The sequence below is a fragment of the Typopeltis vanoorti genome, chromosome 1 (genome assembly GCF_054136105.1).
Source record: "Typopeltis vanoorti isolate ZY-2024b chromosome 1, IOZ_Tvanoo_1.0, whole genome shotgun sequence".
NCBI lineage: Eukaryota > Metazoa > Arthropoda > Arachnida > Uropygi > Thelyphonidae > Typopeltis > Typopeltis vanoorti.
In genome coordinates this window covers 55,980,159-56,052,247 of record NC_143549.1, presented here as the reverse complement: position 1 = coordinate 56,052,247, position 72,089 = coordinate 55,980,159, and the positions used below count along the sequence as shown (strand labels likewise).

Sequence of the window (72,089 nt, the reverse complement as noted above, 5' to 3'; positions counted from 1 at the left end):
GCTAACCTCACATTTCATTGAAAATACCTGATAAACGTTCCTCACGTCGTAGACAGGATTTGAATCTGTCTTTCCACTCAAAGGATTCCTTTATACCAACTGAGCTACAAAGTCTCATATATTATAATTATAATATGCTACTATAATATATACATAAATTATACTAAATTTGCAAACAAAGGAAAACTGTGCATCACTTTATATCTAATATAAGTCTAATATAAGTTTTTATATTGCTTTGTCTAATATGTTTTTCCCTTTCAATTACTGCTATTTTATATAGATGTGACATAGGATAAACATTTTTACTTTCATTTTCATTGCAACACGACAAATATATCTTCAGAATTATCTATAGATTACAAAAACGGATACGCATTTCCATTTATGTTTTGTAAAAATTCTTTGTCTGATAAAACAAATTTCAAACATTTTGATAAAATCTGTTCATAAAAATATCAACACTTTTTTGTAGTTCATATATTGTCTATATATGGTAAAAATTATTTAAAAACTTGTTATATGTTCTTCTGGTTAAAGTAAAAAATAAATAAATAAATAAATAATATAATAAAATAAAAATAAATTAGCCTTATTTGGCATGACTGAGGGATGCGATTATTATCAGTCTACTTTTCGAGTGCTCATTCAGTGCAAAGATATAGAAGTTTCGCTCTTTAGTAGGAAATAAATACGACTACAAGAATTACTAATGTTTAACTATAAATGTAACTTTTAATTTAATAATTATAAAGATTAATAAATGAAAAATACTTCTAAACTATAAATCATTCAGAATTATAATTACTGCTTTTAAAATTATTGTTTCTTTTTAACTATCATTGTCTTTTCAAACTTCTTTTACTAATCCATTCTAAAATAAAAAAAGACAGTTTTGTTAGGATATATTCACAGCAAAATTTTCTAAAAAAATTAAATAAAAGCAAAATAAAAATTAAAATATTCACAGCAAAATAAAATTCGTAATAATACAGTGTTGTATCACATTGGGAACATGACACATATTTCATCGATACCAATCGCCCGTTTGATAGTAAGTGTCAAACGGGCGTACTATATTCCCTAGTCAATTGTGATCATAAGTTCATAGTTACATCATAAGAAATATTTATAGTTTCTCCGTAATACAAAATAAAGAAAACATTATTCAAGGCGAATTACTACTGATATATACGTTTACTTATATGAATACAAAAATGTAAATCGTCTGTTTTTCTAGAAATCAGTATTCAAAGTTTTCTAGATTTTGACTATTACCAAATGATCGGCTGAAAAAATATTGCCAGTCAACACAGAAGTTTGAATTAACTTTGACAAAAGAGAATTGTAATCCTTAGAACCCAAACGAACCTAATTTTCCACACAGCAATGGCGAATTTATGGAATTATATGAATGGTATTCAGAGAATTTAATTAATTCTAGATACCTTTTATTGCCAAACAGCGGTTTCTTCTTTTGCATTTTCGTGATATTCGCTCGATTTTATTAAACGATCTTGAATGGCCGAGAATAAAGGAATGAAGAGGGAAAGCTGAATAACTAGAAAGAACGTAGTACAAAATGTGGTAGAGACTAAGCATAATAATTCTTCTCTCCTTTATATTTCCCCAAACAACTGAGGACCACTCCCTAAAAATTAACTTTACAAAACTACTCGACTTATCCTTCATCCTTAGTTCATCTCTTTACGCAACTTTTATATTACTGTTTAACAGTGAAGAATGGAAGATAAAGCATATTGACAACAGAAAAACTCTAGTAATTGACATATATCGTAACTAACTTCGACTTTTCTGTTAGAGAGCATTATTTGTTCTTGTTCTATAATGCAGCATTCTTGTGCGAAGTCTCCTCCAGTTTAATGTATTTCTATGGCTTCTTATAGTCAATCTCGCTTTTCACTCCTCTTTAATGAACAACGGAATTCTATCAAATCTACAGAACTGAAACTTCCGCGGATGATTATAAACTTTTAGACATTCGTATCAATTAGTTTTTCGATCGACAGCTTACCTTGACACACCTGCCAATAATTTGTCACTTGGAGCAACCTCCGCGATTCAACCCCGAGAGGCTCCGCTTCTTTGTAATCTTGTCACTACACAAGGTCGCACGTGTCCGACGTTCGTCCTTCGTATCTACGGCGACTTTTATAATCCCTAGACTCCACAACCATCTAGTCTATCACGACCACTTTCTCCGTCGACGCCTTAGGTGAATGCACCCCCTTTCTGGTGCCTTTATACCTGGAGAGAAACCTTTCTGGTCGAACATCTCTGCTCCGAGAAAACCTGTCTTCCCTGCGGCGTCTTCACTCCAACAGACAAGTGAAGAATTGTGCAGTGAATGCTCCGTACAGAAAAGCGTTTACATGATTATTGACTCTTGCAAGCAATGGAAGAATCGTAGATAGATGCTTAAGCAACTTTATCATTCGCATTCGTTTAATCTTCACTTTTCAGAAAGTTCTAATAAAAGAATGTTTTCCCATTTTTCTAATCCTTAGTTATCATCAGTGCTTGTGAACGCATCTTTCCCCTACCTACCCCCCTTCCTGCGAAAAAACTTGCTTTTCTCAACTCTCATATTTCGTATTTATTTTTCACAAGGCGTATTTAGTTGCTTAAGGCAGTCTTAGTTGTCTTAATTAAGGTAGATAACATTAACTACTTGTTTTAAAAGCCGAATAAATTATTACTTCCTTGTAGTAATATTAAAAATTCAGTGCATACCCAATAAACTATTTTCCAATTACACTCCTATGAACGATACATCACTTCTCTCTATTAATACTGATATGGCAGGAAAATTAAGTCCTCATTTATAAGAGGAAAATTTCGAACAATTTCCAAACCGGTTTCATACTATTTCAGTACGTCGTAATTTATATGGCTTTATGTGAAATGCAAGACTAAGCGACTGGGAATCATTTTAAGTTTAAAGTGTACAGTATTTTGTTTCGAATGGTAAGAAAAAAGTAAAACGTGGTCCAGATAGCCAATGCGTACCTTGATCTCAAATCAGTCTGTTCTTTTTCAAGGGTCTTGTCCAATTTTTTTCTCAGACTCTTGTGAAATACGCTAAATTAAATCATACGTGAAACACTCAATAGGGAAATTCTTGTATAGTTCTCACATTCAGTTTTAGTTGCTTTTTTTTCTGAATTATTTCAGTATAAGCAGTGTCAAACGTGTATTCCATCATAATTGTATATGTCTGGTTGGAATATTTTGTATGCCAGCGTTCTTTCCACATATCGACTTCCTTCTTTCAAAATAATGACTCCAGATAGTCAAATTGTTCGTATCTTCAGTTTCAGTCTCATTCTTTTATCACATCTTATTTCTTTTATAGTTTTTCTTTGATCATTTCCAATTATTTTCTTAATAGCCTCCATAACATTTCATCATCTTCATGGTATTTATTATCAACATTCTTTCCAAACCCTCATCATGGGTTTTGTTTGGCTATTATTACCTATCCAAAACTTGTTTTCTTACGTCCCCCCCCCCCATACTGCAGGAGAACACGTAGAGTTTCTTTCCAGGAATTTTCGAATGATTTCTTCTCTTGCTATACTTTAACTTCATTAGTCTAGTAAAGATAATAGATTGAATCCATGAGTTACACTCTCCAGTCTTGGAGAATGATTTTGAAGTCACTGACTAATAACAGAATTTGCACCGAAGTGAACTAAAATCGTTAACACCGAGTATGAGGAGATGGGCAAAGCAAAAGAGCAATCTTGAGATAGTCTGGCATTATTAGTGAAGTTAGTGAATAAAATATCTACTGAAATATCTCCACATATATACCCTCGGTAAATAACCAAAACTTAAACCAATAGTCTGACCATTGGAAAAATCGTATAGTTAATTTCCAGTAGAGGTTCTTGTACATATTCCCTGAAAACCTCTACGATATCTGCTCACGATTGGCCAACCCACTCTACTGCATTGTCTAGAAGTGGCCGACTCCAGTAAGAGGGGTTTTTCCTGCAGAATGGCTGTGAAGAATCGACACTTATGATCGATGATTAGTTGAGAAGTTTCTAGCGAATACAGAAAGCAACTACTTTGAAAGTAAACTTCATAATTAGAAGTTTTTTTTTTAAGTTAAGGATATTAATTAGGACGGTCTTGTCACGTTTTGATTAGATATCGTATATCCTAATTTTAAATTAATTTACTGTATAATCAAAAGTCACAGGAAAGTGGTACGAAAACCAAAATGATTAATAATATAAAAATAGAAATAGCTGAAACCCAAAACTTCGCATAAATAAATATGTCTTGTGTAAGTTTCAATCGATAATTTAAAAATTCATTTTTATCAGGAATGATTATGTATTTTGATGCAAAATGTATACCAGTTGCTAGAGAAAATCTAGAAGACACATATTAGAAATTAAAGATATAATTGAGAAAGTTAATGAAGATAAAATGTTTAGGAACAGAAGAACGCAGTTACGGCTTTATAACAAAATGAGAAGAAGTAATAAAAGCAGTAGAATATCTAAATGCCCTAAAGAGTTTTTTTTTTCTGGAAGAATAAGAATAAAATAAAGAAACAAAAATAACAATTTATAAAGGAGTTGTACGACTAGTATTAATATATGCAGCAGAAATACGTGCAGTAACTACGAAAATTGGAGAAATGAGTTAAACTTTAGGAGTGAAAGCACTGCAAAAATAAGTAACAATATTAACCAGAATCAGGAACACCTAAATCAGAGAAAATTGCAGAGCACAGCTAATGAATGATTGTATTCGAAAAATGGTGTAGAAGAATTTAAAGGGAATAAAGAACAAGTTATCATATGGAAAGAGAGGTAGAAATACCAAGAAATGTAGACCAATCGTCTTGAAATAATACTGCTACAATCACAAAAAGAATGTGAGGATGATTATGATGATGATGATGATGACTTTTCCTTACTGTTTAATGCATTTAATTACAACATTTTTGCACATTGTGAACTTAAATTCCATGTGTTTTCTTCGTTTCGTTTGCTAAATGAAATTCCAGTTTACCCTCAGGAAAAAAGTCTTGCATTTCCTATTTAAGTACCAGTAGTTCTGTCTTTTTGTACGGATTCTCAGTGTGTGTGTGTGTGTGTGTGTGTGTGTGTGTGTGTGTGTGTGTGTGTGTGTGTGTGTGTGTGTGTGTGTGTGTGTGTGTGTGTGTGTGTGTGTGTGTGTGTGTGTGTGTGTGTGTGAGAGAGAGAGAGAGAGAGAGAGAGAGAGAGTCATAGATCCAACAAAAGATAGAAAAGGAAGTAGGAGATCAAATAGTAGAAATTGCAGAAACAATTGGAGAAAGAGTCTGCGAGAACAAAAAGTACAGAAAATTGGAGAGATATTTTAAGCATTGAGATATTATATTGATAAAATTGATAAAAGTATTGATAACAATAACAAACGTTCAGCCTCTCTGTATATTATATACATTTCGTTTGAATTTGAGTTTCATTTTCGTTCGATATTATATACATACGAAACGAGAGAAATAGAATATTTCTCTCGTTTCTTTCCATGTTCATGTTCTTGTGCCTTTCATGTTTATGCAGTTTGTTTAAAATGCAAACATCCTGAGAAAAGGAAAAAAAAATACAAAAAGTTCTTCTAATCAGCAACTGAAATCAAACATAATTTTATTTTATTTTATTTTATTTTATTTATTTTTGTTTGCAGACATTTTAGAGACTTGTATATTATACGAGGTTATATCTCAACTTTAGTTGTTTTTAATACATTTAAGTTTATAATATTTTTTTTAAATATTAGGTAACGATTAAAAATATGTTTTTGAATCAACATGCTACCTGGTTACTTTCATTTCTACTATATAGTAGGACTCAATTTCAATAGAAGGTAGATATTAGAAGCATCCTTCTGGCGTAAGATCTATGCACAGTGACATTATTAGAGGCACTGATCATGGGAGTTTTTTGGGAGGAGGAATAAGAGGAGAGACGATTTACGTTCCGCTAACTATAAAGACAACATCTAAGAGTCTGGCGCCAAAGTATCATTCAGTTTTCTATACAGATAAGTATGTAAATCAGAATCAGATAAGTAAGCATATTTAAAATTATATCACCGCTATTGCCTATGGGGTCGCGAGCGGATGACGCTTCAACATCTCCTTTTATAACATTTGCCATATTTTTTGCCGGATTATTGCCTTTCGGCAATAATCCGGCAAAACTTTTAACAGGAAAGTATCTCCAGATATACCATTGGCAATATTATAATTATTGCAGCTCTTAAAGATTTATCGAGTGCTTTAACACCACTGAATCCCCCATTTGGTTACTCAGTTGCTCTGTATTTTCTAACTTTTATCGATATGCATCTAAATAAACTAGGGTTTATTATTATAGATGCAACATTTCTTCTTCCATAGCTTTATAAATAAGGGTAAGTAGTAGTGATAAGAACAAAATGGAATTTCAACAGGATAAAAAAAAACGATTAAAAAATAAGATAACACGTATAGCATTCAGTGATGCATGATAATATTGTCTGTAGTTCATATGTACGGTAGTAAGATGGAGACTTACAAATCAAGGTCTAGACGAAATTCTTGCTGCTGTCTCCTATGATGCTGGAGGATACAATACTTTAGATGAAATCCAGATAAAAATTTCTTACTTGTCCTAAGAAAAGAAATACTTTCCTAGAAGAATTCGTTAGAAGAAACAGACCTTCCAGTCATTTGATGCAATTTTCTACCATTGCTAAACTGGGCGTGAAAGTGAACAAATCACAGCTCACTTGATATAACAACTATTCTCGATTTCTCGGAATTCTAACAATGACCACCATAATACCAACAGATCATTACAAGTTACAGAATGACGATCATGTAATTCTCTTTAATAATCAATCAATCAACTAACCCAGATGATTAATATTTATATAGCGTGCGTAGTGCGATCAATCTCTTTGATTGCATAGAATGAATAGTGTTCTGTTGAGAAGTATTAAATCTAAATATAGTTGCACTCACTTAAAAAAAAATAATAATAATAATAGTTTACATATAAATTATATAGGTATGAATAATTTTGTAACACAATTATTATATATGTTGCAAATTCAAAGTAAACATTTATAATATTTTGTTTCAATGAAACATAGTATATATAGCAATTGTCGGTCTGTTGAACGCTTGAAGAATATAGAAATTATACTGGTCATTTTTTTCACCTAAGATTAAATAACAATAATCGTTATTTATATACAAAGGAGAGAGAGAGAGAGAGAGAGAGAGAGAGAGAAAGAGAGAGAGAGAGAGAGAGAGAGAGAGAGAGAGAGAGAGAGAGACTGCATAAATACAAACGTGCTAGCAAACTTTTAATGAAGCTTCGGTCCGAATTCACAGGGAGCAAACGACTATCGATATAGGCAGAGCTAACACTATATTTTACCCATACACAAACTCATTACCAAAAATCTTAATAGCTTACCCAATTGTGTCAATTTAATGCGGGTGTCTCTCCTTGGATTTTTTTTTTAAAATCATCATGACAGATTTTTTTAAAAAGTGTCATTGCTTCCTTCTCTGCCCTAATCACATTATAATAACTGCTAATTATATTCAAGATTCTATATTGTAAAAAAATTAAAAATACAATCAAAATGAATCGACTAGCGCCTTTTGTATATCCTTTAGCCATAACTAACGTTACTTTAGTAGCAGCTAAAGCTCCTTTAGTCCCAACTATTTTTGCGTCCTTCAAGTATGCACTATTAGCGAGTCCAAAGCCATCAATGAATCAAAACTTTTCAGGGGAGAGAAAGAGAGAGAGAGAGAGAGAGAGAGAGAATACGGTAGATATCATTTGCCATCTCATGGTCATAAACCCTAATACTCGTATTATTTTCTATAACAGTGCAATAACAATGGTGATTTTATTATGCGGGATTAAAAACCAGGGGGAAAAGTTTCCAGGAGAAAACCTTGCTTGCGCGACTAGAGACTAGCAAGTAGAGTTTTCCCTTGGGCTGCAAAGGGTGCCTGTGTAGCCTTACTTGCCAGTAAGTAAGTAAGTAAGGCTACACAGGCACCCTTTCCACTTTATATTAGTAGCACTACTGATTTTTAGTCACCATTTCTACATTACACTAACACTAATGCTTTTTTTTGTCACGACATTCCACAACAGATGAGTATTTTGTGTGATACGTAATATACTTGCTGGAAGTTTTTCCACTTGGTTATTTTTTTTTTTTTTATGCTGTGCCCATACACAAGAGGTTGTTTGTTCAATCTATAGTACCGTGTATGGGTAGTGGATTGGGAATGGAGGAGCTTGTTTTCATTTGATTTAAATGACTGTAAATTGTATCCCTTGGGAAACACTGCAGTCGGGGGGAGACTGTTACACAGTGCAGCAGTTGCAGGGATGAAGAGGTGGAAGAAAAACTTGTTCTTCGGTTTGTTTCTAGGTGTACTGTGAAGGGATGTTGAGCAGCGGCTTAACCTGTTCCAACGAGCTTAGTACTGAGCGGGGGAATTATTAATGTTATTTCAGATGAGCATTTCCAATGGAAATATTTGTAGACTATACATACCGCAGAAATGAAACATCTGTGCGTAAGTGAAGGGAGAGAGTTGGTAAGAGATGGGTCATTAATAAGTCTAATTGCTCTCCTCTGTATCAAGTCAAGATTTCTGAGGGAGCTTTTCGGGGCTCCACCCCATATTGTGGGAGCAGTATTCAACAGCTGGGCAGATTTGTGATTTGTATAATGTTAACAGCTTTCCAGCGGTGAAGTCACGTTCTTCAGCGAAAGAGAAATCCTTTTTTTTTTTTTTGAAGCTTAGGATGCAGTTATTGTGGTGTGTTTATGCCAGGAGAGGTTTGTTGTGAGGATAATTTCAAGAACAGAGATCTCAAACTGTCTGGAAATTTGGGTATCGTCAAAAAGGATACTGGGGGGAAATGGTTCTTTCTTATGGGAAATAGGACACATCTGGGTTTTATTAGCATTGAAATTGATGATGTTATCCGAACCCCCATTGGAGGATGGCTGGAAGATCGGAATTAGGGGTGGTGGTGGTGGATGTTCTGTAGGGTGAGGTCAGTTGTGTAGGGTAAGGTTTATCAAATGAAAGCGAGGAGCGTAATATGCTGTCGTCTGCAAAACTGTATATTGGGTAGGAGGTCAACTGAAGTAGATCGTTGGTATATAGAGTAGGAAGAGGGTTTGTGAGAGGACCGAACCCCAGCATTAATTGAATGATGAGAGGATATGAAGCCATCACACACACAGTGTGCGTCCAGACAGAGCGCTGGCTATCCAACTACAGACCGAATGATGGTAGTTTGCTTAGTAAGTCTTTGTGCCAGATCCGATAAATGGCTTTGGAGATATCAAGTGCAACCACTTAAGATTCGCCAAACTTCTCTATCGCATTTGTCCAGAGATGGTTGACATATGTGAGCAGACTTCCTGTTGATCGGCAGCGACGGAATCCATACTGGCCGTAGTTTATTATGTGGGTGTCTTCAAGGTAGTGTAGCAGTCGGGAATTGGTGATTTTTCCATTACTTTAGACAGAACTGGATTAAGCGAGATAAGGTGGTAGTTGGACAGTTACTTGTCACCCTTCTTGGGAATGGGCTGAATATATCAGGGCCAGGAGACTTTTTGTGTCTAATTTGGACAGTATATCTCTGATCTCATCCTGGCAAAAGGATATGGGGGGGGGGTCATTGTATGTTCGGTGCCTGGAATGGTTGCGAGATATTTACCATTGTCAGTTATGCATGCATTGGAAGCAAAGTGTGAAGCCAGAAGATTGGTTTTTTCTGTGGGTGGTCTGAGTATGATAAGGGTGGGAATAGTGTTGGGCAGAAGTTACGGCCAATTGCTTTGGAGAGAGACCAAAAGGCTTATCTGCCATTTGGACAGGCTGCTAGTTTCCTGCTTTTTGCTATTTCGAACTCTGTTATGGAAGCATTGATTGGTTTTTGCATCTATTTCGGGCTTCAGTATAAGCTCTAAAGGAAGATGAGGTTCTTCATTTCAGCCAGTTATGGAATGTCTCGTGTTTCATCTGTACAGCCTTCTCAAATCTTTTGGAGAACCAGGGTTTAGTTAGGGAATGGCAGTTGAGAGTTCTGTGTGGAATGTATGTTTCCATGCCGGTGAGGATTTCTTTGACAATAGGTTCGGTGTATATGTTTAGGTTGGAAGGCCGGAAGCAATAGTCCAACCGTGGGAATGTGGCATAGGAGTTGCGGAGGTTGTCCCACATGGCACTGTTATAATGCCAAACTACTCTTGTATGGGAGTGTCTGTGTAAGCGTTGTTGCATTGGGGAGGAGATGAGCACTAGATTATGGTCAAAATTATCCAGGGAGGGCTCACTACTTTCACTGTATTCGGAGGGGTCATTGGTGAGGAAGAGATCTAAGGAGTTTGGGGAGTGGTTCAGGTTATCTGGTATCGTGGTTGGTATCTGAACAAGTTGTATAAGGTCGTTAGTGATGACAAATATTTCAGCAACTCTGCTTGCAAAATCTGAACAACTGGAGGAGGAAAGCCAGCTAGTGTTGTGGACATTAAAATCTCCTAGGAGGATAATTTCACTGTTCAGAAAGTGGGATTGGAGAAAATCAATTTTTAAGGAGAGGAAATTAAAGATCTCAGAGTGGTTGGTTGCGTTGGAGGAGTGATAGAGACAGCAAATGAATTTGACTGAGTGGGGAAGGAATACTTTCAACCAAAGAAGATCAGAGTTGGGTGATTCTAGGTTGGATGCTCTCTGGCAAGCTTTGTTAGATCGGATGTATGCGGAGACGCCACCCTTGGGACGAAAGTTGTTAAAAAGTGAGTACTTTGGAATGTTGAGATAAATAGTGCTGGGGGAGGTGAGATTTGAGTTTCTGTGAAAAACGTAGGTGGTGTTTGGTAGACTGAAGGTGGTAGCGGATACTGTTAAGTTTGGGGTTTAGGCCACGTATATTGGTGAAGTAGATATGTAGGATTTTGCAGTGCCTGCGTACTGGTCTCCATGGTGGCTGCTAGCTGAAACAGCTGGTTTTTGCACCAATTTAACTTGTCTGTAGTCGATAGTCCAACTGTTGTCACCATTTTGACGTTTTTCTTCGAGTTATCTTCGAAGCTGGCGTCTTTGTTCCCTTTGTGCAAATGATAAATTTGGTCGATCACGTATGTCAGACCAGAATTATTTGAATTTTTTGCCTTGGTTATACTATAAATTAAAGGTACCAAGAAATTATATAGTATAATAACCAAGGCAAATAATTTAAAGGCTTCATCCAAGTGTAAGCAAACAAAGTTTGCTCGCAAAATATATAACCAGGACATATAACCAGGACAGGACATCTCGTATATAAAAGCTAATTACTTCACATCACTTGCCTTAGTATCCCATAATGCAAAACACATATCTATCCGTATGTATAATGCTATGCATTACGGGAAGGGTCACTACCCAGACCGGTTTTGAGCTTTCTTGTGGTCTCGTTATTGGGAGTCACACCTAGAGGTGACACTAAGGTTGAATTAATGCAGAAGTCATATTTTCATATACGAGTTACCAAAATGTGTCGCACTTTATGATTAAAATACTCTGGATTAGAGAGAGTTGTGACAGTTTTTCCACTTGGTTATACTATAAATTAAAGATACCAAGAAATTATATTTTATACTATACTATACTATACTATACTATACTATACTATACTATACTAACTTTATATTAACACTTTACTAAGGCAAGTGATATGAAGTCTTCAGTTTTTATATACGAGTTGCCCTGTCCTGATTATATTTCATGCGCAAACTTTGTTCGCTCACACTTGGATAACGGATTAAACCAAGTATATAATTTCTTGGTATCTTTAATTTAACGTAATATACTTAAAACTAAAAAATCATATATTATGACTGGTGACGTTTTTGCCAAAGCCTAAAACTCTCTTGACAGTATCACGTACATAAGAAGCTATTCTCGACATGTATTATTCATACTACTTCGGCTGGGTGACTATTAGCTGAGCTATTTTTGTATTGTTTATAAATCCATCCTTAATTTAGCATACAAATAGAAGAGCTATTACATACCCGTTAGAAGTTGTACTTTGCCTCATTTAACACACTGTAGAAGAGCACCCAACTTCAGGGACGGTGAAATGTAAGCACAGAATACTCTACGATTTCCGAAAATTAATAATTGAAGAGCTATTTCTCACACTCTTTGGAGAGAGTTTATTTCATTTTATTAGTATGTTATATTAATAATTAAAAGTAGAGTTTAAAAAACATTCGGCCAAAATATACAACAGTGTTGTATTATCAGTCTCAGTGATCTATTAAAAATAATCAGAAGTTGAATCGCTAACTGAATCACACGTTTGCTTGCTACTAATATTATTTATCCCTTCACATTTTCTTGTGTTTGGTATTCAATTTTTTTAAGTTTTTTTTTTTTTTTCAGATTATTAGGTTGCTCACCTATCAGGTGATCAAGCGGTGTCTACTGCTCTCCTGAAGTAGGTCTTTTTCTATACAGAACTTTTTTTTTCATTCATAACAGGTTATAAATCTATAATACGTGAATATTATAACAAATACTTTGTTTGTCTTTATTAATTTTAAATAATATTTTGTCTAGAGTCAAAAATAAATAAGTAAATAAACTAGGTGGTGGTCTTCACCGGCTGATGAAATTCACTCCCAACAAAAGACGTTTCACAAACATTCATATCCACAGTGGCATTCAAATGCGCAGAATGTTTGACTGCCGTACGTATATGATAATCACTCGGCCAACATTGGCACTTCGGACAAACCTAAATTTGTCATTTCAGGAATTATGAAAATATAACTCAAGCAGTCAGAATATAACAGATCTAGTCTGTTCTTGAACATTCAAAGAAAATTATACGTGGAAAATTAGCTTATGATATTTCTATATCGTAAGCTAATTTTACATGTATAATTACTTTCTAGAAAAGTTAATATCACATCTCTGCTTTGCTTGTTCAACGATGGCAGAAATATATCCTCTGGTTTTGGAATCAAGAAGAGTCCATGTCTGTGGAGATGGTGGAAATCCAGCGGATTCATTAAAAAAATTTATGACACTCGTAAAATAAACTACAAGACTTCACAGGCGGTATTTATACATTAATCAAAAAACAAATAACTTATGCATTATACATTATTCAAAAAATAAATAACTAATATATTTACTTTTTTAAAAAATGATTAATTAATTTTAAAAGAGGAAACTTCCTTCCTTCAAAAAGACCAAAAAATTATTCTTTAGATCAAGAACGGCTTTTGTTCTTGTGTAAAGTCGGAACAAGTTCGAAGCTACAAGTCCAATCAGTTTGCGAAGTGCAGAAATGATCGATGTTTTTCCATTATAACTTGGTAATGGACACATATATCGTTTGGTAACATATCTAATATAATACGCTTTTTTTTTTTTTTTGGTGAAATAAGAAAGAAAGCAATTTATTTTATAACATCAAAGATATGCATATTTCTTTAATTTCCAAACGTTCTTAGCACACAATATCATGCAAATATTGTGTACTAAGAACGTTTGTTGCATGATTTTGTGTAAGAAAATAAATATAGAAAGAAACCTAAAGGCATCCATAAAAGTACGAAACTGGTTTCTTATAAAAATATGTTGCGAAAGAGGAAAAGCGGTCGTAAATTGTTAGAAAACAATAAAAAAAAAATTTTTTAATTCTGTTTATAATTTTTTTAGCCAAGTCTTAAGATGGTAATTTTTCCCCCTGTTATTATGCAACGAAATTTGTTTTTAAAAAAAAGTATTTGTTGCTGCGTTCTTAAAACGAATTTTTACTGCGGCGATCTTGTAATCGTTCTTACAAAAATAAGTCTGAGATAATATCCATTAAAAGACATCCATTACACAAAAAAGAAAGCAGGAAAAATAAAAGAAAAGAAAAACGTTTTGCCGACTTTATGCTTCGACGAATAAAAGTCGTTTGGCGTCTGTACTTCAGGTCAAACTACAAAACGAAAAATAAACTGAAGAATTCAGACTACAGCAGACACGATTATAAACATCTCATTTGGGCGTGTTCGTTTCAGTAGAACGACTTTGATGACAATGAAACCGTTACAGGCGTCTGTTGTGGCTGGAGCGACGTCTATCATGAATGAAACAAATTTAAAAGCATTGTAAACTAACAAACTTCTTTCAATTACAGGTGATGAAGCCCCTGCTGAGACAGACATTCAGAACGGTTTATTGCGCTATTCAAAAATGTCGCAGAGATTCTAAAAGATTTTTGCACTATGCTTTGTACAAGCAAGTCTTCATATCTGGATTATTTAATGGATGTTTAGGCTTAAATCGTGACCTTCAGCGGTGCAAATCAGCAAATCACTGTGTCAGATCAGACAAGTTCAACCTGCGAAGAAAGAGATTATTGACAGAGAAAACTGACAGGACATTTAATTCATTAGTTAACACGGCAACTGATTAATGTGACAATCAAATTCATTAGCTGAACGCATTTCAGTGCTGCAGTAACTTTAGCTATTATAAGTGAAGCATTTTCTTTGATGTATTATGTAAACCATGAAAGTCAAACATTCCGAATATAAGGTTATCCACCTTGGGTTTTTTATCTGGGTTTTCCCAGATTTGGCTAATTGTTCTCCCTTTTGATATAAGATCGATGATTTCCTATCAAACAAACAAACAAAAAACTTGATTTTTTTGTTTGTTTGTTTCTTTTACAAAATAACCACTTAAAATAATAAATATAATATAAATAAAATATAGTTAATTTATTGAATACACTGCATTAAAACGCCTCTGTAACGCAGTTTGAAAAACGTTAGGATAATGCGACATTCGATTGGAAATTACCTGCGTTCGATTCCTGTCGTCTCGTGATGACATTGCATTACTGTTGCATTGGTATGTTTATTTTTTTACATTGAATTAACAGGAAGCATAATGAAAAGTACACAAAATTAACAAAAATTAATTCATCTTCGACTAGTAAATGTGTCCAATTCAGGCCTGACCCAAAAGCCTAATAATCAACTAGTAAAATGTGAGCTGTCCTTAATGGCGACTTTTTTTCTAGTTGAGATGCGATTATGTTCCATCTAGGAACTCAGTTTTACTTGTTTCATAAATTATCTTTAAGGCTTCTAGCTCTAATATAACAATCAGATCTGTCGTTGCTCTTTTGCTACAGATGCCGTGAATTTCAATCTCCTATCTCTAAAATTTATTAATAGTTTTTTCAAAGGATTTGCAACTCATATAGACCATGAACATTCATTTGTTTTTGACAATCTTGTCAAAAATGAGCAATTTTGCTGAAAGAATTGTTTTTTTTTCTTTATCTCTGTATATATCTTTATCTTAATTAGTGATAGCCTTGGGCCATCTGTCTCTGATTGGGTACCAGTGGAGATTGAACTGCCCACTCAGTCTCCAAAAGTTAGATAGGGCTAAATGGCCTCGCCTACTCCCGTATATACGGGAATAAAAAGGCGTTAGCTGATTTTTTTTTTTTTTTTTTTATCTCTGTATAATCAGTATTTTTTTTTTTATGTAACTCCTTCCCAAGAAAGGTTGTTATCCTATAGTGCATTACTACCATGGACTGGGTAAGGTTTTCTGATACTTGATTTTATTTTATTATGATATATTCAATTAACAAGGAAATTTTCAAGCCATTATTATACCCTCATTAAGCATCGTGGTAGTCTCACTCAGCAGCTGCTAAAATTCAACTCCCACCTGTAAACACATTCACGAACATCCATGACAGCAGTGGAAATCGAGTCTATGAGATATTGGTTATTAGATATTTTCAATCTACACTTTCTTACATTTGTTTCTAACGCTCTCTTTCTTGAACAGCATGCATCAGAGTAGACCAATCTCTTTCTTGGGTGTGGCTTTGCTGAATCCATTGCCTGATTTAGCGTGTCTTCAGCAATAGCTTTGCTGAAGTCATTGCTAAATCAAGCGATTGTTAACTCTCCTTCAATGAAGTTTATTGTAAAAAAAAAATCACCTAACGCCTTTTATTCCCTAATAGTGAGTAGGCGAGGCCTTTATACCCTATCTAGCTTTTGGAGACTGAGTGGGCAGTTCAATCTCCACCGGTACCCAATCAGACATAGCTGGCCCATGTCTATCACTAATTATAGCAGCTACCAATGAAGAGGCTGGCAAACAAGTGCTGCCATCTCTTGGCCTAACCCTAACAAGATATGTGACTGTCTGAAATAATGTAGGTACTACGGTCGATTTTCTTGAGTTTATTTCCATATTTGATTAATAGTAAACATGAAACAAAATCATCACATCTTTGACGTGGAGTATGTTTATGTTCAATTCAGGCCTTATCGGAAAACCTAGGAAACAAACTGGATATCATTGCAAAATGTGAGATATTTGTAATAATGCCCTTTTTTGAAATAGAGATGTCATATCTAGGAAGTTCAGCTTAATTATGTTTTTAGAAGGAAAATATAAATCTATACTTCTTATCTAAAAACAACTTTAGAACTCGTGCCATTGTAGACAGCAATATGAGTTAGGATTCAGGATTAAAAGATAGTGACAGTTGTCTACCGTAATCAACGATGCCTTCACAATCATCAGTAGCCATAATCGCAGCTGTGAGAGGTATCAAAGGTTTGAGAGTGGATGCTTGCAGATTTTTTTAAAATCAAAAGACTAAGAGAGAGTTCCACTCACTCCCTTTTGGAACAAGAAGGAGTAAGAAAAGTTATTTTATTTATTTCCATATTTCTTTTTCTTATTATCTTTTCTCACTAAGAAGCATCGGTATTGTTTTAGCCAAGCAAAGAGGAACCAAAGAGAATTCAGTGATTGTAATGAGAAAAGAGGTGCATTTCTGATGCATAAGAATCTGTTCTTCTCCAAAAAGGCATTTCTGATGGGAACAAATTTGATCTTTCATTATTATTTTTTATAGTGTCACGGACCACAGCTATTTTTTAATATATATTTAGTTTTCAGGTTTAAGAATAGCTTTGTTATGTGAAAATGGTAAACAATAATAATATCTGTTATAAAATAAGCATATAAGAACTGTGTTTCAAGTATATTTCGGAGAAGAACAGATTCTTTCTGTTATTGCCTTTTGGAGAAGAACAGATTCTTATGCATAAGAAATGCTCCTTTTTTTCTCATTGCAATCACTGAATTCTCTTTGGTTCCTCTTTGCTTGGCTAAAACAATATCGATGCTTCTTAGTGAGAAAAGATAACAAGAAAAAGAAATATGGAAATAAATAAAATAACTTTTCTAATTAATAAAATAAGAAACGTTAAGTTTAAGATAAGATAAGTAATATTATATAAAATTACTCCTTCTTGTTCCAAAAGGGAGTGGGCCGAACAATATTAATGTTGCCGTTGGAAGTATAAGAAATCTAGATTATTATTACATGACACCACCAAGGAGTCCAAAGACTCATCGAGGGAGGGCATCTACTCTACAACTCTTCGTCTCCACCATCTACAACGAACCGCAAATACTATCATCATCAATACCAATGCAAACTACTGCCTATCACTACCACTAGTATTTTCACAGGCAATCACAAACACCCATGCCTACGGCGGGATTCGAACCCGCAGTCTTTGGTTGGAGAGCGGATACCCTAACTACTCGGCCAACCAGGTCGGTAATATACAGTAGCTTTACCAAAGCATCAAGACTAAAAAGAAAATTCAAACAAACAAAATTGCATACTCGTTTTTAATGTGCATGGATGTGCAGTTAGGTATTAACGCTAAGTACTATAAAGCAATGAAGAGATGTATTAAGTTAATTTCATTTGGTGACAACCAGTTAAACTGATGTGCGAAAAAAAAATGAAAAGAACAGTCTTTTCTATTTTAAGATTAACTTAGGTTGAAAACTTCGAAAATATATTTTATATTCTTGATAGGATTCGGACCCTGATCTTTCTAATCATATGGCAAGCATCGTTCTTCCTATGTCATATACTCTTTACACAGCATACTCTTAGCTCTCAGTGAAAATGCACTTCATATATGATTTCTCACAAGCCCCTCCCACTCAAACTAAATGTTCACTTGGATTGATATCAGTCCGCAAAGCAGGCAAGTTCATCATTACCACTTTTTTTTTATTTTTAAACGAATGTGTGATTGGGGGAGGGGTGATGATTATCACACTTCCATCACACATTCATTAGAAAAAACATTGTTCAGCTAAGCTATACAAGTCCGCACACCACAGACTTCTATCAACACACGTTATCCGGCTGACACACTGGGACGCCTTGGTCATTGTACTCTTTATAAGGAACAGTGATCCGGTAACGCCACCACACACACACACACACACACACACACACACACACACACACACACACACACACATCAGCTGTCATGATTCTCACTGAGACTCCTTTTAGAAACTTTCTCTCTATTAAACTCATAAAATGAAAAGCAATAGAGAATGAGTGTACATAATTTTCCAAACCGGAAAAGCTTATTTATTTTATTTTGTTTTTGCCTTTCAGAGTTTATGTGTTATCTGTAAATTATGTATAAATAATTTTGTCTTGACGTTGACGTTTTAAGCACAAAACTGATATATTTACATTTTCTTTTTTTCTTCTTCTCTCTCTCTCTCTCTCTAAATATGTGAAGTGACCTGTGCTAAGAGTGTTTAAAAGGTACGTGGGAAAAGCATGATGTAATGTAAGGACAATCCATAAGAAGGAGACCGGTTGGTATTTTGTTTTCCCGTAAAATATTTGAACTCTTTAACCCCCCCCCTAAAAAAAAAAAACACGAAGGTTCACCAAAACTCTGTGATACCTAGCCTCACACAAAGTCGCTTTCAATTGCAAAATTCTCAAGAGAAGCCAATCTTTTTTCTCTTGAACCTATTCCTACCCCATACTCTTCATATCTCCATCCATGCAATAGTTTTTTTCCGTCTAAAACAAACAAAAAAAAAAAAAAAAACCAATCACATTATTCATTGGGAAAGTGGTATCCAACTCAACAGAATTTAATGTCAACGTAAATAAGGGCGTGTGTCGTATCGCACACACATTTCAACCTCATATATTCAATGAGCGCAAATTGAAACTGGATAATTTAATGTAAATTCACAGCCCCTCTTTACAAAAGAGAAACTGTAGTATACGAGTACAGACTCTTCGAAGCTCAGTTGCTATCGATGATATACTTTGGTTTTGGAAAGATGTGAATCCGAATGGCATCTATGATGCAAAAACCTTTATAAGAGGTTTATTCAATTCCAAATGGGTTGGTTGATCTCATATGAAGAGTTTTCTCATCCTGAAACTTGAGTACTTCATATCGCAAAAGAGATATCTAGCCCTTATCCCCCTTCTTAGCAGCATTCATTCTCAGATTCCAAGGTTGCCCTCTTGTCCTTTCCCCACCTTCCATAAATTGAAATCCTGTATGACCCTTTCAGAAGTTTGTAAGTCTCTATCATATCGCCCCCCTCTTTCTCTTGTTTGCTGGTGTCTGCAGTCTACAAATTCTCAGTTTGTCTTCATAATCAGTATTCCATAATCCTGATATCATTTTTAACACTCTCCTTTGCACTCACCCACTGTATCAAAATCACAACGGAAACCAAGACACCAGACCTGCGCACAATAGTCCAAGTGAAGTCTTATCAAGGCCTTGTAAAGAGGCAAAACTACATCCTTATCTTCACATGTGAACGTTCGTTTCAGCATTGCAATTATCTTTTGAGTTGTATTTGCAATTTTTGCTACATGGCCCCTGAACTTCAACTTCCTGTCTACTAACACTCCAAAATCCCTAGCCTCATCCGCTTCTTCTAGCATAATCCCACCAATACAATACAACATTGGATATCTAATCAAAGTGAATGACTTTACGTACAGTATATGGACATTGAACTGACATCCACCCTCCCATACCCACAATTCACACCTATTCAAATCATTCTGCAAGTACTGCATATCAGCAGCATTCCTGATTACCCTACCTATCTTTGCATGAATAGCAAATAGCTGTATGTCGCTTGTCAAATCCTTCCCAATATCCTAGAAATATACCAGAAATATATCCTACACCATCCAACTACATAATTTCACCATAGAAAGTGTAGAATCCTACATATCCTTTGGTCAAACCTTAAACATGAACAACGATATTTTTGAAGAAATATCAAAAATAAAATGAGTTGCATGGATCTCCTTTAACCCTTATCATAATCATAAATTCTAGGCTAGATATCAAAATAAGAGCTAGGATGTTCAACAGCTGTGTCTTCCCATCTTTTACCTACTCCTCCAAAACTTGGAGCTCCACACACACAAAAAAAGAATAGTTTACAAACCACCCAGTATGCCATGGAAAAAAATAATTTTCGGGATAAGTATAAAAGACTGAATCACAAATACAGCTCTCAGAAAATTAACCAGAGTAAAAGAAGTAGTGAAAACAATATATCACCACAAGGCACAGTGGGCAGGTCTTATTTCAGGCCTCAATAATAACAGGTGGACCTACCATGTAACAAACTGGTATCCAAAATTAAGCAATAGAAAACCCGATAGACCTCTAACCATATGAGAAGATCCTCTAACCAAAGTGATAGGAAAAAAATGAGAAAATGGCCCAAGATCGCCATTGATGCAAACTTTGCGAACTCATTCTGGAGGCACCCAGAACGAAACAACAGGTCTATCAACGTAATCACGGTAAGATATTTCTAAGACATAATTGTGATAGTCTAAAAGTACATGAGTAGATAGTATGCATATTTTCTATGAATTTCATTCCCTGTTGTGTGATCATAACTCTTATCCGAAGGTTGTATTTCTTAAGAAACTGCATGTTTGGTCTCCAGATCGTTTTCTTTTTCCCAGATTATCTAACAATTACTCTACCCACAGTATTAATATCGATATAGATACAAGATATCAGAATGCGACTGTGGTCTATATTCCAGTATTTTGAATAACTGATCCGTTTACTGCAGGTCTGCCACTTCAAAAAGTAAAATTCGTCCTCAAGAGCAATCTTTTTCAGATTTTGCTGGCCACGGTCCACTTGGCGATATTATATATAACTCAGCTTCCCTCTAGCTCCATACTCCACCCTTTATCGACAGGCCATGTTTAAAAAATAGAGGTAAGCCTTCATATGACACTCCTAAATGCAAATATAGTGTAGCTATCAAAACATACAAAATCTTATTATATTTCAGTTGAAAATTAGAACAGGATTTCTGGATGCAATTCTCTGTATCGTGACGGCACATTTTTGATCGATTTTATATGATATACATTGAGATATATAGCATGCGGAAAATATTATGCATATTATTATACTGATATTAAACGCGTTATATAAAAGAATTTAAAAAAAATAATAATAATAAAATAATCCGTTAATGCCTTTTGTTCTCCAAAGGTCTCGACTGAGGGATAATCAACCACCATCTGTAGTCAATCAGATACCTGGAACAACATATTAATGATATTGATATTTTGTATTAATATTTCATGAGAGAGGCTAAGAGAGAAAGAAGAAATGCAGGAAAGGATAATAGGAATGAAGTATTATAAACAGATATTGTGTGCAGCTCTGATTTCCGATGCTATAATAATAAAGGATAAAAGTGGTTCAAGACATTTTGAATAAACGCGAAATAGTTCTTTTCAGGATTATTGTAAACTGATAATGGCATGTAGATATTTGTTTCCAGTTTATCACTACTCAAAAAATACAGAATTTTAAACCACTTGGTTATGGCTGGCACTCCTACAATATTGTAATTTTCATGAAGATTACACAAAATATGGCACTTTTGAATGACTTTTCATTTATTTAATCTTCACCTTCCCCTTATGCAAGTTCGATCGCCAGTCACAGCCAAAAAAGTGACTTCAAAGAACATCCAATCTTGTTATAGTACAGGAGGACACCCGCTGTACAAGAGTTGCACAGTGGGTGTCCTCCTGCGATGAGTCTACGGACTCCTTGGATGTGTCACGAATAATAATAATATTTTTTTTTTATTTCTCAGATAAATTACATACATTATATAAAGACAATTATGCATAACAAATACTTTCTCGTACATAAAGTTTTTTTTTTTTAAATAACAATAACTTTACAACATATATTATTATCATATTCATAATGATGATTATTACAGATGTTTCTTTGCAATTTTACACTCTATATATACAACAGCAATGGATATAATCACTCTATATTGCATACTTTTGTTACAGTTATTACATACATTACATACATTTGTTTACATATGATACATTCCTCACATTTGTTTACATATGATATTTACATTACATAGATTTGTTTACATATAATACATACATTAAATACTTTGGTATACGTGATACGTACATTACATGCATTTGGTTACATATGATACATCTTGGATGAGAACTAATTTTTCTGCTGTCATCCTCGAAGCTTACATGTAAGCTTATCTGAGGATGACACTAGTTGGTTATTATTTATTGTTTTTTTTTGCTGTGTTGGGAAGCTACGAAATCTGTGATTGAGAAATTCGCGCCTGCACGCACGCGCACGCACGCACACACACACACACACACACACACACACACACACACACACACACACACACACACACACACACACACACACACACACACACACACACACACACACACACACACACACACACACACACACACACACACACACACACACACACACACACAAACTTTGTATGCTATTTTGGGTGCGTGTTTCTTGTTCATAGTATGTCCTTAAAGCTCTTTTCAGGCTATTGTAGTTTGTAAGGTTTCTGTATTCAAAAGGTAATTTGTTTATCATTCTGGGATGTAGAAGTTTCGCGTGGCCTTTCCGTAGTGATTATTGTATTTACATGTGATATAATTAGTAGTCTGAGGTCTTGTTATACGGTATGTATTTCTGACTGTCTTGTAGTTGGCATCGAAATAATGTTTTAGCAAAGCTGCATAGTGACGTAAATGTTTTGCTGTCAGTATTTTGTGTTCTGACATTGCAATGTTTATAAGGTCTTGATTTTCTCTTTGTTCCCAAAAGATCAGTTTTATCATTTTGTACTGTAGCGACATTAATCTATTTAATTTGTAGGGTGCACAGAAAGCATACGTTGTTATAGCGTATCTTAGTATATTTTGGCATAATGCTTTGTATATTAGTGTTTTTAGGCGTATGGGAACTATGTCTTTTAACCTGTAGAGTTTGCCACTTATTGTTCGGAGTTTGTTGTGTAGATGGTTTGTGTGGCTATTCCAGTTCATATCTGCATCGCAGTAAATTCCAAAGTATCGTATTGTTTCAACCTGAGTGATTGCAGTGGGTTTGCTGTTCTGTGTGTTTTTTATGTTGGAAAGTGGATGTTGGATGGTTATATATTTGTTATCAACTGGTCGAGTCAGTGGATTACTCAATATCATTAATTTTGTCTTCTCTGAGTTTAAGTGTATGGAGTTTTTCGTGAGCCAGTCTATGATCAGATTTATGTTATGTTGCATATTTGTTTGCACTATGCTTGCGTTATTCTGGATGGATATTATTGTTGTATCGTCTGCGTATTGGAATATCTTACCTTTGAGTGGTAGCTGATTAATATCGTGCGTGTAAATGTTGAATACAGTTAGGGAGAGTACAGCTCCCTGTGGTACTCCACAGGTTACTGGTAGCTCTCTGCTTCAGTTTGACCCGATACGTGTGATATGCTTTCTATTTTGAAGGTAGTTTGTAAACCACCTGTGAAGAGGCCCGTCTATTCCAACATGCCTCAGCTTTTCTAACAAGGTTTGATGTGTAAGTGTATCGAATGCTTTAGTTAGATCAATAAAGACTACAATGGCAATTTTGTTTTTGTCTAAGGCGGTATTAATTACGTCTGTAAAGTCTTCCAAGAGAGATGTTGTTCCCTTATTGTTCTGAAAACCATATTGTGTTTTGGGGATAATATGAAAGATCTCAGTGTACGCTGTGAGTTTCTTCAGTATGATCTGCTCCATAATTTGATTGATAATTGGTAATGTTGCTATGGGTCTGTAATTGCTGATTAAATTTCTTTTGCCATGTTTGTATATGGGTGTAATTATGGCGGTCTTTAGCATACTTCGTATCGGTCCTGTTTTAAATATTTTATTTATTAATTTTAGTAGGATAGGACTTAAACTAGTTGCATGTTGCTTTATATCTTTAGGTCTGATACCATCAATTCCTGAGCCTTTGTTTGGTTTGATTTGATGTATTGCAGAGAGAAGTTCTGCTTCTTTTATGGTTGGTAACCATAATGTCTGTTTTGATTGTCGTCAAAGTGGAGGGTCTTTTTTTGTTGTGATTGGAGGAATATTTCTGTGCAGTTCTTGGATGGAGTCTGCAAAGTATTGGTTACAGTCATTTGCTAGTTGTTGGATAGGTTTGGGGTCTTTCATGAAGCTGTGTTTTATGGTTTCGGAGGCGGTGGTGTTGGGAACAAAATCTAGCATCTCATTGATCAGATGCCAGGTTTGTTTCATGTTGTTTTGTGCAGGAGTTAGTTTGTCTCTGTAGTAGCTTCTTTTTGCATTTCTGATTTGTGTTGTAAGGCGATTCCTTGTTATCTTATATCCAGTTTTTAAAGCTGTGTTATTTGGATATCGCTTTAATTCTTTCCATAAAGCGTCCTTTCTGTGTATTTATAGGATTAAGTTTTGTGTTATCCAAGGATTTTGTGTTGTTTTTGAACGAATTCTGACTTTCTTTGTAGTTTTCTTATATATTTCCTCCAGTGTGAGTTTAATGTTGTTGTATAAGATATCTGCTGAATCTGATGCCAGGTGTTCCCAGTCTGTTTTTTCTTATTTCGTGGTTGATTATTTCTTCGTCTATTATTGTTTTCTTTCGCTTTTCTTCTGTGGGCATTGCATGGATATTGTCTTGGTGTGCAGGTTTAGAGCGGTGAAGTAATGGTCTGCCACTTTGCACTTTATGACTGATGCAGGGTAACTGTTTGGTGGTTCTCGGACATTTATATGCAGTGGCGCACTTAGGATTTAATCTTGGAGGGGGCCGAGGGCTCAGGATTTAACCTTTGGGGGGGGGAGAGTTAAGTAGACGTTTTGCGAATACACAGTACACATCGCATACGACCCATAACTGAGCATCTGCAGTGATCGCTAATTCATAAGTATCACACAACATAAATAAAAAAAAATGAATTTTAATTAGGAAAAGATTTTTGGAAATTTTTCTAGTGTTTTTTCCTTTTCTTTGGGGGGTGCCCGGCCCCCTTGGCCCCCATCTGGGTGCGCCACTGTTTATATGATCTAGACAGGAGGCAGTGATAGTATTTCCGAATATTTCTTCTCTAGTATATGATGTTATTGTTGGTATTAGATTATACATGGATAGCGTGTCAGGTATTGTACAGTGTTGTTCTGGTTTTCGTTTGCAATATTTATGTTTATGTCGCCGATTATCATTAGGTATTCGGTTGAGCATATTTCTTGGCTTGAAAGCCAGCAGTTGAGTTCGTGCAAGAATTTTATCATGTTTAGGTTTGGTGGCCTGTAAATAGCATTTAGTATTATTGGATGCTGTCTATTGGTGGTATTAGTAATTTCGAGGCAAGAGGGTTCAGCATGCTCAAACTGATAGGCCGTTTCTTTTGCTATTAATTTTTGTTTGATAAATATTAATATTTCACCCTCTCTTTTTGTTTGGCGGCATGATCTATGTTGTTGGAAGCCTGGAATTTGGGAAGCAGTCGCTTCGTCATTAGTTATGGATACTTCTGTAAGAATCAATATATCAATAATATCAGTCTAATTCCTCAGATAAGCCTGTAACAATAACCAATGTTTTCGGATGCTTCTGATGTCAATATGCAAGATTGAGAGACCTCTCGCTTGTACTGTGTGTTGTTTCCAGAATACATCCGTAATTGTACTTTCGAATGAGATCTTCTTATTGAACTAAGTTGGAGTCTTTTGTTTCACTCTGGCAACCTGTCTATAGCTTCCAAGCTTTTTATTTGTATAGACTTTGAAGTCTGTGACTTTTTCAAGAATATTTTGCCGTCTTTGATCCATAAAGATTGACACTTTTTTTCTGTTTTTTTTTTTTTTTTTCTTGCTTGGTTCAAAAGATTCTGATTGAAAGGTGTTAAATACTCAGATAGAAAGATTGGCGTATTGTCTTGCGATGCATTTAAATCCTCGACTAGTGGTTTTTTTCAGTCTGCTGGCTTTTATGAGATTGTCTCATGTCAGTGACGCACTCAGGATTTAATCCTGGAGGAGGCCGAGAGCTCAGGATTTAACCTTTGGGGGGATGGCCGAGTTGAGTAGATGTTTTGCGAATACACACTATACATCGCATACGACCTATAACTGAGCATTTGCAGTGATCGCTAATTCATAAGTAGCACACAACATAAATTAAAAAAATGAATTTTAATTAGGAAAAGATTTTTGGAAATTTTTCTATTGTTTTTTCCTTTTCTTTGGGGGTACCCGGGCCCCTTGGCCCCCCTCTGGGTGCGCCACTGTCTCTTGTAGCCTTGCTTGTCAGACGAACTATGACTGGTGCAGGTCGTGGCGAGCCTTGTTTTTCGTTCTTCGTCGTGGGAAAATAATAATAATAATAATAATAATAATAATAATAATAATAATAATAATAATAATAATAATAATAATAATAATGTTTGGTAGTTAGTTAGTCTTACCTACATAGTCTTTTCTGTCTCTGTTCTCTGATAAAGTTCCACTAACTCAGGGACGGTCGAAAAAAGGTCAGTAAATGTTCCTCTAGTTAGTGACTGGAGTGGGGGCTACACAATCCTTTAAATATAGAAGATTTGGAAGTAAAAATAAATATCTTCAATAACAAGATTACAGTTTCATGTTTAGTTTTTATTTTATTTTTCTTGTTTAAATACATATTAATTTTAAACGCTCTAAAATTTTTTACGTTTTCATACTACTTCTTTATTTCATAAGGATTGTAATCTGTACATGAGTAATACTGTTCAAAGTCCATATCTGCCTGCCTTTGGAACACTGCTCAGTATTGAGGTTACTGCACCGAAACCTCCGACAAAGATTCTTCTGCTATCTATAAGGAGGAAATTCGTTAACTATTGAACTTTTACTCATAGGCTCACTTTAAACCACACTGTCATACACGTTTGATTTGTGCCTGATGACTCTTTTATAGGCATTTCCTTGGACAATATGCTGCTTAACTGGTCCACTTTCTTAAAAACTCTAAATTTAAATTGTTCATTGAACAATCTGCTAAGTACTCGTATGAGAAATAAATTAGCCATCGCTATACCTCCTACCTATTTCCTCCAGTCATTGTTGATTTCTTTGATATCGCCATTCTAACTGAATACTTCACCTAGAACAATAAAATATATAAATGGGCATGAGGTATAATGGTGACTAATTTATCTCTCATACTTAAGCAGCTTTTTCAATGACAATTTGAAGGTAAAAACTCTTTTCTCTGTGTTTCCATATCCTAGCTGTTTTATTTATTTTATTTATTTTTATTTTTTACAAAGTAGTTGATTGCCTACACTCCCTACACAGCTATCATGTTTCTTAAATGAAATTAATAATTTGTCATGCGCCTGTGTAACCTCATGGAAAGAGGGATTTCTTCAGGAAGCTATGCTGACCAAAGAAACACCGTTATGGGTTCGATTCTAGCTGCTGAACAGAGAAAACTATTATCTTGATCTTCCTACACCAGTTCTAAGGGCTTCTTTGTTACAAAAGAGTTGGTTTTAACCCCAAATATTGAGAGAAGAATTAATAATATTACAGATAATTATAAAAGCATGAAGGTTTAGAACTACGAGATGGCGGCACTCGTCTGTGCTCTCTTTCGTGAAGTGCCTTGGACAGCTTGAACTTACTATTAGTGAAAATCTGAACAGTGGAGACTTAGTACCATCTATCTTCAAAACTTCAAAACTTCACTCGCTTTAGGGAGTAAAAGGCATCAGATGATTTATTTATTTATAATAATTTACATCTAAATAACCAGTTTTACCACCCAGAAGTAATCTAATAGTTGCCTGTTCTTGAAACTATACACAAATAGTAATCAGATAAATATCTACACAAAGCGTCACCAAACAATTTTTAATATAATGTTTACTAATGTGATAATATTTAGTAGCAGAAACAACTTAGCTATAAATTTTTACTTTTATTTTATTATTATTTTAAATCGAAGAGCCTGTGTAGCTCAGCGGATGTGGCGTTTGCAAACCACGGCGCTTGGCCACACGAAGGAAGACTTGGTTTCGACTAGAGGAAATTTTTCTAAGCCTTTTTTCGACCGGTTCCCGAGTTAGTCGATCTCTGGCACGGGCAAGCGGGTTTTTCCTTTCGGAAACTCGGGTTTTTCGTCCGTAAACTCAAGAAAATCGACCGTAGAACCCACATTATTTCAGACATTAAATATATTGTGTTAGGGTTAGGGACCACGAGGTGGCGGCACATTTGAGCCGTCTCTCTTCACTATGTACCGCTTAATTAGTGATAGGCTTGGGCCATCTATCTCTGATTGGTACCAGTGGAGATTGAACTGCCCACTCAGTCTCCAAAAGTAAGATAGGGCTAAATGGCCTCGCCTACTCCCCGTATACGGGAATAAAAAGGCGTTAGCTGATTTTTTTATTTTATTTTAAGTGTAGTCAGAAGAACAATGTCCCTCTTCCTCCTCTTTGGTTGGAAACTACATTGTTTTGAATCACATCTCACTGTGACAAGTATTATAATCATTTTAGGTTTCCTTCGAGTGTTAGCCTTCGAAAATGGTCAAAATTTCTGACAAGATGACACTATTGCGCAAAAATGTGTGCAATTCATGTATTTTAAATTGCTTGATGGAATAGGTTCTGTGATACCCTTAAGGCAATTAGAATAAATGTATGTGTTTTATTATGGCTATAATGCTAATAATTTCTGAATCTTTAAAGTTCAAGTTTAGTCACCGACTGGAGGAACATCTATGCCTTTCTTTGCCCGGATCTCGAGTTAGTCGATATCTTGCACCGACAAGCGGGTTTTTTTCTCCTGAAAACTCAGGTTTTTCGTCCCGTAAATTGAAGAAAATCTACCGTATAACCCACATTGTTTCAATCAGTAACATAATCTAGTAACTTAATCGGTCTCTTCATCGGTTGTCTCTTATAATTAGGGATAGTCATGGGCCAGCTATCTCGGATTGACTACCAGTGGAGATTGAACTGCTCACTCACTCTCCAATAGCTAAATAGGGTTAAAAGGCCTTGCCTACTCGATTTAAAGGAATATAAGGCATTAGCTGATTATTATTATTATTATTATTATTATTATTATTATTATTATTATTATTATTATTATTATTATTATTATTAAATCATCTAATGCTTTTATTCCCGTATATACGGAGTAGGCGAAGCCGTTTTAGCCTATCTAGATTTCGGAGACTGATGAGGAAGTTCAGTCTCCACCAGTAGCCAATCAGAGATGACTGGCCCTACTAATTATACGGTTATCCCTCGATTTACGTCGGGGTTCCATTCCATCAGTAAGGATGTAAGTCGGTTCGGACGTAAGTCGACATATTAAATCAACAGAGTTGTAGGGATTAGGAACTTAATAGCAGGGACTTCTTATCGGTTAAGGGACTTCTCATCGGAACTTGTGGATTCACCCTATATTTTCACATTGTGCAGTGCAAAACGCTGCTTGAATCTTATAAACCAACTGGAAGAAGTATTGAATTCGTAGTCATAATCGGGGCGCTGCTTCCTCCTTCAACATGTTGAAGAGATTCAATGCCTTAGCGGTTATGGTCACTGTGCTAAGGGGATGCGCTTTTGATTCAGGTCCTCTATGCATAACGCAAGTAGCTTTTCCATATCACCGATAGGACCTTATGGTTGCTTTCTCACTATCGTCGACTTAATGGAAACAGATCCTTTTACAGCCTCTACGATTTTATCCTTATTTTTTAAAATAATCGTCACTGTAGAATGAGATAATCATTCTACAGTGACCACTACTTATCAGATAATCATATTTATCCAATTGAACAAAAAGGCAATTTTCAAAAATTTAGAGGAACAAAAGACCAGATCCTTATTAATAAAATGATTCTTAGAAACTCAAAAAGACGAAAAACTAATTTAAACATGCATTGGATATATTACAAGAAATCATTCGATTCCCTCCCACACTCCTGGATCCTAAAATCACTAAAAAAATTTGGAATTAGCAAAAACATATGTCCGTTTCTGGCTACTGCTATGAAAACAACATTAATAGTGAATAATGAACGATTTGGAGATATTAGCATCAAACGTGGAATTTTCCAAGGTGATTCCTTGTCACTATTGCTCTTCAACATTTCTTTCATACCTTTGTCTATGATTCTAAAAAAAAACAAAGCTTGGATATGAAATTCCTAAATGTAATATTAAAATTTCCCATCTGTTGTATTTGGATGACTTGAAGCTATATGGAAAATCGGCCCAGCAAATAGACTCTTTATTGAACATAGTTCGTATTTTCAGTTAGGACATCAAAATGGAATTTGGTTTAGATAAATGCGCAATTTTATCTACTAAACGATGAAAAATTAATGACACTAGAAATTTTAATTTTGATCAAGAGAAATAGATAAAAGCAATTTCAGCTGACGAACACTATAAATACCAAGGAATATTAGAAGCCATTGATATTCTCCACTCGAAAATTAAACAACAGGCAGCATCAGAATACATCAAAAGAGTTAGAAATATTATGTAAACAAAACTAAATGGATTAAACACAATCAGAGCAATGAATTCTTCGGCTATACCAGTGATCTGATACACAGCTGGCACAATAAATTGGACAAAAGAAGACCTGAACAAACTAGATCGCAAAACTAGAAAATTAATGACTATGCATCATGCATTACATCCATGAAGTGATGTTGACTGGTTGTACCTACCGAGGAGAATAGGTGAACGGGGTCTGCTGCAAGTGAGACAGATTGTGGAAGAAGAAGAAATTGGTTTAAGAAATTACAATATCTCTCAGCCAATGCTTCAAGCAATTACACAAGAGGGCCTTCAAAAACTAATAGGAAACAAATCCGATTACAAAAAGGACCAACAAAATATCCGATATGTGCGCTGGAAAAATAAACCCTTGCATGGCCAATTTCTTCGAGATACTGAGGACAAAATTGACGTGACAAGACATGGCAATGGCCACAACACGGATACATTAAAAAAGAAACAGAAGGATTAATTCTAGCAGCTCAAGAACAGGCATTACAAATTAATGCACTCAAAGCAAAATTTTTCAACATCAATAATAACAGCAAATGCAGATTATGCGATCAGAAAGATGAGACTGTAGAACATCTAATTAATGCCTGCAGCAAAATAGCACAAACTGACTATAAATATCGCCATGATCAAGGCCAAAATAGTTCATTGGCATGTATGCAAAAATTATGGCTTTCCTTCTGATAACTGGTGGCAGCATAAAATAGAGACTGTATTGGAAAACTAAACAGCAAAAATTCTCTGGGACTTTAGAATACAAACTGATCGGCATTTGAAACACATTAGACCTGACATCACAATTATTGAACATCGACAGGTTTGGATTATCGATCTTGCAGTACCCAGTGATAACATCATCAACAAAGAACTGGAAAAAATAACTAAATATCGAAATCTGGCAATCGAAGTTGGCCGACTTTGGCTTAAACACACCAAATTCATTCCAATAGTTATCGGAATGAATTTGGTGTGTTTAAGCATTGATAGACTACAAGAACGCATTCGATTTCCTCCCACACTCCTGGATCCTAAAATCGCTAGAAATATTTGGAATCAGCAAAAAAAAAATCAAAGGTTTGTTTCTGGTTGATGCCATGGAAATCCAATTTAATAGTGAATAATGAATGATTCGGATATATCAGCATTAAATGTGGAATTTTCTAAGGCTATTCTGTGTCATCATTACCCTTCAGCATTTCTTTGATACTTTTGTCTACGATTTTGGAGAAAATAAAACTTGGATGTGAAGTTCCTAACTATAATATTAAAAATTTCCATCTATTCCCATTAAAATTTCTCATATTTTCAGTTAGGGCATCAAACTGAAATTTTGTTGAGATAAATGGGCAATTTTATCTATTATTATTATTATTATTATTATTATTCCTGATACCTCCAAGGAGTCCGAAGACTCATCGCGGGAGGACAACTTCAACTGCCTCTACACCTTACCTCTACTACGAATCAACGCCATCTACCGCCCACCTCCAACACCACCACAACTAGTAATTGAGGAAAATTTAAATGAGGAAAATTTAATTAAGCTAGCAATTTTAATTTTGATCAGAAGAAATATATGAAATCAATTTCAGCTAACCACTATAAATATCTAGGAATATTAGAAGCCAGTGACATTCACCACTCGAAAGCTAAAGCAGCAGGCAGAAATACAGAAGTTAAAATCCTTCCACATTTCAAGTGCCGAAAACAGCCCTTTACAACCAGAAGGATTAGATTGTTTCCTTTCGCTAAGTGCTAAGCTATGAAATGTCTCTCTTAATGGGCGCTTGAAGTGACATAAAATCATGTTTGTTCTTCAGGCTAGTTTCAAGCTTATTAAACTTTGGAATACCCAATTGATTTGATGCCATTATATTACAGTCCATAGTTTGTCCATCGTATGCAGGAAATTGCACTTTTTCTATCAAATTGAAGCAATTTGTTATACTCTTCACTGCCGTTAGGGAGCGCTGAAATATGAAAACTTTGAATTTGTGTGATGCAATGATGATTGTGTTGCAAATATAGTATCTGATATTATAGAAAGAAGTGCAAATTCCGTTATTTGATTTTGGGTTTGGATTAAAGTGTATTCACATGTACTATTAGTTTTCATTTAGGTCATATTTTATGCTGTTGGTTAAGTGCACAGATTTAATTTGCGGTTACTTGTCAGTCATGTTTGTTATGGAAATGAGGTACAATTCCTTTTGATTTTCGTTAATAATCCTATTCATAAATTTCATGATAAAAGTTATTGAAACATCGTATGGTACTCCATCCCTTTTACCGTTCAATTTCGATTTTTTTTGGAATTGCATTTCCTAAGGGCTTTACGAAGAGCACCATCAAAAGTAAATTCCCGCACTCTATTCGTAATGCTGTGGTGAGTATTGCATTGTGGTAGGGCTGATATCCTAATTATGTTTAAAAAAAATCAAAATATTAATGTGACATTAAATTGAAGTCATCAAAACAAAACGATTGTGATGATTTTTAATTATAGCACATATTAAAAATTTCAAGTAAATGTCACCAAGTAAAGAAATGAAAATTATATCAAGACTTTTAAAATGTTTTTAACTTAGCTGAAAGTATTTATCTCCCCTCCCCCTTTCCACTATCTTGATCGCCCGTCTAACATTTCTGAATTGTTAACGGTTTTGAATACAGTCGAAAAGTTTTAATGTCAGTGATAAATTAATCATTTCAATGGCTAATTCATCACTGACATTATTACGAGTTGGGGAGAAGGATGAAGCAGCTTTAATTCTCAAGATATATATTGCGGCTAGAGAGATTTAAAAGTCTGTGCAGTAACTTGGATCTAAATTTATAAAATTTATTATTATTATTACGTGACACCTCCAGGGAGTCCAAGGACTCATCGTGGGTGGACACACTACTCTACTTCGCTAAACACATCTCATTCTCTCATCTTCTACTTAATTCTCCACAATGACACTACTACCATCAATGCTATCTATCGCCCATCACCACCAACAATAGTATTTTTTGTCTGTAAATTGTGTGTGTTCTGAAGGCCGATTTGTTTGTACAAGAACAAATCAGAGCAACTCCTTTCAGATTCATTTAAAGAAAAAGTTGATATTTTATAAAAAAAAAAAAAAAAAAAAAAAATCAGTTAATACCTTTTATTCCCTTATAGGGAGTAGGCGAGGCCTTTATACCCTATCTAGCTTTTGGTGACTGAGTGGGCAGTTCATTCTCCACTGGTAGCCAATCAGAGATAGCAGGCCCATGTCTATCACTAATTATAGGTAGCACCGATGAAGAGGCTGGCAAACAAGTGCTGCCATCTCCTGTTACCTAACCCTAAGAAGATATGTTACTGTCTGAAATAATGTGGGTACTACGGTCGATTTTCTTGAGTTTATGGGATAAAAAAGCAGGAGGAAAAACCCGCTTTCCCTAGCCAGAGATTGACTAACTCGGGAATCAATTGAAGAAAGGCTTAGAAAAAGTTCCCCAGTATGCGACTAGACTTTAACTTAAGTCTGACTTCAAGTGACCAAGCACAGAGAGTGCAAGCACCACTTCCACTGAGCTACACAGGCCTTGAATTAACTGATTGCTCTTATCTCTCCATCACTGTTGTTGAACAGATCTTGCTAAATAATTTAAAAAACTCATAATTCTACATTTCTTGAATTGTTATTATTAATTTCTGAAAAATTAATTTGAATATATCTTGCTCTCTCATGCAAAAATGATTATCAAATCATGCCTTAACTTAAACCCATATTCATAGTTTTGATACTCACCACACTCAGGTAATGCATTCCACTCACAAATCACTCTATGCAAAAAAAAGAAAAAGTACTCTAAATAAAGTACTCATTTTTGATCCAGTAAATTTATATCTTCATGCAATATTCAGATTGAATCTCGCTCCTTCTCCAAAAGCAATCTATAATTTATCAGAATTAAATAGTGTGGGATATACACCCCTGGAATATCAGTGGTGTATATTCCAGGTATGCGGTGCACGTTCATGGAATAGCAATATCACCGATATTATATTTTGCACTCATTCCTATTAATGACTCCTAATATTTCCCTGCTTTGGGGGTGATTCCTAAAATTAAACACAGTATACTAATACTTCATGAAGAGGACACTTTTTGATTCATAAACATTTAATCACATCCATATGAGTCTAAAAAGGAAAGCTTTCGACCAGTGCATACTTCCTGTCCTAACATGGAGGAGAAACATGGACGTTAACAGAAGCCCTAAACAAAAAGCTGAGAACAACACAACATCACATGGAAAGAAGTATGCTAAAAATAACATTAAGAGATAGGAAGACAAATACCTGGATAAGATCTCAAACAGGTGTCATGGATATTGTAAAATACATTAAACAGGCTAAGTGGAGATGGGCTGGCCATATTGCCAGATGCAGTGATGGGAGATGGACTAGAAAAACAGCACAGTGGAGACCAATGTATGGAGCAAGACAAAGAGGAAGACCGAGAAGAAGGTGGAAGGATGAACTGGAACAAATTTCAGTAGTGAGATGGATGGGAGAGGCAGAAAACCGAGTGATCTGGAAAATCATGGGGTAGACCTTCGTCCAGCAGTGGACAGAACCTAAAGGTTGAAGAAGAAGAACCATATAATAATAAGTCTCTTGCAACAGTTCTCATGCCCAGTTTGGTTAACAAAAAAAAATTTTTTTGTCAAAGGCGATATGAGCCATCTAGTTAAATTAGATTGTCCTTGAGTATGTAGCTGCCTGTTATCAGTGGTTAGTAAGGGCTTAAATATGCTAGCAAAATAATTTCAATATATTGAACACAATATATGCTTCCTTCTACCACTGACAGATTTGGAGGGGAGAGGACAATAGGAATGATTTCTCCTTCCCAAAGTAATGACTGTAAATGAATTCGAGAGGTATGATAGGTGTTTATGAATAATTGTTATTGTAGGCCTCCCACAATGAGTGATCAATCTTAATGGAGGTGCCTAAAATATAAGTATATATATATTAATAAAACATGTGAGAAGAAAAGAAAGTAATGTAGCTTCTTGTACTTTCCCACCCTTCAGAAAACCTTTTTTGTTCAAAATTAGAATCTAGGTTTTCACTTGGCTTTTGTTTTTTATCAAAGATCCATCACACACACACACAAAAAAAAAAAAAAAAAAAAAAAATTCTCTGCATACCTAGGACAATGTAGTGATGTCAGTCACCTTCAGTATTATGCAAAAAAAGTATAGCCCCGACTGGATGTCAAATTATTATATGTTTGGATCTAATTTCTTGTAAACTGAATTTTGGAGAAGAGGAGGGATTTATGGGAAAAAGTCAGGGGGTTGGGAGTAAAGGGGGTGCGAGCCATTTCGACAGGCGTCGTCTTCAGAACTCGTGTGGAAAGTGGAGGCTATGTCATATCAGAACAAGATAGACAAAATCACTATGAAAAACACAACACCCCCACATCACACGTACCCTTGTATGTTCGGCTAAATCAAAACCTACAAAGATGGTTACCCGATATGGCCAATAGTCTCTTACAAAATCGCCACCACATCATCCTTTTCGAAATTCATAGCCAAACTACTCAAACCGTTACTTACAACGTCAAAATCTATGATAAAAAACACAGAAGACTTTTTCCAAAAAATAGATATAGCCTCCACTTCCCCCACGAGTTCTGAAGACAATGCCTGTCGAAACAGCTCACACCCTTTTACTCCCACCTGTGACTTTTTCCCATAAATCCTTCCTCTTTGCCAAAAAAATAATTTCTATCTTCAGATCTTTCTCCCCCCCCCCTTCCCAAATGCTCTCTACCCACCCTTAATAATAATATACATATAAAAAAAACAGGTTTTTCAAATAATTCCCTCACATTACTTTTACCTCCACTTTCGCCCCAAAAAAAACCCCTTCCTTTAACAGCTTAACAACAGATGAATGCATTTCATTGGGATAAGGAGACAGAAAAATAACATCCAAAAAGGTATGCCCAAATTTTTTTTCCTATATTATTATTATTATTCATGTATTAGCTTTATAACACTTCAGTAATGCCCTAAAATTTGGGTAAAGAACCAGTGACATTGTAAAAAAAAAGGGGCACTCCTAAACGAAAGTAGGCTATATTAGCCATTAAAATAATACTTGCTAAGATTGTTTGACATAAGTTCTGCTCTTCCTTGTTTCCACTTCTGGCATCCTGATGTTGCCATGTAGCATCACCCAAAGAAAAGGCAGACCTTTTGTCATCAGTCTTTTCCTCTAACTTTTATTACTAAGGCAAATCATAGAAATACTACTAACTGATTGTAATCTGTGTGTAAAGGATTAAGTGCTGGGAGAAACATGAGTTTCTCTCAGCTTAGTGGAGTAAAACAGTACTTAGAAAGAATTTAAATTAATATTTTATTCTTCTCATATTTCATCTGTCACTGGGACATCAGGGAGTACAATATACCACACAAAGGTAACACAAAACTAAGTGAAACACGTGGATGAAAGACTGGTCCTAACTATTTGGGGCATCTGTTTGCTGCCTAGGATGTAAACTGGAATCTCGAAGTATTAGTTTCCCCATATTTTGGAAAGGTTAATACAACCATATTCATTCAAATTAGACTGATTTCTGAGAGCAGGTGGAGATTCTAAAAACACTCTTTCTCTTCTAAATTTACTACAGTGCAGCAATTATGGTCTGTTTTCCAATTAATTCTGTGAGACATATCCTAGCATAGTGTCATCATCATCAAATTCCTGCCATGTACCCTCAAGGGGTGTACAGGATATGATAGTACTACATGAAAAAAATTACATCATTATTAATTTCCTATCTCCAGTTTTCCTCAAATCAGTCTGTTACTTGTCAAGACTCCAACATTATCAGATCTTATATTTCTATCGTCTAAGGCACTTTGTACCATATCAATCCACTTATATCTTGGTCTTCCTCTGGGTCATTTTGCTGCCACCCTGGCAGAGAACACTTGTTTTGCTAATCTTTCCTCGCCCATTCTGTTTAAGTGACCCACCTGAGATTAGCTCTGCTAACGCATTCCTGGATGCTGACAATGTCAAGTTTTTTCCTAATATCCTCGTTTTTAATATGATATTGCCATTGATGCCATCTGTTCACGCCTATAATCTTTCTCAGGACTCTCATATCTGTGGTCTCTAGTCTTTGGTCAAGTGTTTTACTTCTGACCCAGCTCTGAGATCCATAAGTTAAAACTGGTTTGAACACTGTCTTGTATATAGCTAATTTAGTGTTCCGACTAATTTCTCTCTTATTACATATGAATTTATTCAGTTGACTTCCCACCATACCAGCTTTGCTGATTCTGTTGTCTATTTCTATATTTAATTTACCATCTTCAGTAAAAATCGTGCCTAAATAGCTGAAATGTTTTACTTGTTCCACAGGTTCTCCATTCACAACACAGTTGACATTTTCAATGATTCTGCCTATTTTCATTGTCTTTGTCTTTTTATTGCTGACCTTCATACCATATCTATTACAACAGCTATTCAATTTAGTCAGAGAATCTTGCAGACTTGTAGCAGATTTATTTAGAAGTATAACATCATTCGCATAAAGCAAAGAGCTGACATTAACATCTCCAATTTTGATATCATGTTTAATACCACTTTCCTTCATAATGTGATCCATATAGATAATGAATAACAGAGTGGATAACGTACATCCTTGTCTCACACCAGATTTAACATTAAACCATCTTCCTGTACTTCCTTCAATTGTAACTGCTGACTTACAACTCAAATAAAGACTAAGTATTGCTTGATATGATGCCCCATTGACACCCTATAACTGCAGTATATTGAATAGCTTCTCTCTTGGCACCTTGTCATATGCCTTTTCCAGATCGACAAAACTTAAATATAGATCTTTGTTATATTCCCATGCTTTCTCGATTATTTGTCGTAAAGTGAAGATCTGATCCTGACAGCCTCTATTTGGCCTGAATCCAGCTTGTTCTTCACCAAGCTTTTCTTCCACAATTCTTCTCAACCATTTCTCAAGTATACTTGCATAGATCTTGCCAGGAACACTCAGTAGGGAAATACCTCTGTAATTCTCACATGCAGTCTTATTTCCCTTTTTATATACGTTATATATGGGTACTATGAGAGCTCTACTCCAATCATCGGGAATTCGTCCCTCTGTCCAGGATTTTTTAACTATGCAGTGCAGCCACTGTAAGACTCTTATACCACCATACTTCAGCATTTCTGGCCGAATATCATCTACTCCTGATGCCTTTCCACATTTCAAGCCTTTGATGGCTTTTTCTACTTCAAGTATGGATATGTATTCCTGATTGCATGCCTGGTCAGTGTTTTTTACCACTGTGCTGTCATCACTGCTTGTTTCATTTAGCAGTTTTTCAGAGTAATTACTCCATACTTCAAGGATATCTTTTTCTCTTGTTTTCATGTCACCTTTATCATCTCTGATTCCTTTTACAGCACTTTTTCCTCCATTCTTAAGCTTCTTCAACAACCTCCAGAATATTTTGCCACCGCCTTGATATTTATTTTCTATAAATATCAATGTCAATATCAATATTTCCATGACTTTTGTTTAGCTAGTTTTACATAATGTTTAGTATTCTTGCATTTGTCTCTATATTCTCTAAGAGCACAAGCTGATTTATTTGACAGGAACTTTTGGTATGCTTTCTTCTTTTCCTTCACTGCCTCTTTAACTTCCTGTGTCCACCAAGGAGTTCTGATTTTTTTATCCTTAATGACAACCTCACCACATGCCTCTCTGGCAGAATCAATCAATGTTTTCTTCAGAGTTTGCCACTGAATCTCCAAGGTTTGATTCCTGTTCTCAAACTCTTTCATTTTTTCTTCAATAATCTTTGTGTATTTTAGTCTACAGTTCAAATCTGAGAGCTGCTCAACTTTTATTCACTTTAAAACTTTCTTACATGTTATTCTTTTCAATATGAAATTCAATTTTATCCTGCTCAAGACTAAATAGTGATCACTTCCAATTTCAAATCCTCTGTACACTCTGGTGTCCTGTACCAAGGAGAAAACATCACTATCAACATTAACATAATCAATGAGACTTTTTTTATTTCTTGCCTCTTCTCTCCATGTGAATTTGTGCACATTTTTATGTTGGAACATGGTGTTAGTAATAACCAGTCCATGTCCTGAGCAGAAATCCAACAGATATTTGCCATTATTATTAGCTTTGCTCTTTTCTCCAAATTTTCCCAAAATATTTTTGTATGTCTCACAATCATTTCCTACTCTGCTATTTAGATCCCCAACAAGGACCAACTTTTCATTTTTTTGTGTGTCAGTTGCTTTTTCTAAAACCTCAAAAAATTCCTCCTCTTTTACCTTAGTAGAACCTTCTGTGGGACCATAGGCACAAATAAGTCTCATTGTCCAATTTTCCATTCTCATATTTGCCCACATTACTCTACTTAAGACTGACTGCCATTCAAGAAGATTAGCCTCGTATTTTGTGTTGAATACTATGGCTACTTCTTCTTTTCCTTGATTGCAGTTGTCTGAATATAACATTTTGTATTTATTGCTCAGAACGATCTCACCAGTTTTGGTCTTTTTTGTTTCAGTCACCCCTATTATGTCGATCTGGTACTTATCTAATTTCTCAGCTAGCTCCATTTCTTTGCCATTCAGGCTTCTTACGTTGATAGTACCGATCTTTAACTCTGGTGATGTTGAGTTGGGGTTTATTTTCAGATTTGTTCCAGTAGCTGACTTTTCGCTGTTCGCCCTGGTTCCCTGGCGAAAACAACAGGGGCCTTGTTTAACCAGGTGACACCCCAGCTGGCATGAAATTTTGTCATGTTGTACCATCATTCTATATTTTGGTTTAATCAATAAGAATACAATTTGGTCAGCTAAATCCCAAATTGCCAGCCCATCCTCGTCCGTTCAGTATCCAAGTAGATACCCAACAGGGTGCACCACGAGAAGGTGAGGATTGGACATTAGGTCAGAAGCCCTGGTCGGTTCTCCGCATCCCTTTAAAGGCCATGTGGAGGTCTCCTCTCAGTTATACAGCTTTGACCCTTGAGCACCCCAAGCATAATTGCAAGGCCCAATTGACCATAGTCATGACTTGCAGATGTATTTTTTATGTTCTTCTGTGCATATGTTGGCGATCTTCCATTCAGTTCATAGTTGGCTAACTTGAACAGGGAACTCTATATATTCCCAGAACTTAGAGATGAGGGATTTGGTTTTTAGTGGAGCAGATAAAGATAACTAGTTTCAAGTTGGGCTTGAAGCTGTATGGACCTTTCTTTAAGATTCTGGTTATTTTTCCCATAAAATGCCTTGGGCATAGGTGATGGTGATAGTATTATCAAATCATTATTAATCACTAATGCATCTGAAGAGAAGGTCGAGGATTGGGGGATGTATTGGTTATTTTTTGGTACCATGGGAACTGTAGCTATTAGATAAGGTGTGGTGTATACGATTAAGTTCTGCTGTTGCACGAGTCCTTGCTTGCAGCAGAACTTAATCATAACATGAATCTTACTTTTATCCTTTATCTTGGTAAAAAGATGTGTATCATATGAAAAATAATATACTGTATTATTTTATACTTTCATTTTACTTTTAAAATCTAGGTTAAACTTCTGCAAGAACTTCAGTTTATGACTAATATGACAACACAGTTAAGACAACTTTCTTTTCTAGAACTGTTAAATAAAAAAAGATCTATATCATGTGATACAACTCCAAAACGTTTCAAAAATGATTATAATAATACATCTCATAGAAAAGATGATCAGAATACAGTAATTAACAATGAAGAGGCTTGTGAAAAAGGCACTTTAATAAAAGCAGAAACCGAACTTTTGACTGCTGTAAAATGGAAAACAGTAGTTGGCGAAAACATGAACTCATGTTATGCTATTTTGTTTCCCAAGAAAAAGGCAGATGACTTTTTTAATCTTTTGGAAAAGGAAGTTAAGTATTTCACTGGTGATTTAACAAAAATCCAAGTGCATGGGAAATGGCACCAAATACCAAGAAAACAGGTAAGTTTTAGTCAAGGAATTTTAAATTAGGTTTAATAAATGTTCGTCCTTTCCTTTAATGCTACATGGTAATCAGAACTCATTTTGATAAAATTTTGCAAACTACAACTGTGTTAGGAATAATTACTTTATAATTTTCAATGTTTTGACCTTCATATTAAGGTTATCTGGAATGAACATGGAGAGAGAGAGAAAGATATTACATTTCAGACAGTATGAAAAGTGACAGTGATTTGATCAACTGTTATTCTACTGACCTGACCTCTAGTGAAAAAAAAGAAACCCTACATCAAAGCTATATCCTATTTATAATATCTGCAGAGACTAAATTCTTATTAATACTTTACTAAGCGTTCATTTTAAATTACAATTAGGATTATTAATCCAGGATCTTAGCCTTACCACTATATATGTTAAATTATTCATTAGGCCATCACTATTGCTGTATTAAAAGAATTAATATTAATTTGGTTCCTGAAGATGTTGTAAATAGGATATAGTTTTGACATAGGTTTTTTTTTCCCTCACTAGAGGTCAGGCCAGTAGAATAATGGTTCATCAAATCATTGTATACTTTGGATACATTGTATACATCAAATCATTATATATTTACTGTTTGAAATGTAATATAGGGTGTGTATCTGCACTTCACACACACACATTATTTATATACATATATAGCGTGTGTGTGTCTAAGGTCATTATATAGATAATGACATTAAGAGAGAAAAGAATGGAGGAAGGAGCATTGCTGATGATAACTGATGAACTGCAACCAACCAAAGAGAGAATAAAAGTTCAACTTAAGGTGAAAATACAACATTTGAAGCTATCTGATGTGAGATAGCTTCAAATAGAGGCCAGCAGAATAAAATATACAATTAGATGCTTCTATAAACCAAGGGATGGAAAAGATGATAGGAATAGTATACATCAGCAAATAAACTCAATGAGTGGAAGGCAGGTAATTATTATGGGGGATTTCAACATGGAAACATAGATTGGGGAAGGAAGGAAATGGAATTTATGCAGTTACTAAGGAACAGTTACCTGTGACAACATGGATATACTAGGTATTTAAGAGTGCTTGATATAGTAATGCATCTGAGAATTTGTCTATAACCAATGTTATAGACAAATATACTGATCATATGGTCTTGACTTGGGAAGTGGCTAAATGTGTGGATGGAGTTTTCATTTAAGAGGGGGGGGGGGTATATGTGGAATTACAGAACTGGTAAGTATCGACAAACTTAGAAGATTGCTTGGATCAGTGCCATGGCTTGTGAAACTGCAAGTGATGGATGTTGATAGTACATGGGACATGGTCAAGGAGTGTTTGAGTAATGGCAGACTGCATACCAAGAGTCAGGAGAGTACATCAAGTGGGAGTTAAATGGATGAATATCATCACGCTGGAACTATTAAAAAAAATGTTGAGGGAATTAAAGGAGAAAAGATGACCAGCAGGCATGTGAGCAATACAAGGCACAGACCAGAAGGAAAACCAATGTGGTACGAAATGTAAAAGTGTAGTATGAAAGGAAATTAGCAGTACAGGCTAAGGATAATTCCAAACTGTTCTTTTGATATGCTGCAAGTAAAAGGAACAGTGTTTATGGCAGAATGATTTTAATGAATGCCAATGGTAGAGGTAACTGAATCAGTCAAAATAGTAGAATTACTAAGTGAACACTTTGTAAGAGCATATCATTCAGGTGGAGATATTTTAGGAATGAGAGAGGCAAAGACTTATATGGGAACTGAGGTAAGTGAAATATAGGTGCATAGCATTAGCTTAATGAATGCAGTTATGGGATTAGATGGTATACCAGCTTTAGTTTAACATGAAGGTGCTAGGGAATTGTCAGTGCATTTGACCACATTGTTTAATTTGTCTTAGTTGTGGGTTAGTTCAAAGAAGGGAGGGGGGAGGAAATAGTTCCTTTGAATAAAGGAGGCTCCAAGACTGATGTAGCAAATTACCAACCAATCATCATATCAGGAGTTGTTGTCAAGAGCAAAATACAGGAATGGATAGATGAAAATGGGATACTCTGTATGTGTGTGGGGGGGGGGAAGCAACATGGATTCATGAAGGGTAGATCATGCCTCAGTAACTTGCTCAAGTTTTATAATACAGTGACAGCTGAGTTGGATAAAGGTATTGAGTTTACAGTAATACTTGCTGGACTTTGTAAAAGCCTTTGGCAAGATACCACATGGAATTCTAATCAATAAATTACAGCACATGGGGATGGATATAGGTTTGGTGAGATGAACAAGAAGGTGGTTGATGGAGAGACAGTAGTGTATTCAGGATTAGAGTTACAGAAGAAGGCCTCACTAGTGGCATTTCACAGGGGGCTGCTGCTCCTGTTTAATTTGTGCATTAATGATAATCTGAGAAGAACTGTTCAGTTGTTTGCGAGTGATGCAAAGTTGGGTGAAGCAATAGTTAATAAAGATGCTAAAAGTTGCAGAATGATTTGGATAGACTGGCAGTCTGAACAAAGGAGAATGGTTGTCAGTTTAATGTGACAAAGTATAAGGTTATGCATTTTGGGTTGAAAAGATTACCAGCTGTATACCACATTGATGGAACTGTACTTCAGGAAATTGATGAAGCCAGAGATTTGAGAGTGCTAGTAGATATGAAGTTGAAGTTTAGCAAAAGTGGCTAAATCAGCTCATCAGATTACTTGGTTACTGAAGAATACCTTGACAAGCAGGTTATTATTCCTTTTTATCGAGCCTTGATATGAACCTATCTTGACTACTGTGTGCAGATCTGGTCACTTGGTTTTCGTAGCAATCAGGAAAAGGTGGAGAGGATCCAGAGGCAAGTGACCAAGATGGTAGCAGGTCTATGGAATAAACCATACAAGAACATGTTGAAGATTTCTGGGTTACAGAAGCTGGTTGACAAGCAGTTACATTATTGTTGGTGGGAGAACTAGGGATCATCCTTGGAAACCGGTCAAGAGTGTAGTTATAAGTGCGTTAGAACTCGGTTTTTTTGCTTGGAGAATGAGTGGAATAGGTTGTCAGAGTCTGTTGTGGTGCTGTGAATGAGTTCAAAGCAAAGTATGATAGATACTGTGCAAATGTTGGATAATGCGTGTCATGGTGTTTAACGCCTCCCATGATGAGTAAGTACTCCATGGAGTAACCCATAATAATAATATGAAGGTCAAAACATCAGGAAATTAAAGTAGTAATAAATGTCCAGTTTGATTTCATACTCTATGCCATAGTTTTATAAATTATCTACACGTAAACAAGGTAAAATATTATTTATTAAATATACTGCCAAATATTTCAGTTTGAATTTAACAAATTATCATCAGTGGCTGTTGTTTAAAAACTGTTGTTTAAACAACAGTTTTTTTTACAAAAAAGTAGAATGCAAACAATTGATTTATTCAAAATAGTACAAGCCCCGTGATGTTAAATCGCTAATAGCATTATGCTTTCACTGAAGAAAAGGTTAATCATAAAAGTGTAAAATAAATTCCGTAAATAATTATATAATTTATATTATCATGCAAAAACATAATTTATAATATCATACTAAACAGGTCATTAGATAGATGTAGTATCTAGATAGTTTCTGAACTTCTGTCTTTGTAAATATCATTATTCATCTTAATTTAAAAAAAAAAAGTTCCTTCCCATTACTCTCAAATTCTGCATTATATTATAATCACAATGATAGAATACTTTAATGAACTGTTCATTTAACACCTCCACAATATCCTTCTCAGTGTTTATCATTCTCCCATCATCACTGACCAACATCATCTTCCTCCCATAATAATTCTTCCTTTTGCTGGCTACATATCGAAAAAAAAAACTCTTTAGTGTCATTAGGAAACTGCTGCTCATGCTGCACTTTTGCTACCCTCACTAAGTGAATCACCTTCCTTGCTTGCTGTTTGTACTCCTCATATAACTGATTCTCCACTTATCTTGTTCTGCCTCCACAATGCTTTTTTCTTCTAGATTGCATGCTTCACCCCTTCAGTCATCCCTTTTACACCTACCTTATTTAATCTCCTGACTTTTGGAATACACTCAGTCATTGCCAGATAATTTCTGAATAGAGACCAAGCAGCACTGATTTCCTTCCCATGCAATTCCTCATTCCATGATATTGCTGCAAGCTGCCTCCTGAGTTTGTCATAATCACCTGCTTTATAGTTCTACATATAACTCTTTCCCACAAAGTCCTGATATGGCTGACCATATCAGGACTTCATGGTCACTTTCACCAACCAGAGGATGATGACACTTCATTTCAACATTTGCTGATAAGATATAATCAAATCCAACACCCTTGATCCAAGTGTGGCCTCTGTTACGTACTGCCTATCCCTTAAAAACTCAGGAAATTCATTCTGTTCGGTTCCCCATGTTGTCTCTTCATTCCAGTCTATATTACCATAATGGAAATCACCCATAATGATCACCCTTTACTTATTAGGCAGACCAATTTGTTTGAGCATTTCCTTCTCACTGCCTTCCACATTACCAAGTCTATAGCACCTTACCAGTGAAGCCTTTTGGCTCTTTATTTTAGAGATTACGTTGTACTTAAATGATTTTGATTTAAACCAAAATGAAAATGGAAATTTTAGTATGATATCCATACAAAATTTCATTAAAATCTGTCTATAGATTGGTAGACAAAGCAAATCTAATAGATGTTATGCATTTTGCCAAACACTTAAAAAAATAAAAATAAGCATAAATGATTCACATAATGCTTTACTTACAAATGATGGGAGAATGATAAACACTGAGAAGGATATTGTAGAGGTATTAAATGAACAGTTCATTAAAGTATTCCATCTTTGTGATTTAATATAGAGCACAGATATGCCTATTGATAATGACAAAATGAGAAATAAAAATGTAATATGAGGAAGTTAATTGTTAATTCTGCAAACTTTTGAGTAATGCCTGTAGAGGTTCTAAAATGGTTGATTTAATAGTTGATTATTGGTTTTGTGATATGTACCCTGCAGGAGCATGTGATAATGCTACTTGATTCCATATGAGTGAGTTTATGACTAGTGTCCTGTCAACAATTTTTCTTGAAATAAGTATCACTTATCTGCACTCCAGTATTGTCAGTTTTTATTTCTGCCTACAAGGACACTGCTGACTATCCTGTCCTGTCAGGTGTCTTCTCCCTCCAGGAGATTGACTACCATGTGTCTCCACCATGTGCTATTCTGCACCTCTCTGCTGCATTCCTCATATGAGAGATAGGTCCAGTCTTCTATATTTTTCATCCACTCCAGTCTTTGTCTTCCTCTCTTTCCCTCAACAGTTACTTCAAGAAGTGTCCTTTCTAGGCAGTTATGTCTCAGAATATGTCCAAAATATCTGACTTTTCTCTTTTTAATTTCTTTCATCAGGCTCCTGTTGACGCCTGCCATCTCTAGTACCTCTTCATTTGTCTTTTTTTTTTTTCCATGATATTCTCATAATTCTTTGCAGCATCCACATTTCAAAGGCCTCCAGTTTTTTCACACTCAGATTGGAGAGTGTCCATGTCTCTACTCCATATAATAATGTAGACCATATGTAGCATTTGGAGATTCTTAGTCTTGTTTTCATATTTAATTCTCTAGATGTTAGTAGATTTTTCATACTGTTGAAAGTTGACCTTGCGATTTCAATCCTTTTTCTAATTTCATCTTCTGTCCTGCCATTCTCTGTGATCAAGTGTCCAAGGTATATGTATTTTTGCACCTGTTCTAATTTATTTCCTTTTATATCAATGCATATTTTTGTGAAATTATCATGATTTTTGTCTTTTTAAAGTTGAAACTGCTGTTCGCTATACTTGAGGGTTTCATCTATAAGAGTTTTGAGGTCACATTTGTTTTCAGCTAGAAGAACCATGTCATCTGCATATCTTAGGTTATTAATATTTCTGCCTCCTACAGTGATTCCGTTGAGGTTAATAATTTTATTAAATATTTCTTCTGTGTATAGGTTAAAGAGAATTGGAGAAAAGACACAGCCTTGCCTCACACCTTTCTAAACTGGGAATCCTTCTGAGGTCTCTCTATTTATTCTCAAAGATGCAGTCTGTTCCCAGTAAAGATTAGTTAATAGCGTGATGTCTTTTCCATTCATGCCTATTTTTGAAAGGATTTCAATTAATTGTTCATGTTGGACATTGTCGAATGCCTTTTTGTAATCTATGAAGCAGAGGTACACATATTTTTGTTTTTCTAGATATCTTTCTATGATGGTTCTGACGTTGAAAATACCTTCTCTTGTACCTACATTTTCCTTGAAGCCACTTTGTGTATCATTTATTTCTATGTTTATTTTTCTTTTATTTCTTTCATGAATAATGTATAGGAGGACTTTTGATACTTGACTGATGAGGCTGATTGTCCTGAACTCTTCACATCTTGTAGGTTTTTGTTTTTTTGGGAATTGGAATGAAAATTGAGTGATTAATATCTTTGGGTAGAAATCCAGTCTCGTATATTTTATTGCTGTCTATTTCATTCACCATAAATTCTGTTACTGTGGTGAATGATATAGTCAACGATGTCCTTGAAAGCAGAAATGTGTGAAATGAAAAGCAGGAATCTTTTTTTTTTTTCATTTTGAAAAGATCATGGATTCTTCACAAAATGAAAGTATAGAGCAGACCATTTGCTTTTTTGTATTTTTATTTATATTTATTTGTTGTTTGTTTGTTTACATATGTACTTTCCAGAAACCTTTGGGTACCAAGCATTTAGCATTTGGAACTTTGTACTGTCGTACTGAAGGTTTTAAGATTATTGGTTATTAAAATATAAATATTTACTATTAATTAACTTATTTACTTTAAATCTTGGTTATTACAGTATTATAACTATTTTATTCTTTTAGGTGTCTCATGGGGACACTGGATTGTCATATAAATTTTCTGGTAATAGCATTCCAGCTCTTCCTTGGACACCTTTGCTGTCTGAGCTTCGTGAAATTGTGCAGCAAGTCACCAAAAACAGCTTCAATTTTGTGCTAATTAACAGGTTGGTTAATATGAAAATGGGAATTAAGTATATAGAACTCAGAGATTAGCTTAATCTGTTTTAGTAGTTATGAAAACTTTGAAAAACAATAGCACTGAACATACAAATGCCAGTCTGTTTTAAAATGTAATTAGCCATAGCCTTCACATTCTGCATATCTAGATGTATTTTGTGCCTCTCATTTGTTTTTATCTTCCTCTTACATATTAGACTCATTGGCTTGTCACAACCAAGCAAGTTGTCTTTATGGAAACAAATTAATGCTATGAAAGGGTATTTAATTCTGTCCACATTGTCCGTTATATCTGTCACTTGCATGCATTCTCAGGCTAATTTGTCTCATCTGATATAGAAAGCTGCTTCCTTCATCTTAGATAGAATTCATACTCAGGTCTTCCATTCAAAGGATATCAATTTTTACTGACTGAAATACGGAGGCCTCTTCAGACATGAAAACTCAATCTGTAACACATGTGCTTTATGTAAAAGTGGTTAAGGAAAAAGATATTTGTTGATGTGTTTCTTGAGCAGTGTAAGGAACACTGTCCAAAGAGTAGAGGTCATTTGAATGAAAAAAGATACTTATTAAGTGAAGCTGAACTGTGTGTGTGCGTGTGCGCACGTGCTTTCATGCATCTACAGGCAATGTATACTTTACATACTTGGAGAAAAGCTGAAGAATGATAGGATAATGGGCAGTTTGACAGAGCTTCTTTGGAAATATCTGTAGAAAAGGCATAATACAGAAACAGCATATCTGTGAGAAAGAAGATAATGGCCAATGAGTCTGTGAGAAAATAGTCATCTATTAAACAGATTGCTATTGTCTAGGTAGTATGAAGTATTTGTAGGATCATTTTGAGTGCACAGCCTCAAAATGATTTATTGTAAGGTGGAATGAATTTGAGATTTATATAGTGAGAAATGGTATCTTGAATAGAAAATGGACAGCATGTTTTTTTTTGGAGGCTGTGAAAATTTTAGATTTGATGTATTTTGTGCCATGAAAGGCTAGAAATGTGAGTCAGCCGAGGAAGAAAAATCTTAATTTTGACTGGTTTGGTCTGGTCTGAGTGTTTTAAAAAGTAAGTTGGAGTAGAGAGAGAGAGATTTTTCTTGAATATTTCTTGATGTCACTGATATCAAATATTGATAATTGATATCATCAAATTTATCCTTATCCAACAGGACAGTAGTAATTAGATCATTGTTTAAGATATCATTGGGCTTTTTCAAGTTTGGATTATGAGCACACTAAGGTTTGTCAGATGAAGATTGTGGTATCAACAAAATGGATTGGATTTATGGTTAGTGAAAGAGTCATTGTATAGGAGGAAAGTGTGGGACAAAGTGTTGAACCCTGGAGTATTCCAATATTGTTAGGAAAATCTGAAGAGAAACCAGAGTTCAGAAGGTATACCATAAGTAACTTCTATGCTAAACCTGGTAAGTTACCTTGAAAATTGACTACAAATTTCTTGAAAGCACAGCTTGTGTCCAAGGGTGAATAAGGTGGTTCAGAGATGTGATTAATTGGTATGCTTCCAAGTAATGAAGTTCTTTTTTGACAAGTTGTTGAAAGTTTTTAGTTTGATGATTGATTTTCTTTTTCTTACTTTAGGTGTAAAAAAAGGTTGAATATGATAGATGTAACCTTTCTGACAAATCTTTTTAATAGGATACTCACAAAGAGAATGCCAGATGAATGGAAGAAAAGCTATTTGATACCGTTCAATAAAAATAAAGGATGACTCTGCAAGAGCCATAAAACTTATCTCTCACACATTCAAAATATGAAAGTGAGTGGTCACAAACTCGGCCAGAAATTTACTAGGAAAGGTATAAATATAACAAAAAGAACCTGCAGCTAGTATTTATTAACCTTGAAAACATCTTTGATCAGGTTCCACAGAAACTAATATGTCAAGCACTGAGATCACAGAAGGTCCAAGAATATTATTAACCAAGTGAAAGATGTGTACTAGAATGTCCCAACCAAAGTGAGAGGCCAGCAAAGAATTGGAAATCGGGGTGAGTGTACATCAAGGATCAGCACTAAGGCAATTTTTAACTTAGTCATGGACTACCTTAACAGCACACATTCAGTAAACTTGCCCCATGGGATATTTTCTACATGATGAGCAATGATCCAGAAAACTTAGTTGATGCTAGTGGAGAACAGCACTGGAAACTGGTGGCTTAAACAAATCCCACTCAAAAAGTTGATAACTTTAAGTACCTGGGCTCAATCTGCACAAAAGAAGACACCATTGTCCCAGACATCAAACATCACATGAACATTGGCTGGATGAAATGGAGAGTGCCATCTGGAGTATTATGTGAAGAAGGATGCATGTACAAGTAAAGAGAAATATATATGCAACTCCATATATAATGGCATACTTGCCATTATATATGGAGTGCAATGTTGGTCTCTTAGAAACTGTTGTGTGACTATCATCATCATCAAATTCCTGCCATGTACCCTCAAGAGGTGTACAGGATATGATAGTACTACATGAAAAATTTACATCATTACCAACTTCCTATCTAATTTTTCTCCAAATCATCTGTTACTTGTCAAGATTCCAACATTAGCAGATCTTATATTTCTATCATCTAAGGCACTTTTGGCTGTATCAATCCACCTATATCTTGGTCTTCCTCTGGGTCGTTTTCTGCCAACCTGGCAGAGAACACTTGTTTTGTTAATCTTTCCTCTCCCATTCTGTTTAAGTGAGCATATCACCTGAGCAGATTAGCTCTGCTAAAGCATTCCTGGATGCTGACAATGTCAAGTTCTTTCCTGATATCCTTGTTTTTAATATGATATTGCCATTGATGCCATCTGTTTGTACCCCCTGATCTTTCTCAGGACTCATATCTACGGTCTCTAGTCTTTGGTCAAGTGTTTTATTTCTGGCCCAGCTCTCAGATCCATAAGTTAAAACTGGTTTGAACACTATGTTGTATACAGCTAATTTAGTGTTCCGACTAATTTCTCTCTTATTCCATATGAATTTATTCAGTTGACTTCCTACCATACCAGCTTTGTTGATTTTGTTGTCTATTTCCATATTTCATTTACCATCTTCATTAAAAATCGTGTCTAAGTAGCTGAAATGTTTTACTTGTTCCACAGGTTTTCAATTCACAACACAGTTGACATTTTCATTGCTTCTGCCTATTTTCATTATCTTTGTCTTTTTATTGCTGACCTTCATACCATATCTATTACGACAGTTATTCAATTTAGTCAGAGAATCTTGCAGACTTGTAGCGGATTTATTTAGAAGTATAACATCATATGCATAAAGCAAAGAGCTGACATTAACATCTCCAATTCTGATATCATGTTTAATACCACTTTCCTTCATAATGTGATCCATATAGATAATGAATAACAGAGGGGATAATGTACATCCTTGTCTCACACCAGATTTAACATTAAACCATCTTCCTGTACTTCCTTCAATTCTAACTGCTGACTTACAACTCAAATAAAGACTAAGTATTGCTTGATATAATGTCCCACTGACACCATATAACAGTAGCGTATTGAAGATCTACAAAACTTAAATACAGATCTTTGTTATATTACCATGATTTCTCGACTATTTGTCGTAAAGTGAAGATCTGATCCTGACAGCTTCTATTTGGTCTGAATCCATTTTCTTCCACAATTCTTCTCAACCGTTTCTCAAGTATACTTGCGTAAATCTTACCAGGAACACTCAGTAGGGAAATATCTCTGTAATTCTCACTTTCGGTTTTATTTCTCTTTTTATATATGGGCACAAGAGCTATGCTGCAATCATCGGGAATTTGTCCTTCTGTCCAGGCCTTCTGAATTATGCAGTGCAGCCATTGTAAGACTTTTATACTTCCACACTTCAGCATTTCTGGTGGAATATTATCAACTCCTGCTGCCTTTCCACATTTCAAGACTTGGATGGCTTTTTCTACTTCAAGTATGGATATGTATTCTTGACTGCACATGCCTGGTCAGTGTTTTTTACTACTGTGCTATTACTGTTTGTTTCATTTAGCAATTTTTCGAAGTAATTACTCCATACTTCAAGGATATCTCTTTCTCCAGTTTTCATGTCACCTTTATCATCTGTAATTCTTTTACAACACTCTTTCCTCCATTTCTGAGCTTCTTAAACAACCTCCAGAATATCTTGCCAACTTCTTGATATTTATTTCTATGTTCATACCAAAGTCTTCCCATGAGTTTTGTTTAGCTAGTTTTGCACAGTGTTTAGCTTTCTTACATTTGTCTCTATATTCTCTAAGAGCACAAACTGACTTATTTGCCATGAACTTTTGATAAGCTTCCTTCACTGCCTTTTTGGAGTTCTGATTTTTTTTATCCTTGCAGACAACCGCACCACATGCCTCTCTGACTGAATCAATCAGGGTTTTCTTCAAGGTTTGCCACTGAATCTCCAAGGTTTGGTTCTTGTTCTCAAACTCTTTCATTTTTTCTTCAATAATCTTTATGTATTTTAGTCTACAGTTCACATCCGAGAGCTACTCAACTTTTATTCGCTTTAAAACTTTCTTACACATTCTTCTTTTCAAAATAAAATTCAATTTTATCCTGCTCAAGACTATATAGTGATCACCTCCAATTTCAAATCCTCTGTACACTCTGGTATCGTGCACCAGGGAGAAAACATCACTATCGATTCCTTGTTCTTATTCCTTGCCTCTTCTTTCCATGTGAATTTGTTAACATTTTTATGTTGGAACATGGTGTTAGTAATAACCAGTCTATTTCCTGAGCAGAAATCCAACAGGTATTTGCCATTATTATTAGCTTTGCTCTTTTCTCCAAAATTTCCCAAAATATTTTTGTATGTCTGACAATCATTTCCTACTCTGTTATTTAGATCCCCAACAAGGACCAACTTTAACTTTTTCATTGTGTCAGTTGCTTTCTCTAAAGCAGTGGTTCTTAACTGGTGTCCCGCGAAAGGTGAATAGGTGGTCCGCGAGTTCTGGAATTTGTCATTTTTAAATTAATTTAATGATGGTTTAATTCATGTTTAATTAATAATTAATTATCAGTTATTGATTAATAATAAAAATCAGCTAAATTACCAATTAATTATTAATTTATGCATTACGAAATAACCAAGGTGTTCTGTGAAAATTTCAGGATTTGTGAAGTGTTCCATCGTCGAAAAAAGTTTGAGAAACTCTGCTCTAAAGCCTCAAAAAATTCCTCCACTTCTATCTTAGTAGAACCTTCTGTGGGACCATAGGCACAAATAAGTCTCATTGTCCAGTTCTCCATTCTGATATTTGCCCACATTACTATACTTGAGACTGCCTGCCATTCAAGAAGATTAGCCTTGTATTTAGTGTTGAATACTATGGCTACTCTTTCTTTTCCTTGATTGTCATTGCCTGAATATAACATTTTGTATTTATTGCTGAGAAAGATCTCACCAATTTTTGTCTTTTTTGTTTCAGTCACCCCTATTATGTCGATCTGGTACTTATCTAATTCCTCAGCTAGCTCCATTTCTTTGCCATTCAGGCTTCTTACGTTGATAGTACCGATCTTTAACTCTGGTGATGTTGAGTTGGGGTTTATTTTCAGATTTGTTCCAGTAACTGACTTTTCACTGTTTGCCCTGGTTCCCTGGCACAAACAATGGAGGGTGTGGGGACTTTGTGTAACCTAGGCAACGCCCCAGCCGGTATGAAATTCTGTCATGTTGTACCATCATTCTATATTTTGGTTTAAGCCGATAAGAATACAATTTGGTCAACTAAATCCCAAATTGCCAGCCTATTCTCATTCGTTCAGTATCCAGGTAGATACCTAATAGGATGCACTACGAGAAGGTGAGAATTGGACATTAGGTCAGAATCTCTGATCAGTTCTCCGCATTCCTTTGAAGGCTATGTAGAGGCCTCCTCTCAGTTATACAGCTTTGACTCTTAAGCACCCCTTGTGTGACTATTGAACTTCAAATTCCTATCAGCCATGATTCCCTAGCCTCATCAGTTTCTTATAGCATAACTGCACTAAAATGTTATCATGCCAAAGTGCTTTTATATATTTATTAACATTGAACTAAGAACCATTTTCAGTTGCCCATATTTCAATTTCCAGTATCTTCTGAATATCAGTGGCATCCCTCATTGCCCTTCCTAATGTCATTAATCTATAGATTGCACAACACCGATCCAAGTACTGAACCATGGAGTACATCACTGGTCATCTTAAATTTGACAGATTCTCACCCACCATATACCACTTCCTGATACCTGTCTGACAACCATTCCAAGGCAAGAGTTTATATTCCAAACTTATATTCTCCACTCATGTTCAACAGCTTTTCATGTGGTATTCTATCAGATGCCTTTATAAAATCCAACTGTATTGGCATATTCATTCCCTTTATCCAACCCATCCATAACATTTAAAAATAATTAAATTTGAGTAGCTTTTTTGATCTAATATCAGAATAGCTCTGATATTAGATCAGAGATATTAAACTTAGCTCTTTGCTTTATGCAGATTGTATTGCACTCCTAAATGCATCCAGTGCAAGTCTGTAGGATTGTCTATCTAAATTTAATAACAGCTGTAACAAATTTGCCATAAAAACTGGAAAATTAACTCAATTTTGTATCAATTTTCTAGTCAAGTGAATTGACCAAAAAGACACCTGTTCATTATTTCACACCAAAACATGGTATGAATGTAAGTTTAAAAACCTTATGAAATTCTTATCAACCACCCTAGTCTTAACAGTGATGATGGTTTAAAAATCCCAAAAATATGGATGGCCCATATTCTACCCACATAACCTTTTGTTCTAAGAGTTCATTTTAAATTATAATTAGGACTGTTTATCTAGGATCTTAGCCTTAACACTACATATATTAAATACTTGTTTAAGTCACAACTATTGCTGTATTAATATGAACTTGGTTTCCGAGGATGTTATAAATAGGATTTTTTTTTTTTTCCACTAGAGATCAGGCCAGTAGAATGATCGTTGATCAAATCATTGTCACTTTGGCATACTGTTTGAAATGTAATATAGCCTCTCTCTATATATACATATATTCCAGATAATGACCTTAATGTGAAGGTTGAAACATTGGGAAATTAATTATTCCTAACACCTAACATGGTTGTGGTCCCCATAATTTCATCAGTGAATGCTGATGACTGTGTAACATTAAAAATAAATAAATGCCAGTATTTTTTTCTACAGTCAACTGTATAGGGAACTGATAGAAACCAAAGGAATAGTTTTAGTGTGGGGTTTGTTATATTGAATTTCTTTTAAGTATAATATTGATGTATATGCATTATTGTTGATATCAGCTGTGTATAAGAAATTTTTTAGTCAGCAAAACTAATCTGTCAGATGGGAAATTTATATTGTGTGATCTCTCAAAAATTAAAAAAATAATAATAAATATCATACTTGAAAGTACCAAACTTTCAAGTATGTCTGTCCACTTGTATCATTAGTGTGAAGACTGCCAAGAAATATAAATATTTTGTAAATTTACTTGTCTGTTTTTTAGGATTTTATTTATTAGGCATATTTTTATTTAGATATAAAGATGGAGAAGACTATATTGGTGAACATAGAGATGATGAACGAGATCTTTCAGCAGATGCACCTATTGTATCCTTATCCTTTGGTCAGCCTAGAGAATTTCTATTTCGGCATAAAGACTGCAGAGGAAAAAATGCCACTCGACAGATACAACCAGTGAAGATAGTTTTAGAACACGGTAGTATGCTAATAATGAAACCACCAACTAATCACTTTTGGTATCATTCATTACCTAAACGGAAAAAAATTATTCACCCAAGAATTAATTTAACTTTTAGAAAAATTGTGAGGAATTAGTGTAGTATATATCTTTCAGCAGTTTACATTAAACAGAAGTAAGGAAGTTTGAGAAGAAAATATTCCATTCTTACTTAAAAATGTTGTTAAATCCCCCTCCCATTACAACCAGTGATTTTTTTTTAAGATTTTATTAAATAAAGTGATTTTGGTAGCAATGATTTGTTTTATTGTATTCACTCCATTAGACAGTGTTAATTTAAAAAGAATACTTAATATCAATATATGGCAAAAATCACTGTGAAGTGGACAAGATAAAATGTTTAGTGGTATATTGCTATAGACCAGGGAACACAGAGGATTATGACAAGCAAAAAATGTTTAGGCAGATTGGTTTGGTGAATGCAAAGTGAGTGATTATTATAGGTGATTTTAACTATAGCAGTATAAATTTGGCAGAGGAAGCAGCATATAGTAGTAAGGGAGATGTAATTTCTGTAATTCTTGAGGGGCCAATTTCTCAGACAATATGTAGTAAAGGGAAATATGAAGATTGAAGGAAACATTGATATAGAGTTTTAGATTTGGCCCTTGCATCAGAGGAGCTGATTATAACTGAGATGTGAATATTGCCCCCCCCCCCCCTGCTGGTGAGAGAGTGAACATAGTCTTGACTTGGAGGTTGAATAGACATGCAGAAATTTCAAAGAGAAAAGAATTCATGGAATTATAAGCAGCCAGCTATAATATACTTGGAAATAAGCTAGGCAGGTCCATAGATGAATTGCAAGAGAGATGTCAGCAGTGCATGGGAGATAGTGAAGAAATAATTATCAACAACAATGGCAGATAGCATTCCTGAAATAAATAAAAAAAGATACAAAGATTTGGTGTAAAGCAGATGACTAATGAAATCAAACTGGAACTGAAGATAAAAAAAATATGTTTTTGGAAAAAGTATAAACAGAGAGAGAGAGAGAGAGAGAGAGAGAGATGGAGAGCAGTTGCATGAGAATTGTAAGATTTAGGCCAGAAAAGTGACTAGCGTATAATATGGAAGGCAAAAATGGAATACGAAGAAGATTAACTCTACAGTTCTAGGAAAATTGCAAGCAATTCTTTCAATTTTTATGTAGCCACTAGCAGGAGAAATTATTGTAGATGAATGATTGTTAGATGGAAAAGGAAGTAAGTGGTGCTGTTTAATGATCAGTTTGGGCATTTTATCCTGGAGGAATGGGAAGAATTGAAGGCTGAGAAGTGCATGAATGAAGAGAATGTGTTTCGAATAATAAGTATTCTGAAGGTCAAGGCCCTGGGACTAGATAGGATTTCACTGCATGTTTTGAGAGAATGTGCTAAGGAACTACAGCTCCATTGACCTAACTGTTTAGTAAAAATAACTATTGGGAAAGTGCCCAATGAGTGGAATGTGGGTGAGATAATTCCATTTCATAAGGGTGATGGTAAGTATCAAACTATAGGCCAGTTTGCATTTCTTCTGTGGTTGTTGATTGATATAAAAAATTGGGCAGAATTATCTGTGAAAGTCATCATTGATTTGTTAAAAGGCCACTCTGATTTCAGTAATTTCCTTGTCTTTTATAATAAAGTGGCAAGAGCAGTTGGTGGTGCTAGTGAACGTGGCGGTTGTGTTGAGTTACGTTAGAAAACGTGTTTGTAAATTAAAGTATAGTATGACTTTTTGTTGCAAATTGTGCTTTGGTTGGATACAAGTGTCCTTCAGTGGTGTTATTGTTTGAAACTCTATTGTATATATTGTATTTTTGCTGCTGTTTGTTTCACTACAGCGTCTAAAGACGGCGTTCCAACAAGAGACATATGTCAGTGCTCAGAGGACTTCTATACGAAAGTCTGGCTCTGCGTTGGATTTTTCGTGATGGATGTATTGTGGAAACTGCTATATGTATGCGCTGAAGAATGTGAAGGATCTGTGGGATGTTTGGCTAAATGAGAAGAATGAAAACGTTAATGTATGTGAGAAGTGGAGCGATTAGGAATGGAGGCAGACATGAGGACCGTAGCAGAAGAACTTCGGCAGCAGTTCGTGAAAATGAAAGGTGACCTTCATCTCTGCAAGGGAAATTGGAAGTGCTCAGTAAGGAAGTTCTGGAAATTAAAACTGAGTTAAATGTGTTGAATACAGAAATTAGGACTATGGAGATTACTTTAGCTGAAATAACTAGAACAGGATTAAGTATGGGAGAGTCTTTGGTGATTGATGAAGTAATAAATAGTAGTATGGGAGTGATTGGGAGTCAATAGAATGAAAGCACAAGAGGTCTAGAAGAAACGAAATGTCGTGAGAGCGAGAGAGTAAGTAAATGAATGTTGAGTAATGAAACTGGGAGAGTCATGCTGAATAGCGTAGAAAATGAGGCCGTGAGTGAAGTTATGAATGGTAAAATATATGGTGAATCTATGATTAAGGGTATGGAGAGTATGCCTGAGGAGTGCTTGGCTGGTGGAACAATAGAGAGAGTGGCTTTAGCAATAAAGAGAGGGCATGATGCAGAAAAGATGATAGTTATGATGGGTACAAATGACCTGAGTGGTAGTATAAATCGGGTAGCAAAAGATTTAAGAACATTGTTAGATATCGTGAAGAAGAAACTTGTCAATGGGAGGATAGTGTGTGTGTGCTGCCTCGTTTTAACAATTATGAGTTAAGTAGACGAGCAAAAGACCAAAACTGGTGAGATCTTTCTGAGCAATAAATACAAAATGTTATATTCAGGCAATAACAATCAAGGAAAAGAAGGAGTAGCCATAGTATTCAACACAAAATACGAGGCTAATCTTCTTGAATGGCAGTCAGTCTCAAGTAGAGTAATGTGGGCAAATATGAGAATGGGGAACTGGACAATGAGACTTATTTGTGCCTATGGTCCCACAGAAGGCTCTACTAAGGTAGAAGTGGAGGAATTTTTTGAGGCTTTAGAAAAAGCAACTGACACAATGAAAAAGGAAAAGTTGGTCCTTGTTGGGGATCTAAATAGTAGAGTAGAAAATGATTGTGAGACATACAAAAATATTTTGGGAAAATTTGGAGAAAAGAGCAAAGCTAATAATAATGGCAAATATCTGTTGGATTTCTGCTCAGGACATGGACTGGTTATTACTAACACCATGTTCCAACATAAAAATGTGCACAAATTCACATGTAGAGAAGAGGCTAGGAATAAGAAAAGTCTCATTGACTATGTTATTGTTGATAGTGATGTTTTCTCCCTGGTGCAGGACACCAGAGTGTACAGAGGATTTGAAATTGGAAGTGATCACTATTTAGTCTTGAGCAGGATAAAATTGAATTTCATATTGAAAAGAATAACATGTAAGAAAGTTTTAAAGCGAATAAAAGTTGAGCAGCTCTCAGATGTAAACTGTAGACTAAAATACAGAAATATTATTGAAAAGAAAATGAAAGAGTTTGAGAACAGGAATCAAACCTTGGAGATTCAGTGGCAAACTCTGAAGGAAACATTGATTGATTCTGCCAGAGAGGCATGTGGTGAGGTTGTGTGCAAAGATAAAAAAATCAGAACTCCCTGGTGGACACAGGAAGTTAAAGAGGCAGTGAAGGAAAAGAAGAAAGCATATCAAAAGTTCCTGGCAAATAAGTCAGCTTTTACTCTTACAGAATACAGAGACAAATGTAAGAAAGCTAAACAGTGTGTAAAACTAGCTAAACAAAAGTCATGGGAGGACTTTGGCAAGAATATAGAAAATAAATATCAAGAAGGTGGCAAAATATTCTGGAGGTTGTTGAAGAAGCTTAGGAATGGAGGAAAGAGTGCTGTAAAAGGAATTAGAGATGATAAAGGTGAAATGAAAACAGGAGAAAAAGATATCCTTGAAGTATGGAGTAATTACTTTGAAAAACTGCTAAATGAAACAAGCAGTGATGACAGCACAGTGATAAAAAACACTGACCAGGCATGCAGTCAGGAATACATATCCATACTTGAAGTAGAAAAAGCCATCAAAGGCTTGAAATGTGGAAAGGCAGCAGGAGTAGATGATATTCGACCAGAAATGCTGAAGTATGGTGGTATAAGAGTCTTACAGTGGCTGCACTGCATAGTTCAGAAAGCCTGGACAGAGGGACGAATTCCCGATGATTGGAGTAGAGCTCTCATAGTACCCATATATAAAAAGGGAAATAAAACTGAATGTGAGAATTACAGAGGTATTTCCCTACTGAGTGTTCCTGGCAAGATCTATGCAAGTATACTTGAGAAACGGTTGAGAAGAATTGTGGAAGAAAAGCTTGGTGAAGAACAAGCTGGATTCAGGCCAAATAGAGGTTGTCAGGATCAGATCTTCACTTTACGACAAATAGTCGAGAAAGCATGGGAATATAACAAAGATCTGTATTTAAGTTTTGTTGATTTGGAAAAGGCATATGACAAGGTGCCAAGAGAGAAGCTATTCAATACGCTGCAGTTATATGGTGTCAATGGGGCATTATATCAAGCTATACTTAGTCTTTATTTGAGTTGTGAGTCAGCAGTTAGAATTGAAGGAAGTACAGGAAGATGGTTTGATGTTAAATCTGGTGTGAGACAAGGATGTACATTATCCCCTCTGTTATTCATTATCTATGTGGATCACATTATGAAGGAATGTGGTATTAAAGCTGATATCAAAATTGGAGATGTTAATGTCAGCTCTTTGCTTTATGCGGATGATGTTATACTTCTAAATAAATCCGCTACAAGTCTGCAAGATTCTCTGACTAAATTGAATAGCTGTTGTAATAGATATGGTATGAAGGTCAGCAATAAAAAGACAAAGACAATGAAAATAGGCAGAATCATTGAAAATGTCAACTGTGTTGTGAATGGAGAACCTGTGGAACAAGTAAAACATTTCAGCTACTTAGGCACAATTTTTACTGAAGATGGTAAACTAAATATAGAAATAGACAACAGAATCAGCAAAGCTGGTATCGTGGGAAGTCAATTGAATAAATTCATATGGAATAAGAAAGAAATTAGTCGGAACACTAAATTAGCTGTATACAAGACTGTGTTCAAACCAATTTTAACTTATGGATCTGAGAGCTGGGTCAGAAGTAAAACACTTGACCAAAGACTAGAGACCGCAGATATGAGAGTCCTGAGAAAGATTAGAGGCGTGAACAGATGGCATCAATGGCAATATCATATTAAAAATGAGGATATTAGGAAAGAACTTGACATTGTCAGCATCCAGGAATGCGTTAGCAGAGCTAATCTCAGATGGTATGGTCACTTAAATAGAATGGGAGAGGAAAGATTAGCAAAACAAGTGTTCTCTGCCAGTTTGGCAGGAAAATGACCCAGAGGAAGACCAAGATATAGGTGGATAGATACGGTACAAAGTGCCTTAGACGATAGAAATATAAGATCTGATAATGTTGGAGTCTTGACAAGTAACAGACTGATTTGGAGGAAAATTGTAGATAGGAAGTTAGTAATGATGTAATTTTTTCATGTAGTACTGTCATATCCTGTACACCCCTTGAGGGTACATGGCAGGAATTTGATGATGATGATGATGATGATTGCAAGAATGTGCAAAAAAAGAAGTCTGGAATTTGTTGATGTCTGGAGTGTGTTTTAAGGCAAAAGACAACTTTATGCAAGAGATGGGTTGCATCTGAACATGGGAAGGTCATAAGCGACTAAAGAAGTTACTGTTTTCTGAACAAGTTGAAATAGTTGGGCAGGGAAATTTGAGAAGATTGAGTGTAAGAGGGAGAAACTTAAGTGGTGATTGTATATTCGTTGATCCTTATTCGTGAAATAAATTGCAGAATAGAGTGGATAAAAATCGGTATGGGACTACTGAAATTAGTGACATGTATATCAGTTCTAAAGCTGGTACAAGAATTAAAGGGAATCTGCAATTTTTGTATACTAATGCAAGAAGCATTCGAAGTAAGAGGGAAGAATTTTTAGCATTAGTCAGTGCAATCTCACCAAAAGTTGTAGGCATTAGTGAAACTTGGCTGTCAGCAGAAGATGTGATGACTGGAATTGAATGTGATGGGTACAGTATTTTCAGGGAGGATAGAGAAGATAGAACAGGGGCAGAAATATACTGTTGATGATAGCTGATGAGTTGCAGCCAAAGAAAGTAGTATATCAAGATGATAGACGTGAATAATAGTTCATTTGAGGTGGTCTGGTGTGAAATAGTGACCAATGCAACCAAATATACAGTTGGTTGCTGCTATAGGCCGGGGGGGGTACAGGGGATGATATTGAATTCATGCATCAGCAAATGTGTGCAGGATTATTGATTATTATTGCGGATTTTAATTATGGTGATATCAATTGGAAGGAGGAAATATCAAGTAGCAAAAAGGAAATGGAATTCATACATCTTCTACGAGATAATTACTTGAAACAGCATATAACTGAAGGGACACGTTGTGTGAGAGTATTGGACTGGTCATTGGTTCAGAGAATATATGCATAACTAAGGTATCCTCGTTACCTCCAATTGGTGAGAGCGATCATATGCTATTGAGTTGGGAGGTTGCAAAATTTGTGGATTTTTCTCTTAAGAGGGGGTATATACGGAACTAAAGGTTAGGTAATTATAACAAGCTTCAGAGTGAGCTTGCAGCCATCCCATGGCAGAACATATTGCTGGGAAAAGATGTTAGCAGTGCATGGGATAAAATCAGCCGGTATCTGAGGAATGCAATATCAGATTGTGTCCCCATGGTCAGGAAGACAAACAAGGTAGGCATTAGATGGATGAGTAGTAGTATCAAGCTTGATCTGCAAATAAAGAGAATGTTATGGAGAATTTATAAGGAGAAATGCGATCAGTACACCCATGAGCAGTACAAGGCTCAAGCTGGAAAGGCTACCTGCATAGAAAGAAAAGCTAAATCAGATTATGAGAAAACCTTAGCCAAGGAGATCAATGGTAATCCCAAAGAGTTCTTCTGCTATGTGGCAAGTAAAAGGAAGAATGACTTTGGAAGGATAACTAAAGTTATTCTTCCGATGCTGATGGTATTGAGGTGACAAATTCAGATGTAATAGTAGAGTTACTGAGTGATCACTTTTCAAAAGTCTATCACCCAAGTGAGGATATCTCTGTACCTATAGCAATAACTAATGTGAGAATTGAAGTTAAGAAATCAGAGGTACTTAGTATATTGCGAAATTTAAATGCAAACACTGCTGTAGGTTTAGATGGAATATCAGCTCTGATGTTGCGTGAATGTGCAAAGGAATTGTCATTGGTTATTTAACTTAAGTTTGAACTCTGGTATGGTCCCCAGGGAGCAGAAGGAAGGCAAAGTAGTTCCTTTTTCATAAAGGTGGCTCTAAAACTGCGGTAGTTAATTACAGACCAATCACCATCTCAAGAGTGGTGGTAAAAGTATTGGAAAAGTTGGTTAAAGACAAAATTCAAGAATGGGTGAATCATGATATGATACTCTATAGGGACAACATGGTTTTGTTGAAGGTCGATCCTGCCATAACAATTTATTAACTTTTTATAATAGAATGGCATCTGAGTTGGCTACACAGTGATACTTCTGGATTTTGTTAAGGCTTTTGACAGGATACCCCATGGAATACTGTTGTGCAAATTGGAGCAGATGAGGATGGATACTAAACTGGTGATATGGATAGGAGAATGGCTCAGGGAGAGATACCAGAAGGTGGTGTATGGAGGAGCAGAGTCCAGGATGAGGCAGGTGACCAGTGGTGTGCCTCAGGGCTCTGTGCTTGGGCCATTGTTTAATTTGTACATAAATGATATAGGAAATTGCTTAAAGGGAGATATTCAGTTGTTTGCTGATGATGCAAAGTTGGGTAGTGCAATAAAAAAATCAAGCTGATGTTGAGAGTTTGTAGGATGATTTAAATAAGCTGGCAAAATGGGCAAAAGGTAATGGATGTCAGTTCAATGTGGAAAAGTGTAAAGTTATGCATTTTGGTATTAAAAGATTACCATCTGTGTACTACATTGTTGGAACAGTACTCCAAGAGATTGATAAAGCTAGGGACTTAGGGATGTTGGTGGATAGGGAGATGAAGTTCAGGGGACACATCACTAAGGTATCCAAGATTGCACATAGGATTACTTGGTTATTGAGGAACACACTAACATCCAGAGATAAAGAGGATATTATTCCCTTTTATAAAACATTGATACTTCCACATTTGGATTACTGTGCTCAGGTCTGGTCACCTGAATTCCTTGGAGATGAGGAGGTTGTGGAGAGCGTTCAGAGGAGAGTAATGTTAAAAATGAATATTGATAGATTGAGAGCTTATGGATTGCAGAAGTTGGTTGATAGGCAAAGAAGGGGGATATGATAGAAACATTTAAATTACTAAAAGGTTTTTATAAGATTGATGCAGGGAAATGTTTCAGCTGTGTGATAGTGATGGAAGAACAAGAGGTCATCCCAGGAAATTAAGGAAAAGTGTGGTTAACAAGGGTGTGAGAGCAAGGTTTTTTGCCTGGAGGAAGGGAATGAGTGGAATGCATTGCCTGACTCAGTTGTGAGTTCTTCTGTAAATGAATTCAAGAAGAGATATGGTAGATATTGGTTTGATAGTTTGGGTCTACTGAATCTACGGAGATACCCTTAATAATAATAATGCATATACTGCCTTTTTTTTTTGATAGGATGAAAATCTTATAGGGTGCCACTAAGTTGATATTCAAGTTGCAACACACAGGGTTAGATATCAGATTAGGAAGTGAATTGGATTGAAAATTGTCTGTCTGATAGATATCAAAAGATTTGGGTCTGCCCCGGGCAGCACTTTGAACCTTTTTGAACTCATCATCAAATTCTTGACAGGTACCCTCAAGGGGTGAACAGGATATGATACTACTACATGAAAAATTTACATCATTACTAACTTCCTATCTACAATTTTCGTCCAAATCAGTCTGTTACATGTCAAGACTCCAACATTATCAAATCTTATATTTCTATCATCTAAAGCACTTTGTATTGTATTAATCCACCTATATCTTGGTCTTCCTTTGGGTCGTTTTCTGCCAACCTGGCAGAGAACACTTGTTTTGTTAATCTTTCCTCTCCCATTCTGTTTAAGTGACCATATCACCTGAGATTAGCTCTACTAATGCATTCCTGGATGCTGACAATGTCAAGTTCTTTCCTAATATATTCTCGTTTTTAATATGATATTGCCATTGATGCCATCTATTCATACCTCTAGACTCTCATATCTGCAGTCTCTAATCTTTGGTCAAGTGTTTTACTTCTGACCCAGCTTTCAGATCCATAAGTTAAAACTGGTTTGAACACTGTCTTGTATACTGCTAATTTAGTGTTCTGACTAATTTCTCTCTTATTCCATATGAATTGATTCTATTGTCTATTTCCATATTTAATTTACCATCTTCACTAAAAATCATTCCTAAGTAGCTGAAATGTTTTACTTTTTTCACAGGTTCCCCATTCAAAACACAGTTGGTGCTTTCAATGATTCTACCTATTTTCTGTCTTTTTATTGCTGACCTTCATACCATATCTATTACAACAGTTATTCAATTTAGTCAGGGAATCTTGCAAACTTGTAGTGGATTTATCTGCATAAAGCAAAGAGCTGACATTAACATCTCCAATTCTGATATCATGTTTAATACCACTTTCTTTCATAATGTGATCCATATAAATAATGAATAACAGAGGAGATAATGTGCATCCTTGTCTCACACCAGATTTAACATTAAACCATCTTCCTGTACTTCCTTCAATTCTAACGTTTCACTAGAAAAATAAACACAGTGTTTGTGAACTTAAATTATTTATGTTTGGTCTAATGTATTAAAATTAAGAACTTTTATTGCTAAAAGACCATACGATTTAATTATAAAAAATACAAAGAGCCAACAAGTTTCACTAGCCACTGTCTAGCATTTTCAAGGCTATCCTGGTGTGAAAACAAAACACCATTATAACAAAACCATCGATTTGGTGGAGATATGTCGATGACTTGTTCATCATCTAGAAGGATACCATGGAAAACCTTCTCGTGTTTCTTAATAAAATCAACTCACTACACAATAAGATCAAATTCACTATGGAACTGGAGGAGAACAAAGAACTACCTTTTCTTGACATACTGGTGAGGAGAGAAGATAACAATATCCAACTCTTCATTTACAAGAAACCCACAGATACAGGTAGATATCTACATTATTCGTCTAACCATCATGGATCACAAAAACACAGCATCATTCATATGCTCCGTAATAGAGCTTTAAGGTCTATTTCGAAAGAAGCAGATGTGCAGAGAGAACTGTCACTAATAGCTAACACTCTTTCTCTGAATGGATACCCTTCTAACATTTTAAACAAATTGCTATTTAAAGACAGCCTCCAACAATGTGTTACGGAGTCCCAATATGTGTCCACAGCTGTCATTCCATACATTAATTCAGTATCAACAAAATTGATGAGAATGTTAAAAGCTCATAACATCAGAGTGATTTTTAAACCAACTACCACGATCAGACAAATCTTAAGATCACCCAAAGATGAGGTACCTTTCTTCAAATTTCCTGGAGTATATGAAATTCCATGCACATGTGGCCTTTCTTACATTGGACAGACCTCTAGAAGTTTTGAAATAAGACAGAAGGAACATGTCGGGGATGTCAGTCAATCAATACGGAAAAATCTCATCAACTCTCTCAGTTTAACAGAACTACAATATGTGAAAAACTACACAACACGTCGTCATGTACTGGATTCTGACTGAGGCATTCGAACGCATGCACGCCATCAAACACAAATTATCAAATGTAACGGCCTATCAGTTACTAAAGTGTATGTTTTTTGTGTAACTTGATGTATTTGTTTTCACACCAGGATATCTTGAAAATGCTAGACAATTGCTAGTGAAACTTATTGGCTCTTTGTAATTTTTATCATTAAATCATATGGTCTTTTAGCAATAAAAGTTCTTAATAAACATAGTGTTTTAATTTATTTCTGTATATGTCGTCTTGACTTTTTCTAGTATATTTGATATGTATTGAGAGGGGTAGCAAACTCAGGGACTGCCCTGGGCAGCAAAAGCTGTAGCTACACAACTGAATAGAGATAAAGACTGATGATAGACTTTGTGTTGTCAGTGATGGGCCTCCAGCAATGAGTCTTTTGACTCCATTGATGTCCAAAATAATAATGATAATATTCTCATTGTGCTATTTTATTTTTATTTATTTATTTATTTTTTTGTCTTGGTAAAAAAAAATCTGTTTTGGTTTATAACCAGATTGCATATGAGCCATAAATGATTGATATTTTCATGATATAATCCTTGCAGCTGTAGAAATATGGCTTTTGGCATTGCAGATTTGACAACCACTAAAGAGATTTCACTGAAGAAGTGCTATCTATGAGAAATTTACTTCCTAGTTTGGGAAGTCAGCTACTTTCCTTGTCAAGTATAATTTTACAAATACACAAGTACAAATAATTTAGAAATAAAATATACAAATTTACTGATACAAATGTGCTAATTTTATTAACACAGAGGTCAAAAATTCTTAAAAAAAAAAAAAAGTATAAGACCAAACACTATTTATTCTCAAGATTTTGTGAAATCCTTGAATTAATCCATAAAGGCCTGTGTAGCTAAGTGGAAGTGGTACTTGGTCGCTCGAAGTTTGACTTAAGTTCAAGTCTAGTCGCTGACTGGAAGAACTATTTTTAAGCCTTTCTTCGACCGATTCCCCGAGTTAGTCGATCTCTGGCATGGGCAAGTGGGTTTTTCTTCCCGGAAACTCGAGAAAATTGACCGTAGTACCCACATTATTTCAGACAGTGACATGTCTTGTTAGGGTTAGGTAACAAGAGATGGCAATACGAGGCAAATCTTCTTGAATGGCAGGCAGTCTCAAGTAGAGTGATGTGGACAAATATCAGAATGGGGAATTGGACAATGAAACTTATTTGTGCCTATGGTCCCACAGAAGGTTCTAAGGTAGAAGTGGGGGGATTTTTTGATGCTTTAGAAAAAGCAACTGACACAGTGAAAAAGGAAAAGTTGATCCTTGTTCGGGATCTGAATAGCAGAGTAGGAAATGATTGTCAGAGATACAAAATTATTTTGGGAATGAGAAAACAGCAAAGCTAATAATAATAGCAAATACCTGTTGGATTTCTGCTCAGGACATGGACTGGTTATTACTAACATCATGTTCCAACATAAAAATTTTCACAAATTTACATGGAGAGAAGAGGCAAGGAATAAGAAAAGTCTCATTGACTATGTTATTGTTGATAGTGATCTTTTCTTCCTGGTGCAGTACACCAGAGTGTACAGAGGATTTGAAATTGGAAGCGATCACTATTTAGTCTTGAGTGGGATGAAATCGAATTTCATATTGAAAAGTATAATATGTAAGATAGTTTTAAAGCAAATAAAAGTTGAGCAGCTCTCAGATGGGAACCGTAGACTAAAATACACAAAGATTATTGAAGAAAAAATGAAAGAGTTTGAGAACAGGAACCAAACCTTGGAGATTCAGTGGCAAGCCTTGAATAAAACCCTGATTGATTCAGCCAGAGAGGCATGTGGTGAGGTTGTCTTTAAGGATAGAAAAATCAGAACTCCATGGTGGACACAGGAAGTTAAAGAGGCAGTGAAGGAAAAGAAGAAAGCATATCAAAAGTTCCTGGAAAATAAGTCAGCTTTTGCTCTTAGAGAATACAGAGATAATTGTAAGAAAGTGAAACACTGTGTAAAACTAGCTAAACAAAAGTCATGGGAGGACTTTGGCAAGAACATAGAAAATAAATATCAAAAAGATGGTAAGATATTCTGGAGGTTGTTGAAGAAGCTTAGAAATGGAGGAAAGAGTGCTGTAAAAGGAGTTAGAGATGATATAGGTGACAACAGGAAAAAAAGATATCCTTGAAGTATGGAGTCATTACTTTGAAAAATTGCTAAAAGAAACAAGCAGTGATGATAGCACAGTGGTAAAAAACACTGACAATGCATGCAGTCAGAAATACATATCCATACTTGAAGTAGAAAAAGCCATCAAAATCAAAGGCTTGAAATGTGGAAAGGCATCAGGAGTAGATGATATTCGACCAGAAATGCTGAAGTATTGTGGTTTAAAAGTCTTACAGTGGCTGCACTGCATAGTTCAGAAAGTTTGGACAGAGGGACGAATTTCCGATGATTGGAGTAGAGCTCTAATAGTACCCATATTTAAAAAGGGAAATAAAACTGAATGTGAGCATTACAGAGGTATTTCCCTACTGAGTGTTCCTGGCAAGATCTATGCAAGTATACTTGAGAAACGGTTGAGAAGAATTGTTGAAGAACAAGCTGGATTGAGGCCAAATAGAGGCTGTCAGGATCATATATTCACTTTACGACAAATAGTTGAGAAAGCATGGAAATATAACAAAGATCTGTATTTAAGTTTTGTCGACCTGGAAAAGGCATATGACAAGGTGCCAAGAGAGAAGCTATTCAATACGCTACAATTATATGGTGTCAGTGGGGCATTATATCAAGCAATACTTAGTCTTTATTTGAGTTGTAAGTCAGCAGTTAGAATTGAAGGAAGTACAGGAAGATGGTTTAATGTTAAATCTGGTGTGAGACAAGGATGTACATTATCCCCTCTGTTATTCATTATCTATATGGATCACATTATGAAGGAAAGTGGTATTAAGTTTCCAAGATTCCCAAACTAAATTGAATAACTGTTGTAATAGATATGGTATGAAGGTCAGCATTAAAAAGACAAAGACAATGAAAATAGGTATAATTGTTGAAAATGTCAAATGTGTTGACATTTTCAACTATGTCTGGAACAAGTAAAACATTTCAGCTACTTAGGTACGATTTTTTCTGAAGATGGTAAATTAAATATGGAAATAGACAACAGAATCAACAAAGCTGGTGTGGTAGGCAGTCAATTGAATAAATTCATATGGAATAAGAGAAAAATTAGTCATAACACTAAATTAGCTGTATACAACATAGTGTTCAAACCACTTTTAACTTATGGATCTGAGAGCTTGGTCCTAAGAAAAACTTGGTCCTATATAAAAACTTTATATAACTTATATAATTTATATAAAGTTATATAAATTCAGTTATATAAGGGAACTATTATTTCAGTGTTTTATATAACCGAATAATAAAAAAAATATGGTGTAATCACCGAAATATATCTTTTGAAGTAACAGACTTATTTGGAAGAAAATTGTAGATAGGAAGTTAGTAATGATGTAAATTTTTCATGTAGTACTATCATATCCTGTACACCCCTTGAGGGTACATGTCAGGAATTTGATGATAATGATGACAATGTCAAGTTCCTTTCTAATTATCTTCATTTTTAATATGAGTCTGCCATTGATGCCACTGGTTCACCCCTAATTTTTCTCAGAACCCTATATCTGTGGTCTCTAGTCTTTGATCAAGTGCTTTATTTCTAACCCAACTCTCAAATCCATAACTTAAAATTGGTTTGAATACTGTCTTGTATACTGCTAGTTTGATGCTCTTGCTTATTTCACTTATTCCATATAAACCTATTCAGCTAGCTACCCATCATATTAGCTTTGCTTATTCTGTTATCTATTTCCAGATTTAACCTGCCATATTCACTAAAAACTGTGCTTAAAGAGCTGAAATATTTTACTTGTTCTATAGGATTTCCTTTCAGAATGCAGCTGAAGTTTTCTATGCTCCTGCCTATTTTCATAGTTTGGTCTTTTTTTGGCAGATTTTCATGCCAAATTTGTTACAACTGTTATTCAATTTAGTTAGTGAATCCTGGAGACTTACACTAAACCTTTACATCAAACCATCTTCCTGTATTTTTTTCAATTCTAACTGCTGACTGACAACTTAAATATAGACTGTGTATTGCTCTGTATAATGTTCCATTCGCCCCATATAATTGTAATGTTTTGAAAAGCTTTTCTCTGGGCAGCTTGTCATATGCCTTTTCCAGTCTACAAAACCTAAGTACAGATCCTTGTCATAATCCAACAATTTCATAATTATTTGTCTTTTTGAATGAGGCTTTATATCAATGTGTGGCAGACATCAGGTGGAATTTGTCTCCATTCCTCCATCAAAGCAGCACTTAGTTCAGCAATAGATCAAGGATGTGCTTCTCCAAACATCATTTGCC

The 72,089-nt window shown here is 35.3% G+C and overlaps 1 protein-coding gene across 2 annotated transcripts; it reads left to right on the top strand.

Moving 5' to 3' along the window:
* The first annotated feature begins 32,887 nt into the window (after positions 1 to 32,887).
* On the top strand, positions 32,888 to 57,109 carry LOC150109991 (DNA oxidative demethylase ALKBH2-like). 2 transcript variants are annotated; one of them, XM_090390477.1, is made up of 4 exons: positions 32,888 to 33,314; positions 41,588 to 42,001; positions 48,911 to 49,053; positions 56,651 to 57,109. In XM_090390477.1, exons 1-4 carry the CDS (start codon positions 33,198 to 33,200, stop codon positions 56,949 to 56,951), a joined length of 975 nt encoding a protein of 324 aa, XP_090246603.1. In that variant the 5' UTR covers positions 32,888 to 33,197; the 3' UTR covers positions 56,952 to 57,109. The 2 variants fall into 2 exon arrangements, with proteins under 2 accessions (XP_090246603.1, XP_090246610.1); XM_090390484.1 differs by having other exon boundaries at positions 32,890 to 33,126.
* The last annotated feature ends 14,980 nt before the right edge of the window (positions 57,110 to 72,089 follow it).

Bases quoted from the DNA above. Each gene is read 5' to 3' on its own strand.
- LOC150109991 (XM_090390477.1), top strand. From the start codon at position 33,198: ATGGTACTCCATCCCTTTTACCGTTCAATTTCGATTTTTTTTGGAATT. The intron at 42,002-48,910 runs GTAAGTTTTAGT...TTATTCTTTTAG, and splicing joins ACCAAATACCAAGAAAACAG to GTGTCTCATGGGGACACTGG. The intron at 49,054-56,650 runs GTTGGTTAATAT...ATTTTTATTTAG, and splicing joins AATTTTGTGCTAATTAACAG to ATATAAAGATGGAGAAGACT.